The following is a 60,948-nucleotide window of genomic DNA, read 5'->3' on the forward strand; positions in this document are numbered from 1 at the left end:
AATGTATTATCATAAAGAGTTTAATTTTACACTGGGACATATGCAGATAAGGTAGAATAAATTATAAAGTTGAATTGTATGTTCACTCAACCTACAATTCTAAGTTGAATGAACATACAATTCAACTTGAGAATGCATGTTGGTTCAGCTATATTCCCAAATGTTGAGCAAACTCACAATCCTATTGCAGCTGGTAGCCTTACAATTTTACATTGAATAACAAAATGTTTTACAGTGTGCATTGGTCTTGCCAGTCCATGGCCAGTAATGAAGCAAGCATCCCACCACCCTCTCACAGTGGCTGGGTTCATTGCCCTCCTCTTCCCACCACTCAAATCACAAATCAAATCTACACCGATTAAAGATGCATGATGGGCACGTCATCCACCCTAACGGACATTTCCTCTCCTTTCAGACTGCCTTCACATGTCTGCTGCTGCAGTCAAACTGACAAACAGCCAAGAGCCCAGGAGCTAAGTCCCATTCACAAACACAATAGAGGTTTGTCAACAGAGCTGTCAAGATGCTCTCACTTATTCATGTGAAATTATATACAGTGGGGAGAACAAGTACTTGATACACTGCCGATTTTGCAGGTTTTCCTACTTACAAAGCATGTAGAGGTCTGTAATTTTTATCATAGGTACACTTCAACTCTGAGAGACGGAATCTAAAACAACAATCCAGAAAATCACATTGTATGATTTTTAAGTAATTAATTTGCAGTTTATTGCATGACATAAGTATTTAATACATCAGAAAAGCAGAACTTAATATTTGGTACAGAAACCTTTGTTTGCAATTACAGAGATCATACGTTTCCTGTAGGTCTTGACCAGGTTTGCAAACACTGCAGCAGGGATTTTGGCCCACTCCTCCATACAGACCTTCTCCAGATCCTTCAGGTTTTGGGGCAATACGGACTTTCAGCTCCCTCCAAAGATTTTCTATTGGGTTCAGGTCTGGAGACTGGCTAGGCCACTCCAGGACCTTGAGATGCTTCTTACGGAGCCACTCCTTAGTTGCCCTGGCTGTGTGTTTCGGGTCGTTGTCATGCTGGAAGACCCAGCCACGACCCATCTTCAATGCTCTTACTGAGGGAAGGAGGTTGTTGGCCAAGATCTTGCGATACATGGCCCCATCCATCCTCCCCTCAATACGGTGCAGTCGTCCTGTCCCCTTTGCAGAAAAGCATCCCCAAAGAACGATGTTTCCACTTCCATGCATCACGGTTGGGATGGTGTTCTTGGGGTTGTACTCATCCTTCTTCTTCCTCCAAACACGGCGAGTGGAGTTTAGACCAAAAAGCTCTATTTTTGTCTCATCAGACCACATGACCTTCTCCCATTCCTCCTCTGGATCATCCAGATGGTCATTGGCAAACTTCAGACGGGCCTGGACATGCGCTGGCTTGAGCAGGGGGACCTTGCGTGCGCTGCAGGATATTAATCCATGACGGCGTAGTGTGTTACTAATGGTTTTCTTTGAGACTGTGGTCCCAGCTCTCTTCAGGTCATTGACCAGGTCCTGCCATGTAGTTCTGGGCTGATCCCTCACCTTCCTCATGATCATTGATGCCCCACGAGGTGAGATATTGCATGGAGCCCCAGACCGAGGTTGGTTGACCGTCATCTTGAACTTCTTCCATTTTCTAATAATTGCGCCAACAGTTGTTGCCTTCTCACCAAGCTGCTTGCCTATTGTCCTGTAGCCCATCCCAGCCTTGTGGAGGTCTACAATTTTATCCCTGATGTCCTTACACAGCTCTCTGGTCTTGGCCATTGTGGAGAGGTTGGAGTCTGTTTGATTGAGTGTGTGGACAAGTGTCTTTTATACAGGTAACGAGTTCAAACAGGTGCAGTTAATACAGGTAATGAGTGGAGAACAGGAGGGCTTCTTAAAGAAAAACTAACAGGTCTTTGAGAGCCGAAATTCTTACTGGTTGGTAGGTGATCAAATACTTATGTCATGCAATAAAATGCAAATTAATTACTTAAAAATCATACAATGTGATTTTCTGGATTTTTGTTTTTGTTTTAGATTCCGTCTCTCACAGTTGAAGTGTACCTTTGATAAAAATTACAGACCTCTACATGCTTTGTAAGTAGGAAAACCTGCAAAATCGGCATTGTATCAAATACTTGTTCTCCCCACTGTATATCGTCATTATGTTGTGCGCAATACATGATACATCTCAGAGCCTTTCTTTATGTGTTGCTATTATACACCACATCACTATTACAATTTATAGCAATCTTCCTCACTCAGCTCTCTCTTTTTCCTATTGTGTGAATAATCATATTTCTTCCTTCGAATTGAATAACATTTCCAGGAAACCGAGGTGAGTGACACAGATTTTCAATTAGTGTGAAATAACGTAATAGTGTGAGAATATGTAGAAGTCTTTTTCCCTGTAGGATACCATGGGATCTAATCGGCAGTTCATGTGCAAGTGTTCTGTGCATTAGGGCAATTTCAGACCAATGCATACAGAAATCCTCTCTCTGTTTTTCTGAAAGGAAAATCAAGTGTGTCAATGCTTTCAAAAAATGTATCTGTGAATTTAACTTAGTACAGTGATGTTGAGGCATGGTTATGGTAAAGCTGGGTTGCTTCTTGTCCTGAAAGGATCTGGGCTGATGCAGTGCTCTTCAATCCTGAACCTGGAAACCCATAGGGGGTGCAGGCTTTTGTTCCAGCCCAGTAATAATACACACCACACGTCCCTAGGATTAGGGCTGAGGAACGCTGATTTAGCCAGACCCTGTATAACTTTAGTAAGACCCTGTATAACTTCCTAGAGTCCACCAGACTTTGTTGTTGGATCTCACCCACTCATTTAATGACAGTGACAACATCCTGCGATCTGGGATGATCTAGGTCTGGGATGTAGGCCAGGGCCTATCCAGTCCTCAGCCCTGTCCTCATTCTGTGGAGACAGGGGGCCAAACATCCAACCATAATACCACCTCAGCAAAACATCAACCTGTTTCTCTTCCTCTATCAAAGACAGCTCAATGGCCCCAGTCAACAACACGGGTGGAATGAGGACTGGCCAGGTAGGTAGCAGAGTTGGGCTCAATTCGAATTGAAGGCAATCAATTCAGGAAGTAAACAAAAATGACAATTTAAAAACTTCTCAATAAACATAAAGGAGAATTTTTTGATTGTATTATTCAAATCATATCCTGAATTGACTGCCTTTAATTTGAATTGAGCCCAACTGTGGTAGGTAGGTATACAGTACAGTAGGAGCACCTGAGTCAGCTGTTTACATTGTCATCTAAGACAACACACATGACACGTGTCTGGAAGAGGAAGCAGAAAGTCACATGCAGGATCATCACAGCTCTTTACTGTTCCTTGTCATTTCAGCAGTCATGGAGAAATGTTCCAGCTTTTACCCAAATCATAATTAAAGCAAAATCACAAGACTTCATTAGAAAAACAGAGATGTGCAGATGTGCCTTGCAATTTGTGAGGAGCAAAGTACAACACTTCAGTGGTTTGTCAGTCAGTGCTGGGAAGCATACTGTCTCAACAACACAGATGTGACTCTTTTCCTCTATAAAGCAATTAGACAAACAGAGGGGAAAAAGACAAATGGAAAGAAATAAACAACAGCTCAGAGGGAGCACAGAGGTTGAGTGTATGATGTACCTGGGTTGTTTACTTTGTCAGTGCAACAAATCTGCACCCCCACTCATCTTCCCGCGGCTATGCCACTGTCCGCTAAGATACCCATCGTCAATCCATCATGAGAAAGACAGAGTCCTGTTCGCTGGAATTTCCTCCAATACAATTCCATGCTCTGTTCCTTCTAGAAAATTATTACACAGAATCCTTTGTATTTTACAGCCCCAATGGGGGTGCTCAGGCCTCTGAAGACCGATGACCAGCTAGGGGCCTGGGGATTGTTGTCTGTATTGCTGGCTTAGGAACATTTCACTATGGTGGTGGCTCCTTCTATAGGTGGCTGTGGAATGACAGCTCAGATCATTAAAAAAACAACAACCATGGGATGAATTCTGTGAATCCTGTTGTCTGTCATCCATTATAAAACAAGATGAAGGAACCCTTTACTGTAGATTATGATCCAACAGACAGTATTAGACTAGTGAAGGGAACTAAGCCCTTCAGAACAGGTAAAAATGTTGAATACTGGGTATAATACTTCGTTTTATATTGTAATAAAAAGTATTAATGTTGTTTGCCAGAAAGGTAGCAATGTTAGGTACATTGCAATAACATTGTTAACACACTCTTGGTATGCTAGCTAGCTAGCGGGTAGCTACTGGTAACGTTTATTGGTAATTATCTGTTTAGTGCAACGGTGGAGAGTTGTTTCCAATGTTAATGTGCTAGCTAACCAACGTTTAATTTTTGCTGCGTTACGAAAGAAACTAGACACGGACATGAATTATCTGTTTAGTGTGTTAACACACTCTTGGTGGTTTGTTGTAACCGAGTATTGGTGCTAAACTGTGTGTTATTGGATGCTAGCATGCTAGTTAGCTATGGCGTCATAGCTAGGCATCGTGGGCTGTTGTGGTTAGTTACTGTGGGTTGGCATTGTTGTTCGGCGGTGCCGGGGGTAGCACGAAGCTAGCTAGCTAGCCGTTCTTCAAACAAGGTCAACACAGTGGCCATTGCTAGCTAGCCAACAGACATGGACACGGATTATCTGCTTAGTGTGTTAACACACTATTGGTGGTTTGTTGTGACCAAGTGTTGGCGCTAAACTGTGTGTTTTTGGATGCAAGTGTTGGTGCTAAACTGTGTGTTTTTGGATGCTAGCATGCTAGTTAGCTATGGTGTCATAGTTAGCTAGCTGAATAAAGTGGGTTGAGTCTATTCCTTTAAACATTGAACCGCTGTGGTTCACAACAATTCTGATTTCTAAAGGTGGAAGTTGGTAGAGTTTTTGTTCGGGTGGTTCAGTGAAACAATTATAGTTGTTAGAAGTAGAAGTTTTTGGTGAAGGAGGCCCTGCTCTCTACTCTCCCAGATGTTTAGTTCATTTCATTCCGATCTCCTCTGCATTATTGTAGCCATTTGCTACAGCCTGTCAACTATGCCTCTGCCTATCCCTGTTCTCTCCTCTCTGCACAGGCTACACAAACGCCCCACACCGCGTGGCTGCTGCCTCTCTAGCCTGGTGGTCCCTGCACGCACCCCACACCTGGAGTTCCAGGTCTCAGGCAGCCTCTGGAACTGCCGTTCTGCTGCCAACAAAGCTGACTTCATCCCAGCCCAGTGGCGGCTCCTGAAAATATTCTCAGGAGGGGCAATTTTTCTGATGATTTAGGTGACCTACACACATTTTAAAAAAGATATGTCCAGCAACAACATGAAGACAGGGGCAGCATATAAGTCAATACCAGAAGCATTTATTGACTGATCTGGGGAGATGGATTCCAGTTTCTGTGACAGATTATAAATAATCTCTGATGCCTTTGTTATATTAGCTTTTGGTTGAATGTACTGTCGTAGTAAATATATAATGTTATAGCTTGGTCTGACTAAAATCTTGTGCATGACCCATTTTGTGTTGGGCGTTTGTTTTCAATCAATGCTGTTCCTATCCTATAACAATGGACAAAAGAGTCCTATCTTGTCAGCCTTGTCAGCAGGTGGCCAAGGACAACACCCACGCCATAGGTCTCTCAGTTCTTCCAACTCACGAGTTCTTGCTCTGAGGACACACACACACACACACACACACACACACACACACATCATCACTGATAACACACACACACATCATCATTGTTAAACACACACACACACACACACACAAAAATCCCCTCTCTTTAGGCTGAACATTTGAAGACAGAGAACCCGACTCAGAGCCAATGCAACAGTGGAGGGGACCTCGCCCAACTCATCAGGACCAATCAGAAGATCAGAACTACTAGATTCAACCTACATCATTTATTGTATAAAATGTCTGCACACAATGTTTTCGGGGCTCTCTTCAGATAGCTCCCTAAGAGTTTGACGAACGAGTCCGTGCACGCGATTCCAGATATCTTTACCTCTGAATAAACTGCCTTTATTATACCATATCCACCCTGTCCAAAGTCTCTACTTGGTCTCAGTTCTCCAGTAAACTTGTGATTATCAACAGTACACAACGGTAACAAACAATTGGGGGAACTCACGGGGCAGATAGTAAGGTCGCAGTGACACAGAAAGCAGTTCAATGTCGGGGGTACAGAGTCGCTCTCTTACCAGGATCGATTTTCCCTGTGACTGTCAGACCGGCCGGCTCCACTTCTCTGTCCGGGACTCTGTCATCCAGCCAAGTCTCCCAGCTGTATTGGATTCCGCTGCCAGCAGCGTTTTCATTATTTAGTCCGTTCGTAGCGGGTATGTACACGATCAACAAGATCAGTCCAAAACCCACCACTGGAAATCCATGGTTGGCAGAATGTTTGTAAACTAAGTGTACAAATTAAAAACATAAAATAACGCCACTAAGTGTACAAATTAAAAACATAAGATAACGCCACACTGCAGGTCGCAACAGAGACGCTGCTAGCCGCTATTTGCTTAGTTACGTTCATGGTTACGTCACGTATGACGAAAGCGCGTAAGTGCAAGCCCACAGACCCCCATAGAGATTGTATTGAAAGCTTTGAAATTTGAAAAAAATAGATTTTACATGACAGGCTATGAGAGACTTCTGGGCGATTTTCAACCTGACTGAAATCGCCCCAAAAACGGGCGGGGCCATTTGAAGCACGACTTTAGCCTGATTTGACATTTAGTGGCAGTCAGATCAGATTAGAACACTGATAACTACTGTTGCCGTGATATAATTGATTAGAAAAAAAATCCCTTCCTTTTCCCGTTTGGCAGTGCGTCGCCCATATCGCCCTATTGAACAGGCTGTCCCTGTCCCAGCCTATGCTAATCTCCAGTCCCTCGACTTCCTGGCGCTGACGGAAACATGGATTACCACTGAAAACACTGCTACTCCTACTGCTCTCTCCTCGTCTGACCATGTGTTCTCGCATACCCCGAGAGCATCTGGTCAGAGGGGTGGTGGCACAGGAATCCTCATCTCTCCCAAGTGGACATTCTCAATTTTTCCCCTAACCCATCTGTCTATCTCCTCATTTGAATTCCATGCTGTCACAGTCACTAGCCCATTTAAGCTTAATATCCTTGTCATCTATCGCCCTCCAGGTTCCCTTGGAGAGTTCATCAATGAGCTTGACGCCTTGATAAGTTCCTTTCCTGAGGATGGCTCACCCCTCACAGTTTTGGGGTATTTCAACCTCCCTATGTCCACATTTGACTCATTTCTCTCTGCCTCCTTCTTTCCACTTCTCTCCTCTTTTGACCTCACCCTCTCACCGTCCCCCCCTACTCACAAGGCAGGCAATACGCTTGACCTCATCTTTACTAGATGCTGCTCTTCTACTAATCTCACTGCAACTCCCCTCCATGTCTCCGACCACTACTTTGTTTCCTTTTCTCTCTCGCTCTCCTCCCACACTACTCACTCTGCCCCTACACAGATGGTAATGCGCCACCGCAACCTTCGCTCTCTCTCTCCCACTACTCTCTCCTCTTCCATCCTATCATCTCTTCCCTCTGCTCAATCCTTCTCCCTCCAATCTCCTGATTCTGCCTCCTCAACCCTCCTCTCCTCCCTTTCTGCATCCTTTGACTCTCTGTGTCCCCTATCCTCCCGGCCGGCTCGGTCCTCCCCTCCAGCTCCGTGGCTTGATGACTCATTGTGAGCTCACAGAACAGAGCTCCGGGCAGCGGAGCGGAAATGGAAGAAAACTAAACTCCCTGCCGACCTGGCATCTTTTCACTCCCTCCTCTCTACATTTTCTTCATCTGTTTCTGCTGCTAAGGCCACTTTCTACCACTCTAAATTCCAAGCATCTGCCTCTAACCATAGGAAGCTCTTTGCCACATTTTCCTCCCTCCTGAATCCTCCCCCCCCCCCGCCCCCCCCTCCTCTCTCTCTGTGGATGACTTCATCAACCACTTTGAAAAGAAGGTTGACGACATTCGATCCTCGTTTGTTAAGTCTAATGACACTGCTGGTCCTACTCACACTGCCCTACCCTATGCTTTGACTTCTTTCTCCCCTCTCTCTCCAGATACAATCCTGCGACTTGTGACTGCAGGCCGCCCAACAACCTGCCCGCTTGACCCCATCCCCTCCTCACTTCTCCAGACCATCTCCGGTGACCTTCTCCCCTACCTCACCTCGCTGATCAACTCATCCTTGACCGCTGGCCATGTCCCTTCCGTCTTCAAGAGAGCGAGAGTTGCTCCCCTTCTCAAAAAACCAACACTCGATCCCACTGATGTCAACAACTACAGACCAGTATCCCTTCTTTCTTTTCTTTCCAAAACTATTGAGCGTGCCGTCTTTAGCCAACTCTCTTGCTATCTCTCTCAGAATGACCTTCTTGATCCAAACCAGTCAGGTTTCAGGACTGGTCATTCAACTGAGACTGCTCTTCTCTGTGTCACGGAGGCTCTCCGCACTGCTAAAGCTAACTCTCTCTCCTCTGCTCTTGTCCTTCTAGACCTGTCTGCTGCCTTTGATACTGTGAACCATCAGATCCTCCTCTCCACCCTCTCCGAGCTGGGCATCTCCGGCGCGGCTCACTCCTGGATTGCGTCCTACCTGACCGGTCGCTCCTACCAAGTGGCGTGGCGAGAAGCTGTCTCCGCACCACGTGCTCTCACCACTGGTGTCCCCCAGGGATCAGTTCTAGGCCCTCTCCTTTTCTCCCTATACACCAAGTCACTTGGCTCTGTCATATCCTCACATGGCCTCTCCTATCATTGCTACGCTGACGATACACAACTAATCTTCTCCTTTCCCCCTTCTGATAACCAGGTGGCGAATCGCATCTCTGCATGTCTGGCAGACATATCAGTATGGATGACGGATCACCACCTCAAGCTGAACCCTGGCAAGACGGAGCTGCTCTTCCTCCCGGGGAAGGACTGCCCGTTCCATGATCTCGCCATCACGGTTGACAACTCCGCTGTGTCCTCCTCCCAGAGTGCGAAGAGCCTAGGCGTGACCCTGGACAACACCCTGTGGTTCTCCGCCAACATCAAGGCGGTGACCCGCTCCTGCAGGTTCATGCTCTACAACATTCGGAGAGTACGACCCTGCCTTACACAGGAAGCGGCACAGGTCCTAATCCAGGCACTTGTCATCTCCCGTCTGGACTACTGCAACTCGCTGTTGGCTGGCCTCCCTGCCTGTGCCATTAAACCCCTACAACTCATCCAGAATGCCGCAGCCCGTCTGGTGTTCAACCTTCCCAAGTTCTCTCACATCACCCCCCTCCTCCGCACACTCCACTGGCTTCCAGTTGAAGCTCGCATCCGCTACAAGACCATGGTGCTTGCCTATGGAGCAGTGAGGGGAACGGCACCTCTGTACCTTCGGGCTCTGATCAGTCCCTACACCCAAACGAGGGCATTGCGTTCATCCACCTCTGGCCTGCTGGCTCCCCTTCCTCTGCGGAAGCATAGTTCCCGCTCAGCCCAGTCAAAACTGTTCGCTGCTCTGGCACCCCAATGGTGGAACAAGCTCCCTCACGACGCCAGGACAGCGGAGTCACTCACCACCTTCCGGAGACATTTGAAACCCCACCTCTTTAAGGAATACCTGGGATAGGATAAAGTAATCCTTCTACCCCCCCCCCCAAAAAATAATAATTGTAAAGTGATTATCCCACTGGCTATAGGGTGAACGCACCAATTGGTGAGTCGCTCTGGATAAGAGCGTCTGCTAAATGACGTAAATGTGCCCTTGAGCAAGGCACTTAACCCTAATTGCTCCTGTAAGTCGCTCTGGATAAGAGCGTCTGCTAAATGACTAAAATGTAAATGTAAATGTAATTGTAGCTACTGTGAATTTCTCTGCCAGGTAAAATATTAGCTAGCTAGATAGCTATCTGACGATAGCTAGCAAGCTAGATAACTTTGTACAGTATATTAGCTAGCTATCACATTTGTGGAAAAAAGCATTGTAAAACAATGCATTTTGGTTATCATTGCTCTGCATTCACAGAACATTATTTTGGCTTTGGTATTTATTGGTAGTCCTTTGCCCTTCTGACAATACTACTGGGTATGGCCCCTTGGATTTTCGAGAGCTATGGTAGTCCTTAGCTAGCTAGCTAGCTACCTAGTTAGACTAACTAGCAAGTTAATTAGCTCAATTTGTTTTCTAACAAATCTTTGTGAAATAGTCAAGCAGTGATAACATTTGCACCAATGTCAAACAAATTGGTATGAGTATGATGTAGCCTAATCATAGGCAGCTCCAAGTTCAAAGACTTCAATCCAAAATTCACTTTACAATACACAACTTCTGGCATTTCACCACTGCCCTATTCTATTTATTTATTACCAAGTATGTTTACATAACAGTTGAACACTTTCCACGACTACACTGTACTTAATCCTTCATTTGGATCCCAATTAGCAAAAATATTCCATTTGGTGATACTGTAGCTTTCTACTTTGTTTTTATATGATTTTCTCCATGGTCAGTCTTCCTGGATATCTACCCTCCTGTTAGGTCTGCTAATTTGAAGTGAAAACCGTAAGGAGCATAGAAATCCAGGAAAAGAGAACAGTTTAGTAAATAAACGTAAAAGTACAATAATTATGCTTATATGCTAGATAAAGACTGCACACATATTGTTTTTCACAAGTTTATTGTTGCCCGCACAAACTTCCCTTATTTACATATCATTTATATGTTTGGTTGTAGGCCCCCCTCTTTCAATAACATTTCAGAGTACTCTGTAGGTTTTCACACTTCTCAGGAGCCACCAATTCTGTCAATAGGGAAAGCTTAGCTTTGGGACACAACATTGGGAGTCTGTGTAATGGTTGGACTCCCTGAGTTGTGCATCGATCTGGTGGGTGGCAACGGAAAATAACCCTACCCCAATATGGCCGGCTTCACAAAAAAATTAAGTTTCCCGTCAACAAAGATATGTGTATGAACTCTAGGAACTCTACTTACCAGACGTAAAGTGAAATGTGTTATCAAATAAACGTCTGAATCCAACTTTTGTCCAAAACGCACCACATTCCTGCTGTGTAGACAGTGCTACATTTCTTGGTGGGAAGTCTCATGTGAAATGGCAGCCCGCTGTCTAACTCAGCAGGAATATTGAATCAATTTTAGAATAAGGCTGTAACTAACAAAATAAGGAAAAAGTCAAAGGGTTTGAATACTTTCCCAAGGCACTGTACATTCAAATGCATATCTGTGTTTTCACAGCACATTCAAGTTATGAAGCTATATTGATTCCACATATGCTTCTCTTGGCTGAGGTGCATATGCAGATCTTTATATGCTTTTCGATATGCTGAAAATAAGGATGATTTCTGATGCATTTCTGAGTTTTCAGCACATGCTCAATAATTTGACAAATATGAAATCCATATTTTTCTTTCATGCACCGGATATCATAAATATGTAAGTGGGTGCACACGCATCAGGTGCGTTTCTTTAACGTATCTCACCCCAGGTATCTCCCTGGACTCATACGGTAGCAGTGAGAATTTAGAGGTCCGGATTGGATGCATGTACAAACTGTCCCATTACGGAGAATATCCTTGCTGCGTATATGAAATTAAGGACATGCATATCTGGAGCATGTCTGCTCCTTATATCTAATAACATTTCCGATATCCGGAAATATATAGATAAATATATTCAATAACCTAAAACACAAGGCCAATCTACACTGGAGTTGCTTACCAAGAAGACAGTGAATGTTGTGAGCGAGTTACAGTTTTGACTTAAATCTACTTGAAAATCTATGGCAAGACCTGAAGATGGTTGTCTAGCAATGATCAACAACCAATTTGACAGAGCTTGAATAATTTTGAAAATAATAATGGGCATATATTGCCCAATCCAGGTGTTGAAAGTTCTAAGAGACTTACCCAGAAAGACTCACAGCTGTAATCGCTGCCAAAGGTGATTCTACAAAGTATTAACTCAGGGGTGTGAATATTTATGTAAATGAAATATTTCTGTATTTCATTTTCAATAAATGTGCAAAAATTACTAAAAACATGTTTTCACTTTGTCACTATGGGGTAATGTATGTAAATGGGTAAAAATAAAAAATCTGAATTCAGGCTGTAACACAACAAAATGTGGAATAAGTCAAGGGGTATGAATACTTTCTGAATGAACAGTTTAGGCTGCAGGAAATTCGAGATTGGATGTGATAACAGCTATGGACAAAATTGAAAATAAGATAAATCTATTCCATTTTACAATGGCTTCTGAACAGGTAAAAACGTTACACCCTGGGTATAATTCTTTGTTTTATTTTGTAATAAAAATAATTAATGTTGTTTGCCAGAAAGGAAGCAATGTTAGCTACATTGTAAGAATATTATAGCTACCGTGAATTTCTCTGTCTGGTAAAAGATTAGCTAGTTATCTGACAATAGCTAGCAAGCTAGATAACTTGGCACATTAGCTAGCTATCACACTTGTGGAAAACAACGAAATATGACGATCACAGCTCTGTATTCATGGAACATTACTTTGGCTTTGGCTTGCATTGGTAGTCCTTTGCCCTTCTGACAATACTACTGGGTATGGCCCCTTGGATTCTCGAAAGCTATGGTAGTCTTTAGCTTGCTAGCTACCTAGTTAGACTAGCTAGCAAGCTAATTAGCTATAAATCGGCACCAATGTCAAACAAATTGGTATAAGTATGAAGTAGCTTAATCATAGTCGACACATTCAATTTTATTTTATATTTATAAAAAAACAACTAACTAGCTAGTAAACTCTGATGCCCTTTGGTGGCATTTTCTAAGCGACATAGAACATTTTAACTACCTTCATCAAATAAAAGTGCAGGTCAAAAGTCCTACAAACCCATGCTTAGTATTGTTAGAAAGGTAAGAACCGTGGGATTCTGATACAGGTGTACAGCAACAATGTGACTATTACAAAGCCAGCGCAACTGAAGGCAAATCAAATAAAAAAAGAATACACTATATATACAGTATGTGGACACACCCGTTGCTGACAGATGTATAAAATCGAGCACACAGCCATGCAATCTCCATAGACAAACATTGGCAGTAGAATGGCCTTACTGAAGAGCTCAGTGACTTTTAATGTGGCACCGTCATAGCATACCACCTTTCCAGGAAGTAAGTTCGTCAAATTTCTGCCCTGCTAGAGCTGCCCCGGTCAACTGTAAGTGCTATTGTGACGTGGAAACATCTAGGAGCAACAACGGCTCAGCCCTGAAGTGGTAGGCCACACAAGCTCACAGAACCACTGAGTGCTGAAGCGCATAGGGCGTAAAAATCATCTGTCCTCGGTTGCAACACTCACTACCGAGTTCTAAACTGCCTCTGGAAGCACTGTCAGCACAAGAACTGTTCATCAGGAGCTTAATGAAAAGGGTTTTCATGGCAGAGAAGCTGCACACAAGCTTAAGATCACCATGTGCAATGCCAAGCCAGTGGAAATACATTCACTGGAGTGATGAATCACGCTTCACCATCTGGCATTCTGACTGACAAATCTGGGTTTGGCGGATGCCAGGAAAACGCTACCTCCCCCAATGAATAGTGCCAACTGTAAAGTTTGGTGGAGGAGGAATAATGGTCTGGGGCTGTTTTTCATGGTTCGGGCTAGGCCCCTTAGTTCCAGTGAATGGAAATCTTAGCTACAGCGTACAATTACATTCTAGACGATTCTGTGCTTCCAACTTTGTGGCAACAGTTTGGGGAAGGCCCTTTCCTGTTTCAGCATGACAATGCCCCTGTGCACAAAGCGAAGCCCATACAGAAATTGTTTGCCGAGATCAATGTGGAAGAACTTGACTGGCCTGCACAGAGCCCTGACCTCAACCCCATCGAACACCTTTGGGATGAATTGCAACTCTGACTGCGAGCCAGGCCTAATCGCCAGACCTCACTAATGCTCTGGAATGGAAGCAAGTCCCCGCAGCAATGTTCCAACATCTAGTGGAAAGCCTTCCCAGAAGAGTAGAGGCTGTTATAGCAGCAAAGGGGGGACCAACTCCATATTAATGGCCATGATTTTGGAATGAGATGTTCGGCAAGCAGGTGTCCACATGCTTTTGGTCATGTAGTGTATACAAAATATTTGTTTTTATTTTGGGGGTGTTTTGGTTCCCAAATTGTCCTCATGTTGGGGAATAAGATATTTTAAAGTCTAGGTTTGAAATCAAATATGTCACCACTTACCATTCCAAAAGGATTTCTTTTTTTTTTAGCCAAAACAAATTGTTAAATGTTTTACCTAATGGTGGCGCTCAAAACGTGCAAATTCCCATAGGAACGCAGCCATTTTAAAAGTGCAGGGATTGTGCAATGTGCCATGCCTTCATTTTTCAACTTACAGGAATGATATACATATGAGGAGAAAGCTGAAGTCGTAACCTTTTCACTGATGTAGTCATAGATGACAGCAAATCTGTCTGTGATCTTACCCTGTTGTTACATGATACCATCTTCACACTTACATGGTAGGTACGGTGTAAGAGGGCTGTAAAATGAAGCTGTTTACATTAGCATGTAAATACCATATACTTTCAAGTTTACTACAGAGCAATATAAAAGTGGGAACATTTCACAATTAAGACAAGCACACAACTCAGAGTGAAGTTTATTTTATCAAAGTCAACCAAAGGGCAGTAGAAACACATTTGTATTAATGTACAATCATATAATCATACAAGCTAGCACCACAACAAAAGTGAATTGCATTAATTTCTATGTGGTGTCATGACTGTCTTGGGTGAGGATCAAAGGCCTCAGATCAGCTTGGCAAATGTCTGACAACAACCAGACCCTCTCACCCACAGAAGAGGGTGGGTGGGGTGGGGGGCTGGGCCGGTTTTGACACCTTAACACTCGGTTGTAAATTAGTGGAATCTCTCCCTTGCTCGTCAGTATTGGAATTGGAATGTGCTTTGTCTACAGAAGACTTTTGCTGCCAAAACTATAAAGTCCAAAAAGTAAACACTGGAACAATATTTCTAACATCCGAATGTTTGGAATGGTCAGTGGGTATCTAAAGACTAATCATGTCATATTGTTTATTATTTTGTGATGTGATGAAAAAATATATAACGAAAATACTGTAATTTGGAAAGTATATACAGTTTATCTGTCAAGTTTACATCCAATATGTATATAATATGGAGAATTATGAGTATAGTTGTTAAGATAGGAATGTGATGTTAGTTTTCTAACGAGATCAGAGGTTTTCATATAAGCTATGCACGTTGACTAGCCACGCCCCAAGTGAGCTCAGAGATCGTGTCAGCAAGTAGGAATGCCCCTTTTACCAGAGTGCATAAAAAGCCTTGATAACGAAATTTACATTCGACCAGAAAGCGTGGAGACGGTAGTCCACATGTTTAAAATGGTTAGAACTTTGAATCTCAACCCGAGGAGAAGAAGATAAACTCACTAGACCAGAACATTGCCAGTCTGCAGCTGTGCTTGAAAAGTGATCTAGAACTTTGACTAACCACAAGAGGTGGGAAGGAGAAAATCCCATCTCAGACAATCACTGGTGCATCTGTGTTTCTGTTCTATTTGAACACTCCACTCCAAGCCAGGACAACAAAGAAGAACATTTCGACCTCTGGTGGACAAGCAGAGCCTTACACCGAAACGGGACACTAAAACCGACCCCTTCCAATAGAAGGATTGATTGGTTTCAACGGAGAGACGACGAACAAAGACATCTACACGTAAATACATTCATGACCCAAACGGGCGGTGGTTTGTGACAAAAGTATTATGATTACTTTGAGGGTAGCTTCCAAATGTATCAACGATAAGTTGACTCTCTCTTTGTCTCTTTTAAACATATTGATAGGTAAAGACCTTTTAGAGTTTAATTCGGGAGATGGTAACTCTATAAACAACTTATTCCGTGGTGCCCCAAATCCTAATGAGTTAATTGTAACATTATTAATTTAATCGAGTAACAATTAAACATAGTTAGTTGATTTGATAAATAACAGTCATCATATTAATGAAAGTCACATCACGACAGTGGAAACCAAACTGCCAGGCTGAACAGCATTAATTTGAATGGACAGCTAATCCATTAATAGATAGCAATCTTTTAATTCCGGTGAAAGTAGAAATATTGACTAAATAACAACAAGTCAATGCTCACATCATGATAATCAATATGTGTACTCACAGATGATGCCACTTTTAAGGCTCCAAAAAGAAGGATGGCTATGGATTGTGGCGAGCTTGTACATCGTCGGTGACATTGAAAAGTAGCTAGCCCAGTGTATTGATAGTGATACTAAAGTGTAATTTCTGGATCTCGTAATTATTTTAATTTGTCATAGTAGAAAAGTGTTAACATATAAAACTGTAGCTGTTTCCCCCAATGTAATTATAATTGTGCATACAATACTAATTTAACATTGTGCACAATGCAAACTCAAAAAAATATTGATTATGTTTTAAACACAGCGTTTTACCGTATACTTTTATTTTGAAGGCCAAATCCGAAAACTGGAAGTATTAGGCCTAGATTAAATCATTTCTATCAGCCTAATCGAAGTGTAGATTACATCCCACATTCCAGTGTTCAAACTTATTAACAAGGCTGCATGGAATTTATCTTAATGCTACTCCGTGCAGCCAATGGCAATGTCCACTTTAGGTACAGTGATTAAGATCTGGACTCTTCGCCGGCCACTCCAGAACCGTCAAGCACCTCTTCTTTATTCTAGCTCCGAAGATCCGCTAGCACGCTAGCTAATTTAAGATAACGAATTGCCATTGTCATTGCCTTCTGTGTTAGCATTCTAGCTGGCTCTGTAATGTAACTTAGCTTGTTTTTGTACAGAATTTATCTAGCTCGTTTGAGTGTTTAGATAGTCTTATTAGTAGATAATATGCTTCTGGAAACGTTTTATGTGTGCGTAGTTTTTTATTTTGTGCCATATTTTCTGTCAAGTGAAATATATATTTTCCTTCTCATCTCCTTTGGCTAGCAATCTTCTATATTAGCTTGTGTTTGGAATGTAGGCCTAGTCATTTTATTCAGTCCTATTTGTATGCTTTATATTCATGTCATGTGAATAGAAAAACATTTTGTATCTAATAAAAAAATAAACATTTTAATAGAAATGAATGCAATTCACGTGTTGTTACGCTAGCTCATTGATATGCTATAGCCCATTCCAATACAGGCATTTTTATTCTGAGACAGTGGGCCTCCCTTCAGAGAACATCAAGACAACTGCAATTTTAGGAATTGAGAAATAAACATGGTATCACTGGAAAGCTGGGATACCTCTTTTTAAATGTAGCCATTAAAATGTGTATTCCCTGTGAATGTAGCTAGAAACAGGCATAATATTTATTAACTATTAGAGAACCAAATACCGTTAGACTTGGCTTTCCTTTCACGCCTACACTGAAATGCTCTGGCGGCCCCCTGGGATTTGCGAAAGTATTCACCCCCCTTGGCATTTTTCCTATTTTGTTGTCTTACAAGCTAGAATTAAAATTGATTTTTTGGGGGTTTGTATCATTTCATTTACACAACATGCCTACCATTTTGAAGATGCAAAATATTTTTTATTGTGAAACAAACAAGAAATAATACAAAAAAACAGAAAACTTGAGTGTGCATAACTATTCACCCCCCCCCCCCCCCCAAAGTTAATACTTGGTAGCGCCACATTTTGCAGCAATTACAGCTGCAAATCTCTTAGGTTATGTCTCTATAAGCTTGGCACATCTAGCAACTGGGATTTCTTCCCATTCTTCAAGGCAAAACTGCTCCAACTCCTTCAAGTTGGATGGGTTCCGCTGGTGTACAGCAACCTTTAAGTCATACCACAGATTCTCAATTGGATTGAGGTCTGGGCCTTGACTAGGCCATTCCAAGACATTTAAATGTTTCCCCTTAAACCACTTGAGTGTTGCTTTAACAGTATGCTTAGGGTCATTGTCCTGCTGGAAAGTAAACCTACGTCCCAGTCTCAAATCTCTGGAAGTCTGAAACAGGTTTCCCTAAAAAATGTCCCTGTATTTAGCGCCATCCATCATTCCTTCAATTCTGACCAGGTTCCCAGTCCCTGCCAATGAAAAACATCCCCACAGCATGATGCTGCCACCACCACATGCCTTTTGGCGAACACCAAACGTGTTTGCTTATTTTGTTCTTTAAGAAATTGATTTTTTCTGGCCACTCTTCCGTAAAGCCCAGCTCTGTGGAATGTACGGCTTAAAGTGGTCCTATGGACAGAAACGTCAATCTCCGCTGTCTGTGGAGCTTTGCAGCTCCTTCAGGGTAATCTTTAGTCTCTTTGTTGCCTCTCTGATTAATATCCTCCTTGCCTGGGCCGTGAGTTTTGGTGGGTGGCCCTCTCTTGGCAGGTTTGTTGTGGTGCCATATTCTTTCAATTTTTTTATAATGGATTTAATGGTGCTCCGTGGGATGTTCAAAGTTTCTGATATTTTTTTATAACCCAACCCTGATCTGTACTACTCCACAACTTTGTCCCTGACCTGTTTGGAGAGCTCCTTGGTCTTCATGGTGCCCCTGCACCTTGCTTAATAGTGTTGCAGACTCTGGGGCCTTTCAGAACAGGTGTATACAGTGAGGGGAAAAAGTATTTGATCCCCTGCTGATTTTGTACGTTTGCCCACTGACAAAGAAATAATCAGTCTATCATTTTAATGGTAGGTTTATTTGAACAGTGAGAGACAGAATAACAACAAAATATCCAGAAAAACGCATGTCAAAAATGTTATAAAATGATTAGCATTTTAATGAGGGAAATAATTATTTGACCCCCTCTCAATCAGAAAGATTTCTGGCTCCCAGGTGTCTTTTATACAGGTAACGAGCTGAGATTGTCACGATCGTTGACTGATGAAGAGGCCAGGCACCGGTGGAACAGGCACGGACCGTGCCGGACTGACGACGCGCACCACTGGCTTGGTGCGGGGAGCAGGAACGGGCCGGACCGGGCTGACGACGCGCACCACTGGCTTGGTGCGGGGAGCAGGACATGGCCGGACCGGGCTGACGACGCGCACCACTGGCTTGGTGCGGGGAGCAGGAACGGGCCGGACCGGGCTGGCAACGCGCACCACTGGCTTGGTGCTGGGAGCAGGAACAGGCCGGACCGGGCTGACGACGCGCACCACTGGCTTGGTGCGGGGAGCAGGAACAGGCCCGGGCTGACGACGCGCACCACTGGCTTGGTGCGGGGAGCAGGAACAGGCCGGACCGGGCTGGCGACGCGCACCACTGGCTTGGTGCGGGGAGCAGGAACAGGCCGGACCGGGCTGGCGACGCGAACCACTGGCTTGGTGCGGGGAGCAGGAACAGGCCGGACCGGGCTGACGACGCGCACCACAGGCTTGGTGCGGGGGACAGGAACAGGTCGGGCCGGACTGGGAACACACACCACTGGCCTTGTGCGGGAATCAGGAACGGGCCGGACCGGACTGGTGACACACACCACTTGCTTGGTGCGAGGAGCGGGACTTGGTTTCCTCATAAACCTCCGCTCCCTCTGCTGCCTAACCAGTTCCTCTCGCCGTGCCTCTACACTCTCCTTCTCCCTCGTGACCAATAGCCCCCGTAACCTGGTGGCCTCCTCTCCTAGTCCGCCGATTCGCCCTGTAGCTGCCTCCAGCAGCCCCATCGTCCACGCCGTGTGTGCCCCCCCCCCCCCCCCAAAACAATTTGGGGGTTGCCTCTCGCGTGTCAGTCGTCGGCACGGTTGGCGCCGTTTCTCCTCTCCTGCCTGGGCATTTACTTTTGCCCATGGCCCTCTGCCCGCGAATATGTCCTCCCATGACCACCATTTGCCCACCTGAGCCATCGCCCTCTTCTCCTCCTGGGCACGCTGCTTGGTCCTCTGGTGGTGGGATCTTCTGTCACGATCGTTGACTGATGAAGAGACGGACCAAGGCGCAGCGTGATAAGCATACATTCTTTATTTAGTACACACACGAACCAAAACAACAAACGAAACGATACGTGAAGTCCTAGGTTATACACAAAACCTTACGGAACAAGATCCCACAACCTAACATGCCAAAAGGCTGCCTAAGTATGGTCCCCAATCAGAGACAACGAGATACAGCTGCCTCTGATTGGGAACCACCCTGGCCAACATAGATCCACACGATCTAGAAACTAAAACATAGAAAATGTAACAGAAACTCCACACCCTGGCTCAACATAAAGATTCCCCAGAGCCAGGGCGTGACAGAGATTAGGAGCACACACTTGAAGGGAGTGCTCCTAATCTCAGTTTGTTACCTGTATAGAAGACACCTGTCCACAGAAGCAATCAATCAATCAGATTCCAAACTCTCCACCATGGCCAAGACCAAAGAGCTCTCCAAGGATGTCAGGGACAAGATTGTAGACCTACACAAGGCTTGAATGGGCTTCAAGACCATCGCCAAGCAGCTTGGTGAGAAGGTGACAACAGTTGGTGCGATTATTCGCAAATGGAAGAAACACAAAATAACTGTCAATCTCCCTCAGCCTGGGGCTCCATGCAAGATCTCACCTCGTGGAGTTGCAATGATCATGAGAACGGTGAGGAATCAGCCCAGAACTACACGGGAGGATATTGTCAATGATCTCAAGGCAGCTGGGACCATAGTCAACAAGAAAACAATTGGTAACACTACGCCGTGAAGGACTGAAATCCTGCAGCGCCCGCAAGGTCCCCCTGCTCAAGAAAGCACATATACAGGCCCATCTGAAGTTTGCGAATGAACATCTGAATGATTCACAGGGGAGCTGGGTGAAAGTGTTGTGGTCAGATGAGACCAAAATCGAGCTCAGTACAGAGGCCCATTATCAGCAACCATCAGTCCTGTGTTCCAATGGTACGTTGTGTTTGCTAATCCAAGTTTATTATTTTAAAAGGCTAATTGATCATTAGAAAACCCTTTTGCAAGTATGTTAGCATGGCTGAAAATGGTTGTGCTGATTAAAGAAGCAATAATAACTGGCCTTCTTGAGACTAGTTGAGTATCTAGAGCATCAGCAATTGTGGGTTCGATTACAGGCTCAAAATGGCCAGAAACAAATAACTTTCTTCTGAAACTCGTCAGTCTATTCTTGTTCTGAGAAATGAAGGCTATTCCATGCGAGTAATTGCCAAGAAACTGAAGATCTCGTACAACGCTGTGTACTACTCCCTTCACAAAACAGCGCAAACTGGCTCTAACCAGAATAGAAAGAGGAGTGGGAGGCCCCGGTGCACAACTGAGCAAGAGGACAAATATATTAAGAGTGTCTAGTTTGTGAAGAGGCAACTCCGGGATTCTGATCTTCTAGGCAGAGTTGCAAAGAAAAAGCCATATCTCAGACTGGCCAATAATAAGAAAAGATTAAGATGGGCAGTCTGAGATATGGCTTTTTCTTTGCAACTCTGCCTAGATGGTCAGCATCCCGGAGTCGCCTCTTCACTGTTGATGTTGAGACTGGTGTTTTGCGGGTACTATTTAATGAAGCTGCCAGTTGAGGACCTGTGAGGTGTCTGTTTCTCAAACTAGACACTCTAATGTGTTTGTCCTCTTGCTCAGTTGTGCACCGGGGCCTCCCACTCCTCTTTCTATTCTGGCTAGAGCCAGTTTGCGCTGTTCTGTGAAGGGAGTAGCACACAGCATTGTACGAGATCTTCAGTTTCTTGGCAATCAATTCGCCTTTTAAAACGATAAACTTGGATTAGCAAACACAACGTACCATTGGAACACAGGACTGATGTTTGCTGATAATGGGCCTCTGTACGCCTATGTAGATATTCCATAAAATATCTACCGCTTCCAGCTACAATAGCCATTTACAACATTAACAATGTCTACACTGTATTTCTGATCAATTTGATGTTCTTTTAATGGACAAAAAAATTGCTTTTCTTTAGAAAACAAGGACATTTCTAAGTGACCCCAAACTTTTGAATGGTAGTGTACCTCTGATTTATTCTCAATGTATAAGCTTCACTCTGAGTTGTGTGCTTGTCTTAAATGTGAAATGTTCCCACTTGTATATTGCACTGTAGTAAACTTGAAAGTATTTGGCATTTACATGGTAATATGAACAGCTTCATTTTACAGCCCTCTTACCCCGTACCTACCCTGTAAGTGTGAAGGTGGTATCATGTAACAACAGGGTAAGATCATAGACAGATTTGCTGTTGTCTTTATGGGATCTACCTGGAAACAGACACCACTTCATTTTACAGCCCTGTTACAACATACATAATTAGTAACTACAGGAAAATTACTTATGTATACACAATAATTAGACTAAATCATAAAGAGCGTTAGTTGACCTGCAAGTATTTACATGGTACTAGCAACGGCTTTTTTTTACAGCTCTCTTACCTTGTACCTACCCTGTACGTGTGAAGGTGGTACCATGAAACAACATGGTAAGATCACAGACAGATTTGCTGTCATCTTCATGGGTTGGAATCATCCAATGTGGTGGTATTTCACAAGTAAATACGTTGTATCTACCTGGAAACTGACACCACTTAATTTTACAGCCCTTTTAATACAAACATACAAGATAACTAATGGCAAAGTACATAGAAACAACATGAGATAATAACAATGTCAGGATGATTGACTTGAAGGTATTAATGTGGTAAGAACATGGTAATAAATAAATAAAATATCTGCAGATGTTGTTACTAGGTATTTACATAATAACTACCTTGTACTTACTTATAAGGTCTTCAATATTTACCTTTGGGCAAAAGGGGAATGCTATATCATTACATATTGTTATTTTGTATTTACTAATTAAGTATGTAGTACTGACTTGCTTGGTTCCTAGGAAGTATGTTTGGGACTAAATTGTTACAATGTGTTTACTTTTTGTTACTAGGTATTTACCTTGTTAATACCTAGTAATTACCGGGCTGTAAAATGAAGGGTTATCGCTAAATCCAAAGACTCATGCACCTTACAACACACAACTGCTGGCATTTCACCACTGCACTATTCTATCTATTTATTACCAAGTATGTTTACATAACAGTTGAACACTTTCCATGACTACACAGTACTTCATTCTTCATTTGGATCCCAATTAGGAAAATATTCCATTTGGTGATACTGTATCTTTGTAAGTAATTTTTTATGTGAGTTTTCCATGGTCCGTCTTCCTGGAAATCTAAAAGAGAACAGTTTAGCAAATAAACGTAAAAGTACAATAATGTTGCCTATATGCTAGATAAAGAATGCACAAATATTGTTTCTCATAAGTTTGTTGCCCACACAAACTTCCCTTATTTATATATGATTTATAAGTTTGGTTGTAGGCCCCCCTCTTTCAATAACATTTCTGAGTACTCTGTAGGTTTACACACTTAGCTTTGGGACACAACATTGTGATTCTGTGTATTGGTTGGACTCCCTGAGTTGTGCACTGCTGGCTACACCCAAAAAAACGTTCCTGTCAACAAAGGTATATGTACAGTATAATCTCTGTGAAATCTGACCCTCTCTATTAAATAAACGTCAGAATCCAACTTTTGGTTTAACTGCACCATATTCCTGCTGTGTAGACAGTGCTAGATTTCATGGTAGAAAGTTTCACGTGAAGTGTGTGGTCAAATGGGATCCTGTTGTCTAACGCAGCAGGAATATGGTGTGGTTCAGACAAAAGTTGGATTCAGAAATTTATTTGATAGTGAGGGACACATTTCACTTTAAGTAGAGTTCCTAGAGATTATACGCACACTATACAGTACCAGTTAAAAGTTTGGACACACCTACTCATTCATGGGCTTTTCTTTATTTTTACGATTTTCTACATTGTAGAATAACAGTGAAGACATCAAAACTATGAAATAACACATATGGAGTCATGTAGTAACCAAAAAAGTGTTAAACAAATCAAAATATATTTTATGTTTGAGATTTTTCAAAGTAGCCACCCTTTGCCTTGATGACATCTTTGCACACTCTTGGCATTCTCTCAACCAGCTTCATGAGGTAGTCACCTGGAATGCATTTCAATTAACAGGTGAGCATTGTTAAACGTTAATTTGTAGAATTTATTTCCTTCTTAATGCGTTTGAGCCAATCAGTTGTGTTTTGACAAGGTAGGGGTGGTATAGAGAAGAAAACCCATATTTGGTAAAAGACCAAGTCCATATTATGGCAAGAACAGCTCAAATAAGCAAATAGAAACGACAGTCCATTATTACTTTAAGACATGAAGGTCAGTCAATACGGAAAATGTCAAGATCTTTGAAAGTTTCTTCAAGTGCAGTCGCAAAAACCATCAAGCGCTATGATGAAACTGGTTCTCATGAGGAAGACCCAGAGTAACAGACACATCTCAACATCAACTGTTCAGAGGAGATTGCGTGAATCAGGCCTTTATGGTCGAATTGCTGCAAAGAAACCACTACTAAAAGACACCAATAAGAAGAAGAGACTTGAGCAATGGACATTAGACCGGTGGAAATCTGTCCTTTGGTCTGATAAGTACAAATCTGAGTGTCTTTGTGAGACGCAGAGTAGGTGAACGGATGATCTCTGCATGTGTGGTTCCCACGTGAAGCATGGAGGAGGAGGTGTGATGATGTGGGGGTGCTTTTGTGGTGACACTGTCTGTGATTTATTTAGAATTCAAGGCACACTTAACCAAGGCACGCCATCCCATCTGGTTTGCGCTTAGAGGGACTATCATTTGTTTTTCAACAGGACAATTACCTAAAACACACCTCCAGGCTGTGTAAGGGCTATTTGACCAAGAAGGAGAGTGATGGAGTGCTGCATCAGATGACCTGGCCTCCACAATCACCCGACCTCAACCCAATTGAGATGGTTTGGGATGAGTTGGACCGCAGAGTGAAGGAAAAGCAGCCAACAAGTGCTCAGCATATGTGGGAACTCCTTCAAGACTGTTCGAAAGCATTCCAGGTGAAGCTGGTTGAGAGAATGCCAAGAGTGTTCAAAGCTGTCATCAAGGAAAAGGGTGGCTACTTTGAAGAATCTCAAATATAAACTACATTTTGATTTGTTTAACACTTTTTTGGTTACTACATGATTCCATATGTGTTATTTCATAGTTTTGATGTCTTCACTATTATTCTACAATTTTGAAAATAGTAAAAATAAAGAAAAACCCTTGAATGAGTAGGTGTGTCCAAACTTTTGACTGGTACTGTATGTTTTGATAAGGTTTGTATCGCACCTAAAGGGGCCAAATAACTTCTTAAAATTAAGCACATTAATCCGCTTTACAATGGGTGTAGAGCCTAACTGGCATACATACACAGCGCGTGAGTTTCAAGTTTGGGCAAGATAATTTTGACCCAGCATCGTCTAGGTAAGGGGAGGGTTTGGCCGGCCGGGATGTCCTTGTTCCATCGCGCTCTAGCAACTCCTTGTAGCGGGCCGGGCGCATGCACACTGACTTCGGTCATCCGTTGTACTGTGTTTCCTCCGACACATTGGTGCGGCTGGCTTCCGGGTTAAGCGAGCAGTGTGTCAAGAAGCAGTGCGGCTTGACAGGGTCGTGTTTCGGAGAACGCATGGCTCTCGACCTTCGCCTCTCACGAGTCCGTACTGGAGTTGAAGCAATGGGACAAGACTGTAACAACATATTGGGGAGAAAAGGGGGGTAAAAAGTACACAATATTTTTTTATACTAATAAAACAGTTAGCTCATTTAAATATATGTAGCCTCAGAAACAAAGTTAATTAGATTAGTAATTTGTTAATATTAATATATTGGCCATTTCTGAGACTCACTTAGACAACACTTTTGATGATACAGGCGTAGGAATACAAGGATATAACATCTATAGAAAAGACAGGAATGTCTACAGGGGAAGTGTTGCTGTATATATTCAGAGCCACCATCGGGCCCCTGCACCATCGAGCCCAGAGGCCAGCTACACCCTACACTATCAGTTCCCTTCCAGAGATGCCAGCTCCACACTACAACATCGGGCCCCATCCAGAGCGGCCAACACCACCCTGCACTATCGACTCAGCACAAGAGGTCAGTAACTAGACCCAGTACAACTCCTCCTTCCACACCAACATATTCCCCGCGTCAGATAGGTCTGACCAGACCTCCCCAAGATCCTCACATCCCAGCCCCAGAGCACCAGCACCAGCACCAGCACCAGCACCAGCGGAGCCATGCTGGGATCCTCAGGAGAGAGGAAGACAACGAAAGGCCACCTGTGATCCCCACTCCATCAAAAGAACATCTCTCCAGACCCCACTGCCCACAACAGCAGCACACAGGCAGAGCACCCTATGGCCTTCATTTTACAATGGGGTATTTCTCAGAGAGAAACTGCTATTCCCTGGCATGTCAGTTAGAAAGCTATGGTGCCCAACAGCAGCAAGTGCCTTGAAAAGTCTGTCAAGCAACAAATTAAATATCCCTGTAAAGCTCAGAGAGGATCTCGTGACAAATGAAGTAGAAGTGCTGTGGTTGCAGGTTAACTTTCCTCATCTGAAGCCTCTTCTTTTAAGGTGCTGCTATAGGCCACCAAGTGCAAACTGTCAGTATCTGGAGAATGTGTGTGTGATGCTAGATAAGGTCTCTGATGCTAACAGATACATTTATTTTCTTGGTGACCTGAACATTGACTGTTTATCATCTAGTTGTCCTCTCAAGAGGAAGCTTCTTACTTTGACTAATGCCTGTAACATGACCTAGGTTATCACTCAATCAACTACAGGGTATACCAATAGTGTTGGATCTGTGACATCCACTTGTATTGATCATATCTTTACTAATGCTGCAGAGCTTTGCTCCAAAGTAATGTCAGTTCCCATTGGCTGTAGTGACCATCAAATTGTGGCAATAAGAAGGAAACCCAAAGTACCAAAGGCAGGGCCTAAAGTTATTTATAAGAAATCATACAAAATGTTTTCTCAGGACTCTTTTGTTGAAAATGTAAAAAATGTATGTTGGTGTATAAGGAGGAGAAGGAGAAGAATCCAGATGCAGCATTTTGAGTATTTGTAAAATTATTCTTGCCAATTGTTGACAAACATGCACCTGTTAAGAAACAAATAAATTACTGGCATTATATATATACAGTGAGGGAAAAAAGTTTTTGATCCCCTGCTGATTTTGTACGTTTGCCCACTGACAAAGACATGATCAGTCTATAATTTTAATGGTAGGTTTATTTCAACAGTGAGAGACAGAAAAAAGAAAAAAAAATCCAGAAAAACGCACGTCAAAAATGTTATAAATTGATTTGCATTTTAATGAGGGAAATAAGTATTTGACCCCTCTGCAAAACATGACTTAGTACTTGGTGGCAAAACCCTTGTTGGCAATCACAGAGGTCAGACGTTTCTTGTAGTTGGCCACCAGGTTTGCACACATCTCAGGAGGGATTTTGTTCCACTCCTCTTTGCAGATCTACTCCAAGTCATTAAGGTTTTGAGCCTGACGTTTGGCAACTCGAACCTTCAGCTCCCTCCACAGATTTTCTATGGGATTAAGGTCTGGAGACTGGCTAGGCCTGTCACAGTGTGTAGTTAAGGGACGGTAGACGGAGCGCTCATGGAGTGACATCCTTTTTATTTAAACTTGTCACACTATAAGAATTCAAAAATAAACAAGAAGAGACAAGCACCAAGTGACTTACGTGCTGTGAACACAATTGCAGACAGGCACAAGCACAAACAATGATCCACACACAGGTGGATCTGAGAGGTGCCTAAATACTATCCCCTATCAGAGACAAACTCTAGACAGCTGTCTCTCATTGGGGATCATAAACTAACCCTAGTTATGAAGTGAGGGCTTGACTGTGGTCCTACCACTCCCCCTAGTGGGAGGAAGGCCTAACCACAGTCAAACCCTCACAGTACCCCCCCCCCCCCCCCCCCCCCCCCCCCTCTAAGGTGTGGACTCCCAACTGCACATGATCCCCCCTCTCCAAAAAAAATACACAAAACTAGGGCGGAGTACTGGGGCGGTTGATGGTGGGGGCTCTGGCTCCAGGCGCGATGTAGGCAGTAACGGCTTCTCCCTTCCTGCCTCCCCGTTGCACGCCCGGTCCGGTCCAGAGCCCGATGCTTCCCCCCTCAGTCCTCCTGCGATGCACCAAGCCCTGTCTGGACCCTGGTATGGGGCTGACGTCTCGTCCCGGCTCGGACCCCGGTGGAGCGGATGGCTCCGGCATGGGGGCGGAGTAGACGACCGGACCTGTACTTGGCACCGATGAAGCGGACTGCTCCGGGACTGGAGTGGAGCGGCTGACCGGATCTGGACTAGGCACCAGTGGAGCGGACTACTCCAGCACTGGAGCGGAGCAGATGGCCGGACCCAGACCCGGCACAGGTGGGGCGGACTGCTCTGGCACTGGAGTAGAGCAGATGACTGGAACAGGACTCGGCACCAGTGGAGCAGATTGCTCCAGCACTGGAGTGGAGCAGCTGACCGGAGCTGGACTGGCACCGGTGGAGCGGACTGCTCCAGGCACTGGAGTGGAGCGGCTGACCGGATCTGGACTGGGCACCGGTGGAGCGGACTGCTCCAGCACTGGAGTAGAGCAGATGACCGGAACTGGACTGGGCACCGGTGGAGAGGACTGCTCCATCACTGGAGTGGAGCAGACGGCCGGACCCAGACCAGGCACCGTTAGAGCAGACTCCTCTGGCATGGGGGTGGAGTAGATCTCCGGTCCCGGATTGGGCACCGGTGGAACGGGCTGCTCCTGCACTGGAGCGGAGCAGACTTCCGGACCCGTATCCATCCCCATCTCTGGAGCAGGACTGAACGCCGTCACCAGCCTGGACACCGACACAGAGGAGGATTCCAGCCCCGTGGTTAGGCTGGCTGCCGGCCCCAGACTGGGCACCGACACGCTAAGGTGCTCCTTGCAGGGGACCGTCGCTGGAGGCTCCGTGCAGGGGACCGTCGCTGGGGGCTCCGTGCAGGGGACCTTCGCTGGGGGCTCCGTGCAGGGGACCATCGCTGGGGGCTCCGTGCAGGGGACCGTCGCTGGAGGTCGGGTGCGTTGAGCTAGAACGGGCCGTACCGGGCTGGGGACACGCACCAGTGGGCTGGTGCGAGGAGCAGGCACGGGCCGTACCGGGCTGGGGACACGCACCATTGGGCTGGTGCGAGGAGCAGGCGCAGGCCGCACCGGGCTGGGGACACGGCCCGTGCCTTTCCCTTGTCGACGGTGCCGCTGCTCCGGACTCCAGCCCTCCTCCACCGCACAGCAATGGGCGATTTCCTCCTCTGTAATTTTCCCCATACCGAGGAGGATATCTGCCAATGTAATTCCCCGCTGCGTCCCAGGGTGGTGGATCATTCTGTCACAGTGCATAGTTAAGGGACGGTAGACGGAGCGCTCGTGGAGTGACATCCTTTTTATTTAAAATTGTCACACTATAAGAATTCAAAAATAAACAAGGAGAGACAAGCACCAAGTGACTTATGTGCTGTGAACGCAATTGCAGATAGGCACAAACACGAACAATGACCCACACAGAGGTGGATGTGAGAGGTGCCTAAATACTATCCCCAATCAGAGACAAACTCTAGACAGCTGTCTCTCATTGGGGATCATAAACCACCCCTAGTTAAGATGTGAGGGCTTGACTGTGGTCCTACGTGGGAGTAAGGCCTAACCACAGTCAAACCCTCACAAGGCCACTCCAGGACCTTAATGTGCTTCTTCTTGAGCCACTCCTTTGCTGCCTTGGCCGTATGTTTTGGGTCATTGTCATGCTGGAATACCCATCCACGACCCATTTTCAATGCCCTGGCTGAGGGAAGGAGGTTCTCACCCAAGATTTGACGGTACATGGCCCCGTCCATCGTCCCTTTGATGCAGTGAAGTTGTCCTGTCCCCTTAGCAGAAAAACACCCCCAAAGCATAATGTTTCCACCTCCATGTTTGACGGTGGGGATGGTGTTCTTGGGGCCATAGGCAGCATTCCTCCTCCTCCAAACACTGCGAGTTGAGTTGATGCCAAAGACCTCCATTTTGGTCTCATCTGACCACAACACTTTCACCCAGTTCTCCTCTGAATCATTCAGATGTTCATTGGCAACTTCAGACTGCCCTGTATATGTGCTTTCTTGAGCAGGGGGACCTTGCGGGTGCTGCAGGATTTCAGTCCTTCACAGCGTAGTGTGTTACCAATTGTTTTCTTGGTGACTATGGTCCCAGCTGCCTTGAGATCATTGACAATATCCTCCCGTGTAGTTCCGGGCTGATTCCTCACCGTTCTCATGATCATTGCAACTCCACGAGGTGAGATCTTGCTTGGAGCCCCAGGCCGAGGGAGATTGACAGTTATTTTGTGTTTCTTCCATTTGCGAATAATCGCACCTACTGTTGTCACCTTCTCACCAAGCTGCTTGGCGATGGTCTTGTAGCCCATTCAAGCCTTGTGTAGGTCTACAATCTTGTCCCTGACATCCTTGGAGAGCTCTTTGGTCTTGGCCATGGTGGAGAGTTTGGAATCTGATTGATTGATTGCTTCTGTGGACAGGTGTCTTCTATACAGGTAACAAACTGAGATTAGGAGGCACTCCCTTTAAGTGTGTGCTCCTAATCTCAGCTCGTTGCCTGTATAAAAGACACCTGGGAGCCAGAAATCTTTCTGATTGAGAGGGGTCAAATACAAATACTTTTTTCCCTCATTGTACATATATAGGGGGGGAGAGAGAGAGAGAGAGAGAGAGAGAGAGAGAGAGAGAGAGAGAGAGAGAGAGAGAGAGAGATGAGAGAGAGAGAGGAGAGAGAGAGAGAGAGAGAGAGAGAGAGAGAGAGAGAGAGAGAGAGAGAGAGAGAGAGAGAGAGAGAGAGAGAGAGAGAGAGAGAGAGAGAGAGAGAGAGAGAGAGAGAGAGAGAGAGAGAGAGAGAGAGAGAGAGAGAGAGAGAGAGAGAGAGAGAGAGAGAGAGAGAGAGAGAGAGAGAGAGAGGAGAGAGTGAGTGACTCTCTTTATTTATTTATATAGCTTACAGTTTATTCGCCGTGGGTCGGCACCTCTATACTAAATAATTTTCTCTGGGTGTATGCAGCTCATGCTTTTTTAAACCCAATTCATCTCCATCGTTCATTGAAGTTGATGGGTAATTTATAATATAATCTTTTGATATAGGCAATCATTTCAATTACTATTTCACTGGTAAAGTGGACAAACTCAGAAGTGAAATGACAACATTGAACATTGAACCATCATTTGTGTATTGAAGATCTAATAATGAAAGAGAAGGATTTCCGTTTTGAATTTGGTCAAGTTTGTGTGTAAGAGGTGGAAAAACAATTGTTATCCATCAGTAATGATAAGCCACCAGGTATAGACAACCTAGATCGGACACTATTGAGAATGGTTGCAGACTGTATTGCCACCCCTATTTGCCATGTCTTTAAACAAAGCCTAAAGGAGTGTGTGTGTGTCCACAGGCGTGGAAGGGAGCGAAAGTAATTCCACTACCTAAAAATAGTAAAGCACCCTTTGCTGGCTCGAATAGCCGCCCAATCAGTTTTCTGCCTGTTCTTAGTAAACTGATGGAGAGAATTATGTTTGAACAAATACATTGCCCTTTTTTTAAAGAACAAGTTAACTACTGTCTCTCAGCATACATTATAGGGAAGGGCACTCAACTTCTACTGCACTGACTCAGATGACTGATGATTAGCTAAAATAAATGGATAATAAGATGATAGTTGGAGCTGTATTGTTAGATTTCAGTGCAGCCTTTGATGTTACTGATCATAATTTGTTATTGAAAAAACTCACTTGTCATGGCTTTACGTCACCTGCCATCACATGGTTGGATAGTTACTTATCCAATAGAACTCAGAGTATTCTTTAATGGAAGCTTCTCGAACATCAGATATGTACAGTGCGGTGTCCCTCAGGGCAGTTGCCTTGGGCCGTTACTCTTCTCTATTTTTACAAATGATTTGCCACTTGTCTTACAAGAAGATAAAATGTCTATGTATGCTGATGATTGCACACTCTACACATCAGCACCTACAGCCAGTGAGCTCAGTGAGACTCTTAGCAAGGAGTTACAGTCAGTGTCAGAATGGGTAATTAACAATAAAACTGGTCTTAAATCAGGTAAAACCAAAAGCATTGTATTTGGTTAAAAACATTCTCTTAGACCTAAACCTCAACTGGAGTTGTGCATAAAGGGTGTGGCCATTGAACAAGTTGAAGAAGCTGAACTCCTAGGAGTAACATAGGATGGTCAGTTATCATGGTCAAGTCATATTGACAAAGATGTTGTGAAGATGGGGAGAGGTATGAATGTTATAAAAATATGTTATTTGTGTTTGACACAAAGATCAACTGTACTAGTTGTTCAAGCTTTGATCTAGTCCCATCTTGATTACTGTCTGGTAATATGGTCAGGTGCAGCAAAGAAAGACCTAGCAAAGCTGCAGCTAGCTCAAAACAAAGCAGCACGCCTTGCCCTTAACTGCACACACAGAACTAACATCAACAACATGCATGATAGTCTTTCATGGTTGTGGGTTGACGAGAAATTGACCACTTCTCTTCTAGTCTTTTTAAGAAACATTTGTGTATTGAAAATGCCTAACCACTTGTCTAATATATTTGCATACACTTCAAACAGACATACATACCCCACCAGACATGCCACTATCGGTTTCTTCACTCATCATTATTCACGATTCATTCAGGACTATCTGTAATCATGGTAGCATCCACATTAATGTAGAAGTGTTAAGAAACATATTATATTCTTATTTACAATAACAGTGACTCCAAAATGACTCAATGCATTATTTACCATTCATTTCTATTGGGCAAAACATAATCTGAAACACAACCGAAACTAACAGCAAATGCATCTGTTGAGCTTTACTGTGTCTGGGTCTGAACTGAATGGTAACAGTGACCCCTACTGCTGAATCTGGATTTTTTTTTCTCCCTAAACAAAAGACTGATGTTTCCTACTTGACCTTTAACAGGATCATGTGTCATGTAAAACTTTCAATAAAGCATTGAATACTCAATATTTTCAAAATGTTGCATTTTGTATTCAATCTGTTGTTAACGGCAACATTTGGTATATTTTCTGTTCTCCAAAAAACACATTGACATATTATTCAGAACCAAAGACATGAGACAATCATTGACAAGATGCAGTGACATGTGAAGAGACTTTGTGAGATGCAGTGGTTGACTGGAGAGTGGACAGTGGACACACACATCGCTTAACCCTAACTCACCCCACAGACAGTCATCATCAGGGCAATCACGTGTGAACAACAACACTTAGGCTGTGTAAGTATGTTCCAACAGTCTTGACAACATTATTTTCCTAATCTCCTTCCCTTCATGACAACTGTAAAGACACTTGGAAGGTAGAAATATATACAAGAAAATCCTATCCAGTGCTTAAACAATTTGATTAACATGAGAGATAGGAGGAGAGGAAATGAGGGGGCATTAGTACACAGACATTGTGTGAAACAAGATTCAACTGAGTTAGCTACAACATCATGTTGAAAGGGATAGATTGAAACCAGTTAGAACCAGAGCCGTATAGAGGTCAGGCTAAAGCTTGCTATGCCCTCTCTGTGAATCACTGAGGTAAAGGACACTCACAATAGGTGAACTAGCAATGAACAACATTTTAGCACCAATTTCAAATGGTTTTGTCAAACTGAATAAGAAGCTAGAGACATTCAGCTAGGTGTAAGTACTGTACAGTAAATCCTCTCACTATGAGTGATGAATGAAACATTTAGGAAGCTTGATAGACCATTGACAATGCTGCCTGCGGCCACATTTTAGGAAGTAGCAGCAATAGCTGACACCATTGCAACAAAAAGCACAAAATGGCTACCTGTTTAGTTGTCTGCTCACAATCAGTGTTGTTCTTTGTTAATAAAGGCAACTTGATCAGAAGTTCTTCACTAGACCACTTTGTGAATATACTGCAAGGCCTGCAAAGAGATATACATGCATTTTAATGGAAGAGCTTGACCATATTTGTTCACAGCAGAGAGTATAGGATATTTTGAGGTTAAGGTGGAATATGTAATAAGCTTATTTTTTTTGTATCACAAGATACATAAAAGACTAATGGAAATAAGTTACGCTTCGATGAATTAAACATTTGAAAGAAAATAGGAATTTGTGAAATATAATGTATATTCAAAAAATTAAGTCTATTCAATTTCTTGAACTTTAATTATAGTTCTATATTTAACATGCATTTTAAATCTGTGTTTTATATCATGCAACCTAGTCATATCTGTCATTCCTTATACATGCATGTGGATTGGTAAGGACGCATATAATTGAATAAGCAGCTTGAAAACATATTAATTTATTTAACCCTTTAAAAAATCTACCTAAACTAAGTTGAAAAAATATATATAAGATACCATTTGATCTACAGTATGTTGGCACAATGGTGGGAAAAAACATTTACAATATGGAGTTACTCTCATACAGTACATGTGAAACAAAGCCCTATGGTCCTTGGAGAAATGTCCTTGTCAACAAACAAAATGTGTAGCTTGTGGTATATATTTCAGATGATTGACAGTGGTGACTGCAATTATGTGTGCCTTAGGGTGGCATTATAGTAAGTCTCTCTGTCGGTTGGTAAGGAGTGGTGCTTAATTTATGGTTAAAGTGCACACCACCCTAAACAACTCTAGACAATTCCTATTAGACCACTTTTAAAATTGATAATTTTATCCCTTTGAAATTATACTCTATTCTCCCAAATTGTCAAAACACAGGCTGCAAAACTTTCCAAAACCATACAGACAGATTTTTTTTAAATAAACGGCCCTAAAAGTAATTAAATGTGGAAGGAACAACTGATAAAAGATACTCAAACAACTATAATGAGTGAGTCAAAACAGTAAACTCTGAATTTACTCTCTGCTCACTCTATATTGACGCTGGTCTTTCACCGCAATCATTTTCAGTATCTTTACTTGGGATCTGCGGAGCACTCGGACAAAACGAGTATCGTAACGGAGATGGAGAATTTTCCCAATACAATTATGACAAGTATTTTTTGTAATTATCTGTGATCAGAAAACAATTATTTTCAGCTGCCAGCACGCATCTCTCTTTCACTCAAACAGTGTGAAGCGCTGTGTGCTCTTAATAACTACTGACTAGTTCTTCTGTCTGTAAAGAAACGGGCGGGGTATCAGTTGAGCCTGCTGCAACGATTGGATTAGAACCCAGACACATGCCCGGCTCTGTTTCACTCACTCACTGTCAGGCATCTCAGGGCACAGGTCTACCCTTCTCCAAACGTCGTGTATGAATCAGGATCCGTAGCCAGTTGTTTCCTGTCGACTTTGCTGAGGCCATATGGTTGTTTAGTAGGCCTACTTTGTCTGTCCTTATATTTATTCCATTGCTGACGACGTCTGTCATTAAATCGTGATCCAAACCCATGCTTGCTTGCTATTATTATTATTAATTGTAGCCCAGGCAAGTTTACTGAGCGACAGATCATTTGAAAATAAAATGACAAATGTAGATTTTTTATTTTTGTTACATTTGTATTAGGCTATGTATTAGCCTGTTTCGTTGATAATTTACTAGGACTAAGTAAGTAAATCATGTGAATTTTCGTCTGTCGGGGTCATTTAACAACGTGTGTATGAATGAAGGAGCAGAACATGCACTCTTGCGTGAACGCGCAGTAACACGCCCTTGAGGTATAGGCTTTACCAGCGTTTAAAGGCCACTTCCGGGTTTCCCGATCACAAGTAAATCCGATTACGAGTATAACGAGTCGGCACACCCATAATTTCTACCTCATGCTGCAGTGTATGTGTGCCCCCTAGTGGTCAAACAGATTCATACTCTGACATTGGCAAAATAAATAGATCACTTAACTACAAGTTGGAGATGCACTGTGGTGTATTAGTGGAGCTATTCACTATAGCAGTTAAACCCCAATACAGTGTAGGTAATCAGGGTGGAGAAGGGGAGGTTGGTGTGTGCATAAGGGAGGTTCACTGCCTCTTGCTCTCCAGGATGGCCCTCCAGTCGTCGGCCCAGGAGAGCAGGCGGCGGTGGCTGGAGGATATGTGTTTGTTGTGGCAGGCAGTGAACAGGATGTGCTCCCAGGTTGGGTTAGGCTCTACACCTGCAACAGAGGCACATCACAAAGGTCATATAATGCTTGTCAAATAATCTAACGGTCTGAAATACTAACTACCCCAAAAATGTTTTAATATACAGTGCATTCAGAAAGTATTCAGACCCCTTGACTTTTTCCAAATGTTGTTACGTTACAGCCTTATTCTAAAATGGATTAAATTGTTTTTTCCCCTCATTAATCTACACACAATACCCCATAATGACAAAGCAAAAACTGGTTTTTAGAAATTTTTGCAAATGTATTACAAATAAAAAATAAACTGAAAAATCACATTTACACAAGTATTCAGACCCTTTACTCAGTACTTTGTTGAAGCACCTTTGGCAGCGATTACAGCCGCGAGTCTTGGGTATGAAGCTTGGCACACCTGTATTTGGGAAGTTTCTCCCATTCTTCTCTGCAAATCCTCTCAAGCTCTGTCAGGTTGGATGGGGAGCGTCGCTGCACAGCTATTTTCAGGTATCTCCAGAGATGTTCGATCGAGTTCAAGTCCGGGCTCTGGCTGGGCCCCTCAAGGACATTCAGAGACTCGTCCCAAAGCCACTCCTGCATTGTATTGGCTGTGTGCTTAGGGTCATTGTCTTGTTGGAAGGTCAACCTTCGCCCCAGTCTGAGGTCCTGAGCACTCTGGAGAAGGTTTTCACCAAGGATCTCTCTGTACTTTGCTCCGTTCATCTTTGCCTCGATCCTGACTAGTCTCCCAGTCCCTGCCCCTGAAAAACATCCCCACAGCATGATGGTGCCAGGTTTCCTCTAGATGTGACGCTTGGCATTCAGGCCAAAGAGTTCAATCTTGGTTTCATCAGACCACAGAATCTTGTTTCTCATGGTCCGAGTGTCTTTAGGTGCCTTTTGGCAAACTCAAAGCGGCCTGTCATGTGCCTTTTACTGAGGAGTGGCTTCCGTCTGGTCACTCTACCATAAAGGCCTAAATGGTGGAGTGCTGCAGAGATGGTTGTTCTTCTGGATCTCCACAGAGGAACTCTAGAGCTCTGTCAGAGTGACCAACGGGTTCTTTGTCACCTCCCTGACCAAGGCCCTTCTCCCCCGATTGCTCAGTTTGGCTGGGCGGCCACCTCTAGGAAGAGTCTTGGTGGTTCCAAACGTCTTCCATTTAAGAATGATGGAGACCACTGTGTTCTTGGGGACCTTCAATGCTGCAGAAATGTTTTGGTACCCTTCCCCAGATCTGTGCCTCAACACAATCCTGTCTAGGAGCTCTACGGACAATTCCTTCGACCTCATGGCTTGGTTTTTGCTCAGACATGCACTGTCAACAGTTGGACCTTATATAGACAGGTGTGTGCCTTTCCAAATCATGTCCAATCAATTGAATTTACCACAGGTGGACTCCAATCAAGTTGTAGAAACAAACAGGATGCTCACTTTCGAGTCTCATAGCAAAGGGTCTGAATACTTATTTAAATAAGGTATTTCAGTTTTTTATTTTTATTAAATGTGCAAAAATTTAGAATAAGGCTGTAACGTAACAAAATGTGGAAAAAGTCAAGGGGTCTCAATACTTTCCGAAGTCACTGTACATGTATGACAAAGTAGCATGCATATGGCACCATCACATAAATGCACGCACATACATTTAGACACACACAGTTTTCCAGCTTTGCTACAAACACTCAACTCACCTAGGATGTCTGGCTTGTCATCTATGAGGATGTCCCCAGTCACCACGGTCTTGTCTCTGGTCAGGATGATCTGCTCCAAGAAGTCATAGCCCAGGTGCTTTTCTATATCCAGGCATACTGAACACGCATGCATGCACGCACCAGGGAGAGTGCAAAGACCAGACATATTGTTAGAAAGAGGTAACACAAGAACCACTCTGCCTCCAGCCTACAGGATTTCTGTCTTGACTCCGACCTTACCTTCTCATATGGGCAGTGTATACAGTGGGGGAAAAAAGTATTTAGTCAGCCACCAATTGTGCAAGTTCTCCCACTTAAAAAGATGAGAGAGGCCTGTAATTTTCATCATAGGTACACGTCAACTATGACAGACAAAATGAGGGAAAAAAATCCAGAAAATCACATTGTAGGATTTTTTATGAATTTATTTGCAAATGATGGTGGAAAATAAGTATTTGGTCAATAACAAAAGTTTCTCAATACTTTGTTATATACCCTTTGTTGGCAATGACACAGGTCAAACGTTTTCTGTAAGTCTTCACAAGGTTTTCACACACTGTTGCTGGTATTTTGGCCCATTCCTCCATGCAGATCTCCTCTAGAGCAGTGATGTTTTGGGGCTGTCGCTGGGCAACACGGACTTTCAACTCCCTCCAAAGATTTTCTATGGGGTTGAGATCTGGAGACTGGCTAGGCCACTCCAGGACCTTGAAATGCTTCTTACGAAGCCACTCCTTCGTTGCCCGGGCGGTGTGTTTGGGATCATTGTCATGCTGAAAGACCCAGCCACGTTTCATCTTCAATGCCCTTGCTGATGGAAGGAGGTTTTCACTCAAAATCTAACGATACATGGCCCCATTCATTCTTTCCTTTACACGGATCAGTCGTCCTGGTCCCTTTGCAGAAAAACAGCCCCAAAGAATGATGTTTCCACCCCCATGCTTCACAGTAGGTATGGTGTTCTTTGGATGCAACTCAGCATTCTTTGTCCTCCAAACACGACGAGTTGAGTTTTTACCAAAAAGTTATATTTTGGTTTCATCTGACCATATGACATTCTCCCAATCCTCTTCTGGATCATCCAAATGCACTCTAGCAAACTTCAGATGGGCCTGGACATGTACTGGCTTAAGCAGGTGGACACGTCTGCACAGCAGGATTTGAGTCCCTGGCGGCGTAGTGTGTTACTGATGGTAGGCTTTGTTACTTTGGTCCCAGCTCTCTGCAGGTCATTCACTAGGTCCCCCCGTGTGGTTCTGGGATTTTTGCTCACCGTTCTTGTGATCATTTTGACCCCACGGGGTGAGATCTTGCGATCTCCCAGATCGAGGGAGATTATAAGTGGTCTTGTATGTCTTCCATTTCCTAATAATTGCTCCCACAGTTGATTTCTTCAAACCAAGCTGCTTACCTATTGCAGATTCAGTCTTCCCAGCCTGGTGCAGGTCTACAATTTTGTTTCTGGTGTCCTTTGACAGCTCTTTGGTCTTGGCCATAGTGGAGTTTGGAGTGTGACTGTTTGAGGTTGTGGACAGGTGTCTTTTATACTGATAACAAGTTCAAACAGGTGCCCTTAATACAGGTAACGAGTGGAGGACAGAGGAGCCTCTTAAAGAAGAAGTTACAGGTCTGTGAGAGCCAGAAATCTTGCTTGTTTGTGGGTGACCAAATACTTATTTTCCACCATAATTTGCAAATAAATTCATAAAAAATCCTACAATGTGATTTTCTGGATTTTTTTTCTCAATTTGTCTGTCATAGTTGACGTGTACCTATGATGAAAATTACAGGCCTTTCTCATCTTTTTAAGTGGGAGAACTTGCACAATTGGTGGCTGACTAAATACTTTTTTTCCCCACTGTATAATGTTTTACAGGGCTGGTGCAAATAAAAACATCTGTGCTGGAAAACAGAGAAGAAAACAACTGGGTTAGTTTGTTTTCAATGTAAACTTTCAACAACATACAGTTTTTGAAAGGTGAGCAAAGAAGATGTCCTAACATGAGAATATTGGCTAATATTGGAACAGAGAGACCTGTGAATTTATTGTTGATTGAGGACAATTGCTCTTGAGGTTAACTGCTATATGGTTGTTCACATAAGTTAGGCCAAAATGAAACACTAACAAAGGGTATAAAGACATAGTGCCTACAGTATTTCTGGGAAAACGAAGCATGGTGACATTTTAGCAATGCAAACAACGCATAGCAAAGACATACAGCAGAGCACACTATGACATGACTTTCCCTTCCTCAGAGGGTTAAGTATGCTACTCTAGGGCCACCTGCCTGCTTTCTCCACCCTATTTGTTGAACATGAATATAGCCTAAGGGTGACTACTAAGTGGCAAACAGTCTCTAGGTGAGGATGCACTGTGGGTCAAAACATTTTAAAGCACTTTGGGAACATAAACAGCAATTCCTTCTCTTTGAACAGTTGACTTAAGTGTCTTTGAAATGAATGTGAATATGTTAAAGAACATATCATAAGCTATGGTACTGTTCAGAAATGGTTTGAATGAACATATATGGTTCAAACTTACTTCTCCATCTTAGCCATCTCCTTGACAGCCTGCACTCCTCCAGGAAGAAGCTCCAGCTCTATAAAGAAGTTATTTGACTTCCAAATGCTGATGGCCTTTTCCTACAGTAAATATAGCCTCTGTTTATCATACACAACCTTTTATAGATTGTGTGTGGTTTAATTTATAGCAGACACAGAGGACCTAGATGCATGGCATGACATTTTAGTCATTTAGCAGATACTCTTATCCAGAGCAACTTACAGTAGTGAGTGCATACATTTTCATACTTTCCCGTACTGATCCGCATGGGAAATGAACCCACAACCCTGTCGTTGCAAGCGCCATCCTCTACCAACTGAGCCACATTGGCATACTCTAATATTCCACCTGTCCAAAGTCTTCCTTTATGTTTGACATAATTAAACAATAAAAGGGTTATGGGTCAACACCCCTTTCGATTTGAACAAAACTTTCTATACATATTTACATTTACATTTACATCATTTATATTTGACCCTGGTAGAAGTGGTTAGAAAGTAACTTTTTGGACCAGAGTGCCAAAACATTTAGGAGATAGAGGGGCTCAAAGTTGACCCATTTTGCATACCCCACCCTGCCATGAGACATCCATGTCTTCATCACTGGAAAAGATACACAGTTTAGTTTGATATCATTTAAAGGCCCAGTGCAGTCAAAAATGTGATTTTCGTGTTTTATACAGTTGATGTCGGAAGTCGTTATGTTTGGAGGAAAAAGGGGGTCCCTTGCAAGCCGAAAAACACCATCCCAACCGTGAAGCACGGGGGTAGCAGCATCATGCCTTGGGGGTGCTTTGCTGCAGGAGGGACTGGTGCACTTCACAATTTACTATTATTCTGACATTTCACATTCTTAAAAGTGTTGATCCTAACTGACCTAAGACAGGGCATTTTTACTAGGATTAAATGTCAGGAATTGTGAAAAACTGAGTGTTTAAATGTATTTGGCTAAGGTGTATGTAAATTTCCGACATCAACTATATATACTTCCACACAATGAAGTTGGAATAACACTGTGAAACTGTGAAAATTATAATGCCGTTTTAGTGTAAGAGCTGTTTGAAAAGACTGCCTAAAATGTCAGCCCTGCCTGGTGATATAACCAAGCGGTAAATTGGTTAATAGACCAATAAGAAAGAGTTCCAAACCTCTCTGCCAATATCAGTTAGTTTTCAGTTTCCCTCTCCCAACTCAGACCACTCCCAGACAGTCCTAGCGAAATTCTTGCTTGAAAGATTGCTCTTTGCAAAGAATCTATTGTTGTTTCTTTTTGACAATTTTAATTGAAAACAATCACAGTAAGGTACTTAATTGTTACCCAGAAATGATTTGATATTGAGATAAAAACGGCTTCATTGGACTATGGGGTATTTATTTTTATTACGTCTTAATTTTACCTTTAACATAAATTATTTATTTTTCATATATGTTGTAGCTTAGACAATATTTTACATCATCTGAGGTGTTTGTGTTGTGCCTGCCATCGGTTGAGACACAGTATGCTCTTGAATACAGGGTCGGTGTCAGGTTTTGGCTGCTAAATTTACTACAATTGTAATTTCAATTTACAAATGGTAGCACAAAGATGGTTGGAGGTCCACACATCAGAGAATGTTAATTTAAATGGGAATATCAGTTGTTTTAAATTATACTGTCAATCTTCCATAGGAAACCTTGCATAATGGGATCATAATAATAAACACCAACAGCTGCATCCAATTTCCTTTGATCATCCTTGAGATGTCACTACAACTAGAGTTGTTACGGTGATTAGGCTTCTCCAAGCTCTGATGCTGCTGATGGTCATTAGTAGCCTACCAAACTTGCTAACTGCTTGGTGCTCAGCACTCTATTGTCCCTCTAATGACTCTGACATCATTGCAAATGTAATCGAAAGTCTAATCAAACACTTAAATAAACAGCGCATTCTTTTTTTTGTGACTTTTTCAAATCATAGTCGCACACCTCATGTAGTCTAACCCATAGGCCTAAATGTTTTGATAAGGTTTGTATCACAACTAAAGTGGCCAAATAACTTCTTAAAATGAAGCACATTCATCCACTTTACAACAGGTGTTGAGCCTAACTGGCTTAGAGTTGAAGTCGGAGGTTTACATACACCTTAGCCAAATACATTTAAACTCAGTTTTTCACAATAACTGTCATTTAATCCTAGTAAAAAATTCCCTGTCTTAGGTCAGTTAGGATCAAAACTTTATTTTAAGAATGTGAAATGTCAGAATAATAGTAGAGAGAATTATTTATTTAAGCTTTTATTTCTTTCATCACATTCCCAGTGGGTCAGAAGTTTACATACACTCAATTAGTATTTGGTAGCATTGCCTTTAAATTGTTTAACTTGGGTCAAACTTCGGGTAGCCTTCCACAAGCTTGACACAATAAGTTGGGTGAATTTTGGCCAATTCCTCCTGACAGAGCTGGTGTAACTGAGTCAGGTTTGTAGGCCTCCTTGCTCGCACACGCTTTATCACTTCTGCCCACACATTTTCTATAGGATTGAGGTCAGGGCTTTGTAATGGCCACCAATACCTTGACTTTGTTGTCCTAAAGCCATTTTGCCACAACTTTGGAAGTATGCTTGGGGTCATTCTCCATTTGGAAGAATCATTTGTGACCAAGCTTTAACTTCCTGACTGATGTCTTGAGATGTTGCTTCAATATATCCACATCATTTTCCTTCCTCATGATGGCATCTATTTTGTGAAGTGCACCAGTCCCTCCTGCAGCAAAGCACCCCCAAGGCATGATGCTGCTACCCCCGTGCTTCACGGTTGGGATGGTGTTCTTCGTCTTGCAAGCAGCCCCCTTTTTCCTCCAAACATAACGATGGTCATTATGGCCAAACAGTTCTATTTTTGTTTCATCAGACCAGAGGACATTTCTCCAAAAAGTATGATCTTTGTCCCCATGTGCAGTTGCAAACCGTACTCTGGCTTTTTTATGGCGGTTTTGGAGCAGTGGCTTCTTCCTTGCTGAACGCCTTTCAGGTTATGTCGATATAGGACTCGTTTTACTGTGGATATAGATACTTTTGTACCTGTTTCCTCCAGCATCTTCACAAGGTCCTTTGCTGTTGTTCTGGGATTGATTAGCACTTTTCGCACCAAAGTACGTTCATTTCTAGGAGACAGAACACATCTCCTTCCTGAGCGGTGTGATGAGGTGGTGATGAAGGAGTCAGGCGCAGGAGGGTAAATCACAGAATAACAGGCTTTAAACCGCAAAATACAGGTTTACGCAGAAATGCGTCAAACACACTCCAGGGCACAAAACAGGCGCACTGGAAAATACAAGGCATACGGGAAAAATACTCCTGTCGATACACAATACACGAGCTCCACCGAGCTACACTAACCTCCACAAATAAACAATCACCCACAAGGACAAGGGGGCAGAGGGAACACTTATACACAGACTAATTAGGGGAATAGAACCAGGTGTGTGTGATTGACAAGACAATTGTGATGATGATTGGGACGGCGACGACAAACGCTGAAGCCTGCCCGAACAAGGAGGAGAGGCAGCCTCGGCGGAAGTCGTGACAAGCGGTATGATGGCTGCATGGTCCCATGGTGTTTATACTTGCATACTATTGTTTGTACAGATAAACGTGGTATCTTCAGGCGTTTGGAAATTGCTCCCAAGGATGAACCAGACTTGTGGAGGTCTACAATTTTCTTTCTGAGGTCTTGGCTGATTTCTTTTGATTTTCCCATGATGTCAAGCAACGAGGCACTGAGTTTAAAGGTAGGCCTTGAAATATATCCACAGGTACACCTCCAATTTACTCAAATGATGTCAATTAGCCTATCAGAAGCTTCTAAAGCCATGACATCATTTTCTGGAATTTTCCAACCTGTTTAAAGGCACAGTCAACTTAGTGTATGTAAACTTCTGACCCACTGGAATTGTGATACAGTGAATTATAAGTGAAATAATCTGTATGTAAACAATTGTTGGAAAAATTACTTGTGTCATGCACAAAGTAGATGTCCTAACCGACTTGCCAAAACTATAGTTTGTTAACAAGAAATGTGTGGAGTGGTTGAAAAAAGAGTTTTAATGACCCCAACCTAAGTGTATGTAAACTTCCGACTTCAACTGTACATAACCAGCGCGTGAGTTTCAAGTTTGGGGAAGATAACATTCACCAGAAAAATTAACCTTTATAATAAAAGCATTACATGCATAATCACATTTGTGGTCACTTTTGAGAATGGTGTCTTCCTGCTAATGGAACATTCGCACTTATAGTGCCGTGTGCGCATTGCTGCCTAATAGTGTATCAACATTTTAAGCTAAACGTTCTCATCTGTTGCATCAGGCTGTTTGCTTAAAACAGGTTTTTTGATGCTAGTGGTTGTATTCATTTGGGATCTATTGCATCCCACAAGTGTCCGAGACCATGTTTGGAATATTTATCGCACAGAATTGAATAGCTCAACTTTTGTACTATGGGGGATAGTAGATTGACATAGGCTAGTGCTTTTGCTGTTCATTAGGCCTACTCATCTTTGTTGGCTGACGAAAAGTAAATGTGGACAGTTCTTCCAATATCTTCAATATGCGCCTCGGAATTGGATAAGGACACACGCAGTTGCGTCCCTGATGTGTCTGTCTTCACTTGTAGGCTGTGAACTAGTGTAGCCCACAGCCATATGTCATAGCCAGATCAGGATCTAACATAAGGACAACTCAGAGTATGCTATTCTGTTCTTCTGAAATAGGCTACATTTTCTTCATATCATGTTTCTTTAGACCTGTCTAAAATAAATAATGGATTTATTGTCATGGTGTAGGCTATATTACATGGATTTATTAGACTAAAATGTAGATGTTCCAAAGGTCTGCATCAGTGGCTTGTAGGCTATGCGTGGAAGCCAGGAGATGCTATTTCCTTCTTAATGCGTTTGAGGCAATCAGTTGTGTTGTGACAAGGTAGGGGGGGTATACAGAAGATAGCCCTATTTGGTAAAAGACCAAGTTCATATTATGGCAAGAACAGCTCAAATAAGCAAAGAGAAACGACAGTTCATCATTATTTTAAGACATGAAGGTCAGTCAATCCGGAAAATTGAAGGTTTCTGCAAGTGCAGTCGCAAAAACCATCAAGCGCTATGATGAAACTGGCTCTCATGAGGACCGCCACAGGAAAGGAAGACCCAGAGTTACCTCTGCTGCAGAGGATAAGTTCATTGGAGTTACCAGCCTCAGAAATTGCAGCCCAAATAAATGATTCACATAGTTCAAGTAACAGACACATCTCAATATCAACTGTTCAGAGAGGACTGTGTGAATCAGGCCTTCATGGTCGAATTGCTGCAAAGAAACCACTACTAAAGGACACCAATAAGATGAAGAGACCTGCTTGGGCCAAGAAACACGAGCAATGGACATTAGACAGGTGGAAATGTGTCCTTTGGTCTGGAGTCCAAATTTGAGATTTTTGGTTCAAACCACCGTGTCTTTGTGAGACGCGGTGTGGGTTAACGGATGATCTCCGCATGTGTAGTTCCCACCTTAAAGCATGGAGGAGGAGGTGTTATGGTGTGGGGGTGCTTTGCTGGTGACACTGTCTGTGATTTATTTAGAATTCAAGGCACACTTAACCAGCATGGCTACCACAGCATTATGCAGCGATACGCCATCCCACCTGGTTTGGGCTTAGTGGGACAATAATTTGTTTTTCCACAGGACAATCACCCAACACACATCCAGGCTGTGTAAGGGCTATTTTGCCAAGAAGAAGAGTGATGGAGTGCTTCATCAGATGACCTGGCCTCCACAATCCCTCGACCTCAACCCAATTGAGATAGTTTGTAATGAGTCGGACGGCAGAGTGAAGGAAAAGCAGCCAACAAGTGCCCAGCATATGTGGGAACTCCTTCAAGACTGTTGGAAAAGCATTCCAGGTGAAGCTGGTTGAGAGAATGCCAAGAGTGTGCAAAGCTGTCATCAAGGCAAAGGGTGGCTATTTGAAGAATCTCAAATATAAAATATATTTTGATTTGTTTAACACTTTTTTGGTTACTACATGATTCCATATGGTATTTCATAGTTTCGATTTCTTTACTATTATTCTACAATGTACAAAATAGTACAAATTAAGAAAAACCCTTGAATGAGTAGTTGTGTCCAAACTTTTGACTTGTACTGTATATCTGGGGAAGAGTATAAAATAATTTCTAGAGTGCTGAAAGTTCCTAAGAGCGCAGTGGTCTCCATCATTGGGAAATCTAAAAAATATGGAACTACTCAGACTCTGCCTTGAGCTGGCCATCCGACCAAACTGAGCATCCGGTCAAGAAGGACCTTGGTCAGGGAGGTGACCAAGAACCCAGTGGTCACTCTGACAGAACTACAGAGTTCCTTGGCTGAGATGGGAGAATGTGCCAGAAGGACAACAGTCTCTACTGCACTTCACCAATCTGGGCTTTATGGGAGAGTGGCCAGACGGAAGACACTCCTGAGAAAAAGGCACATGACAGCACACCTGGAGTTTACAAAAAGGCACGTGAAAGACTGAGAGCATAAGGCAAAATATTCTGTGGTCTGATGAGACAAAAATTGAATGCATAGCGCTATGTCCCGTGTAGCTCAGTTGGTAGAGCATGGCGTTTGCAACGCCAGGGTTGTGGGTTCGATTCCCACGGGGCGCCAGTATGAAAATGTATGCACTAAGTATAGTCTGGATAAGAGCATCTGATAAATGACTAAAAATCTAAAATAAATGTCTGGAGAATACCAGGCACAGCTCATCACCCGTCTAACACCACCCCTACCATGAAGCATGGTGGTGGCAGCATCATGCTATGGGGATGCTTTTCAGCGGCAGGGACTGGGAGACTGGTAAGGATAGAGGGAACAATGAATGGAGCCAAATACAGGCAAATCCTTGATGAGAACCAGCTTCAGAGTACAAATGATCTTAGACTGGGGTGAAGATTTACGTTCCAACAGGACAAAGACCCAAGCATACAGCCAAAGCAACGCTGGAATGGCTTCAGAACAAGAATGTGAAAGTCCTTGAGTGGGCCAGCCAAAGCCCAGACTTGAGTCCCATTGAAAATCTGTGGAAAGACTTGAAGATTACTGTTCACCGCCACTCCCCATCTAACTTAACAGACCTTGAGAAAATCTGCAAGGAAGAACTGGAGAAAATCCCCAAAACACTATGTGCAAACCTGATAGACATACCCAAGACAACTCAAAGCTGTAATCTCCTCCAAAGGTGCTTCTACAAAGTATTGACTCAGGAGAATGAATACTTATGTAAATTACTTTTCTGTGTCATTTTGAATAAATTTGCTGTAATTTCTTGTGGATTAAATGTTTTCACTTTGTCATTGTGGGATATTGTGTGTAGATGGGTGAGAAAATAATATTTAATCCATTTTGAATTCAGGCTGTAACACAACAAAATGTGGAATAAGTGAAGGTGCATGAATATTTTTTGAAGACACCGTACATTTTTTGGCAGTTTGGTCCTAAAAGTCACTTTCTCACCACTTCTACCATGGGTAAATATGTATGGAAAGTTTAGTTCAAATCATAAGGGGTGCGGTCAAAAAGTGATTAAAATCAATTGGAATGACCCTTATGGGAGACATCATTATCCAGTGAATGCTTGCTATGACTAGGCCACCATGTGAGTATGGTTTGTTAGAAATATATCTGTTTGTGACTGTGGCATTTACAGAATGAAATGCACTGACAGCTGCTGCTCTTGCAACCTTTTGGACTTCTGATTCAAAGAAATTAGACATAACACAATACAATTAACTGTATGGATTTTTCCTGTTTTCTCAGACATAATGGACAGTTCAGAACTACTTACACACAGATCACTCCTCAAGTTCCCATACTGAGATAACACCCAGAATCCTTGTCTGTCTTCCAGGGTGATGTACGGTTCATTGGGGTACCTGGCCCGGTATTCTTTTCAGGAATCCCCATTCGAAGTCTGCAATGACCCCGTCCATGTTCACCAGAACCCGAAGTTTCTTACCAGAGGAAGAAGACATCTTCGCGGAAATACACTTGAACTGGTCATTAAGAAAAGTTATCTCTCTGCCAAATAGGCGTAAAATTATCCTAGGCAGTAATTACATTATTTACTTGCCTCGCTAATTTCTGTCTGTGATCGAACAATGGCTTCACGAGGCTTGAGATGTGTTCAAAAGTCCAGAACTTCAATGTGTTATTCCTAATAGGGTTCCATTTAAATAAATAAAAATGTGGGACATTGATTCGTTGCTAATGCAATTAACTAATTGACACTGTCAAATATACATTTTCTGGTTTTAACCTTTATTGCAATTGGTCTGACTTTGGCATTTGTGCTGCATAGCATTAGCCAGCAAGCTAGCTAAAGTAAGCACTATGTTGATTATGCTTTTCAGCACTGTATTTGGACTTGTTTACGACTATCAGTATGGACTGGTTGTACAGCTATTAGTGTCGCAACCCTTGTCAGCCGCACAGCAGCTGTACAATTTGGTACAAATGCTCCCAGAAGTGTCACCTACTGTACAAAATCCCCCAAAATGTGAAGCCTGCCTACATCTTGCAGTCAAAGACAATGTTGTGAAACAAGATGTCGCACATGGCCTCAGTTTCTCTCTCAGTGGGGTTTAAAAATCCAGAGGCAAACTTGTACCATGGAGTCTGAAAGGGTAAACATCAACAACATTCAATATTAGCATATCAACATGAACATTTTACACCAAAAGAGCCTGACAGCATCCATGCAGTAGGATGAGCAAAAGAACAGTGAAGGGAGGGATCAGTCAGCTCTGGGGAACACTTATTCTCCGTACGTAGGGTTTTCAGCAGTTACATTCACCCAAGGTTGGCTCCATGTGAACTACAATCCGGACGCTGTGTTTTAACATTTAGAAACCTCAATAATCATTGCTTTCAAACCTGTTTTCAAAACACATGCTGATATGCCTATTTTCTTTCATATCAACAAGAAAATATACACTTACTGTAGCAGTTTGCACAGACAATCAAGCTGTGTGTGCCTCCAGTTGAAGAACTACACTTCCTCCCCAGTTGTGTTTACTAGGCTGTGATTCTTCTTAAAGTGATAGCACAGGGAGCCAAAGTCCCAATTACACAAATTATTGATAGCAAATAACAACAATCACAAGATGTGTTCAGGGGGGTTACGTTTCGAGAAAGGGTGGAAATAAATGGTAGCAATCAGCAATAACAAGGTTTCCGATAAATTAATATTTTGCGTTTAGCTAAACTGGGTGCCTATCCATTTAAGAGCCTGAAGTTCCAACCGTAAATCTCGTTGGATCCCGTCTGTTCTTACGATACTTTTCTCTCAGTGGCGGCTGTGTGGCCCCCTGTCTCAGCCCGGACGGAGTTGTTTCTGACATTTGAATGAAAAACAGTCTGAATTGCTACCACTTTGGACATATATAATAATGGCTTCAGCCTTGGAGCAGTTCGTGAACAATGTGCGGCAGCTCTCAGCTCAAGGTATGGACATTAAACATGTTTTAGTTCTCAGACGAGCTGGAACTATTAGCCAATGCTAAGCAATGCTTTGCTGATAGCATGCATAGCTAGCTAGCCAAACTGGATAGCTAGATCCTCCTTTTTGCTTTATCATGTAAACACAGCCCTAAATTGATTGTTTTGGGGAACGAGGCCTCAAAAAAGTAGTTCAGGAAGATGTATTTTTACCCCGTGACACTGAAGCGTACCAATAACAACACAGTAAACGAATACGTGTTTTAAAATAAAACTTTGTTTTTGTTCGAGAAAAACATTTCAGTGAAATGCTAACCGGTAGTTCCGCCCTAAGTAAGCGCGATTGGTTGCAGAGCGCCATTGTCAAATGTTATTGGTCGACAGTCCCATCTGTAACGCAATATGCGTTGCTTCCATAGCTAATGTACCCAGTGCAGGCCTTGACAGGACACTTGACCGGCCGATATATTTTACAGTAACTGCAAAGAATGTGAACTATGCAGCTGGACCGCGTTTCGTTATAAAAACATGCTCAATGTTCTTAGTGGCACCCAATATTCTATCTTTATTAAGATTACTTATTATCATTTACATATGCAGGTGTATTCTGTTGACATTCTGGTTAGTTTGTTGGTACAGAGTTTTTATAGCCTGTATTACAATATCGTTAGAAATAAGCATTATATGGGAGCAACATAATTAAATATTTAGTAATGACTGACATACGCTTTCATCTCTGGGTTAGATGGGTGTAAACTGGGTCTGTACATTAATGTTTGGGTTAGGGTATCCATCTAAAAATGGGAGAAGGTTATATTTAGGTTATAGACTCAACATACACAACACATGAACTGTTTCTTGATTTGGACTTCTCTTCAACCAGCTGTAATAGCTTGACTATCAAGTGCTGCATTGTTTGTTTACCAATTGTCTTTACTGTTGCTTCTCAGGTCAGATGACACAGCTGTGTGAACTGATCAACAAGAGCGGGGAGCTGTTGGCCAAGAACCTGTCCCATCTGGACACTGTACTGGGGGCCTTGGACATCCAGGAGCACTCCCTGGGCGTCCTGGCTGTGCTGTGAGTAGCCTGCTCTACTTTAATCCCCGATCAATGATTATAAGTAAATCACTGATCTAGGCTATGACTTTGAGTCATTTTCTGCTTACTGTACCTGTGCATTCGGGGCTCATGACTCAGAAAAGTATATCACACAGATCAAGGTGTCTACCCCTTGTGTTCAAATTAAATGATGTGCCTGTCTACAATATTTTTTTATTTTCATGTACTGTGGCACATTTTTTCTTGTGTACTCACTGCCAGTTTTCACTTTCCCTTCATACAGGTTTGTGAAGTTCTCCATGCCAAACGTCCCTGACTTTGAGACGCTCTTTTCCCAAGTCCAGCTCTTCATCAGTACCTGCAATGGGGAGCACATCCGATATGCAACAGACACGTGTAAGTCTAAACTTAACTGACTTTTGGTTTCTAGAAGCCTTTGATTCAACTGAGTTTCAGAGGAATGGTTAACTCCATAAGGTGTTAAGTTAACATCTTGTAATTATAAGAGTCATTTCTAAGGAATGTGGAGAATGTTCAAGGTCAAATGTTCAAGGCAAAATTAATTTAGCTTGATTGAACCTGTTAACCCTACTTACTACTTTTATTATTTTCTTCACAGTTGCCGGCCTCTGCCATCAGTTGACAAATGCCCTTGTAGAACGGAAACAGGTAAGACCGGCCATACGGGAGCAAAACATTTAAACCAGAAGAGCTAATGCATGAACTTACTTGTCTATTAACGCTCATTTACATGGTCTATTTAAAGAAATGACTCATGTTTTTACAAGATAAGACCCAGATTATGGTATTACTACTCTACATGATTTCAAAAACAAAAAGCCAACCCATGAGAATGCATATTGGATAGGGCTGGGAATTTCCAGGGACCTCACGATACAATATTATCACAATACTTAACGTGCCGATGCAATATGTATTGCGATTCTTTATGTATTCTGATTCGATGTTCCAAACATATTGCTCACTTATATATCTGCTGCAGAGAGGCATGAGAATTTGTTTTGATCAATCATGGAAATAAAAGTGCTAAAAACATGTTGGCTCACTATTTAAAAAGAAAATGGCGAACAAGCCATAGGATGGAAAAATACCTTTGTTTTGGCATATGTACAGCCATATGTAGGGCCCTGTGTAGCTCAGTTGGTAGAGCATGGCGCTTGCAATGCCAGGGTTGTGGGTTCGATTCCACATACCAGTATTGGTTTTTACAATGATGTCAATAACGATATTTTGATATAGTGCTGAATTAAATGAAAGGTTCTACACATTGGACTACTTCACTGTCAGTTTTGTCCTAGTTTGTTTGAGTATAAAACCCTCAGAATGGAGAAAGGCCAAAAAAAACACACTTAAAATTAAGAATTTAACTGTACCCTGCAAATACATCTGCAACCCTGTGCACATGACTAATAAAATAATCCTTCTATCATTAAACATATTTAAAAACGTGTGTTATTCAGAAACATAAAATACTGCCATACTGTCAAAAATTAGAAATATAGTGATATGATATTTTGGTCATACTGCCCAGCCAAATGTGCTAGCTTAGCAGTATTAGCTTCCTTCCTCTCTGAGTACAACTCAGGGTAAACTGATCGTACCACGCCTCAAACCTGGGGCTCTCTACCTTGCCAATACACATGATTGCCCTGCTTGACAACATACTATCCAGTTGTGCCACTGAAAAGGAACATATGATGGCATTATTGGCGGCATTTCAAGCTAGCTGTGTGAGTGAGCTTACGTCACATTCTTATCTCTGTTACATATGGTTTAATGCATCTCTTTCTTTCACAGCCATTGAGGGGTGTCGGCATTCTAAAACAGGCAATAGACAAAATGCAAATCAACACAAACCAACTTACCTCAGTTCATGCAGACCTGTGTCAGGTGAGTAAACTGATTCATATCAACAGGATCTTTGACTTTATATGATTATTGAAATATATTGATGCTTGGCTGCGAGACTAAGAATGAATGACCCCTCAACAACTTTGTGTGTACATCCACAGCTGTGCTTGTTAGCAAAGTGCTTCAAGCCTGTCCTCCCGTTTCTTGAGCTTGATATGATGGACATCTGTAAGGAGAATGGCGCCTACGACGCAAAGCACTTTCTATGTTACTACTATTACGGAGGCATGATCTACACGGGTCTGAAGAACTTTGAAAGAGCACTGTATTTTTATGAACAGGTACTGGCTTATTTGAGAACCTACAAATGTGTGTGTTAAAGCTGTTTCGGATGTGACCTAGTGTTCCTGTTATCAAAAGTGAATTGATTTAGCATACTACTAGTAAAACATTTGCTCATTGTAATACCATTTTGAAATGACCTTTAAATTACTATTTTGATACTATGTATGCATACAGTAGTCAAGTACACTACACACTGAGTTGACATTTAATCTGTTACGGCAATGACATATCAAATCAAATTTTATTTGTCACATGCACAGGATACAACGGGTGTAATCAGTACAGTGAAATGCTTACTTGCAGCTCTTTCCCAACAATGCAGTAGCTTGTTTTTTGTTTTTACGCTGCTGCTACTCGCTGTTTATTATCTATGCATAGTCACTTTACCCCTACCTACATGTACAAATTACATTTACGTCATTTAGCAGACGCTCTTATCCAGAGCGACTTACAGTTAGTGAGTGCATACAGATTTAATTTTTTTCATACTGGCCCCCCGCGGGAATCGAACCCACAACCCTGGCGTTGCAAACGCCATGCTCTACCAACATCCCTGCCGGCCATTCCCTCCCCTACCCTGGACGACGCTAGGCCAATTGTGCGCCGCCCCATGGGTCTCCCGGTCACGGCCGGCTACGACAGAGCCTGGATTCGAACCAGGATCTCTAGTGGCACAGCTAGCACTGCGATGCAGTGCCTTAGACCACTGCGCCACTCGGGGGAGTGGCGCAGGGGTCACTTTGAGGCATGGTACGATCAGACTAACCTGTATCCCCGCACATGACTCGGTACCGGTACCCCCTGTATATAGCCTCGTTATTGTTATTTTGTGTTACTTTTTATTTTATTTGTAACTTTCTTTTATTTAGTAAACTCTATTTCTTGAACTGCATTGTTGGTTAAGGGCTTGTAAGTAAGCATTTCATGGTAATGTCTCCACCTGTTGTATTCGGCGCATGTGACAAATAACATTTTATTTGTTTACATCTCTAGTTCCATTCTGTGATCTCTTCTCCCCCAGGCAATAACCACTCCAGCCATGGCTGTCAGTCACATCATGTTGGAGGCCTATAAGAAGTACATCCTGGTCTCTCTGATTCTCCATGGCAAAGTGCAGCAGCTCCCCAAGTACACGTCACAGATAGTTGGGAGGTTCATAAAGGTGAGAATGAAGACTCAAAAAGGGCCATATTTCACATCATTAAGGCTTTTACATGCTATTACATTTTTAATTGTCTGTTGTACTTCATACTATACATATTACATATATTCAACTGCTTTTTGTTTCTGCAGCCTCTCAGCAACGCGTACCATGAGCTTGCACAGGTGTACGCCACCAACAACCCAGCAGAACTGCGCTCCCAGGTGAATAAACACAGTGAGACCTTCACACGCGACAACAACACAGGGCTGGTCAAGCAATGCCTGTCCTCCCTCTACAAGAAGAACATCCAGAGGCTAACAAAGGTATACTTCCTTCCCCTTCAGATCATATCTTCTTCGCCTCAAATACGACCCCTCTCCTCACATATACCTCCTAATATGTCTATCAATAGTCCTCGCTCACCTCAAAAACCTTGTTTACCCCCAATACACCATTCTCATTCCTAATATATCTCCATCTGCACTTACCTCAACTATTTTCAAGATATACTTCCTGTCCTTCACCTCAAATCTACCTTCTTCGTCCCCATCTTCACCCTGTTACCAGGGTGTAAATATGTAAACAAAGTATTTAAAGCAAATGGTCAGAAAAGCAATGTATCTGACCACCCTTCTTTCTTTGCAGACTTTCCTGACGCTGTCCTTGCAAGACATGGCAAGTCGAGTGCAGCTGTCAGGGCCCCAGGAGGCGGAGAAGTATGTCTTGCACATGGTAAGTCAATGCAACCGCAGGAGAATAGACACGCTTTATCTCAGTACTCTGAGAACACTCAATTTTGAATGTATGAAAGAAAATGTCCTTCACTTCAATTGAGACTAGATCTAACATTGATTCGTCCATTAATTACCTTTTCTGTTCCTTACAGATTGAAGATGGTGAGATATATGCCAGTATCAACCAAAAGGATGGCATGGTCTGTTTCCATGACAACCCAGAGAAATACAACAACCCCGCAATGCTTCACAAAATTGACCAAGAGGTAAGAGAATGTCAATATTGATTATCTATCCTTATATAGAAATTACTATTGAGGTGCAATGAAGTGTCATTATTTGCTTATCATTTGGTACTGTTTTAGTGAAGTAAATGGCTAGTTTTGTGTCCTTCACAGATGCTGAAGTGTATAGAGCTGGATGAGAAACTAAAGTCCATGGATCAAGAAATAACAGTAAACCCACAGTTTGTTCAGAAGGTAGGAAGCAACAATTACATTATTTAGGCTCCTCTAGACGTTTTCCAAGAGGACTATGTTTGCAATTCAGTTGGTTGAGTATTTGTTGATAGTTTTTATTTTATATGTATATATATTTCTTAGTTAGTATTGAATTGATTGCTAATGGTTTGTATCACACTGTATGTTTCAGAGTATGGGAACGCAGGAGGACGATGTCGGCAGCAAAACATCAAGTTACTCCTGAGGGGTATGGACAGGGGAGAACGCTGCCACCCTTCAGGTTCTTGTTGGATTACTTTTTTTAAAGAGGAAAAACATTCTATTGAGTATGGACATTGGTCAAGGAAAATATAAATGTGTGGAATGATAATTTGGTTATTTCTTTCAGTGTCTTGAGGAAACCTTAACAAAAACATTTTTTGTCAGTGTTTTATTTATCAATGTTCAGATGGAAGAGCCACTGCTGCATTAACAACCATAATAATAAAAACTGGACTTATTTGTTCAAAAATAATCTGTTGCATGTTCATTTCTTTGGTATTTCCGTCTAGGCTAACATGCGAAATTTGAGGAAATCTTAAGTCTCCTGTTTTCAAGATCAGTCATTTCCCTTGACAAGCTAGCATTTTTTGGGGGGTAAAATCAAATGTAGATTTGACAACAAAAGCAAGGCTGTACTTCTGCCCTTGACCAAATGTAGAGAGGAGAGTACAGCTTTAAAAAAATTGGTGCACTGTTTTTTTCCATCCCCTAGAGGTCTCTCATGTACTTTGTTGTACTGTAGTTTGCATTTACTGCAGGTGGGATGAGCACTGAGCTGAATAAATATTTATGTTATGTGGAAGGACTCAAGATTAGCGATTTTGAATCTGTTGGAATAGTAAATTGACACAATTTTGCATTAAATGGATCACATCACATTACTGTTTTGTCAGCATTGTTTACCCTAGTTTTCTGACATTGTGTGCTACTTATGGCTCAGGTATTTGTACAGTGTGTCGTTTGTCATATGTGAACCGAGAGATGTAGGATTTATTGTATAATTGCAAAGCCTCAACTTAAAGATGGAACAGTATACATATTTTATCTGTTGCACAGAAACGTTACAGCCATAAATAAAAAGGTTGTCAGTAGTTAACACAGCCACCAAGTCATAATTATGGCTAAACCCTGCCCATTTCTACAATTTCTCTAATTAAAATCTGATTTTAAACCTAACCACACTGCTAACCTTATGCTTAACCTTAAATTAAGACCAAAAACCTTTTTTTTGTAGCCAATAGATGCGGTAAAGAGGTCAATGGAACGCAGACCGTGTGGGGAATAGGATGCCGGAATGGGCACATTTAACTAGTCTTATCTAACAAAGTGGATATTCGTCATCCGTAATCATTTACAGTGGGGAGAACAAGTATTTGATACACAGCCGATTTTGCAGGTTTTCCTACTTACAAAGCATGTAGAGGTCTGTAATTTTTATCATAGGTACACTTCAACTGTGAGAGACGGAATCTAAAACAAAAATCCAGAAAATCACATTGTATGATTTTTAAGTAATTAATTTGCATTTTATTGCATGACATAAGTATTTGATCACCTACCAACCAGTAAGAATTCCGGCTCTCACAGACCTGTTAGTTTTTCTTTAAGAAGCCCTCCTGTTCTCCACTCATTACCTGTATTAACTGCACCTGTTTAAACTCGTTACCTTTATAAAAGACACCTGTCCACACACTCAATCAAACAGACTCCAACCTCTCCACAATGGCCAAGACCAGAGAGCTGTGTAAGGACATCAGGGATTACATTGTAGACCTGCACAAGGCTGGGATGGGCTACAGGACAATAGGCAAGCAGCTTGGTGAGAAGGCAACAACTGTTGGAGCAATTATTAGAAAATGGAAGAAGTTCAAGATGATGGTCAATCACCCTCGGTCTGGGGCTCCATGCAAGATCTCACCTCGTGGGGCATCAATGATCATGAGGAAGGTGAGGGATCAGCCCAGAACTACACGGCAGGAAGTTTGCCAATGACCATCTGGATGATCCAGAGGAGGAATGGGAGAAGGTCATGTGGTCTGATGAGACAAAAATATAGCTTTTTGGTCTAAACTCCACTCACCGTGTTTGGAGGAAGAAGAAGGATGGGGACAACCCCAAGAACACCATTCCAACCGTGAAGCATGGCGGTGGAAACATCATTCTTTGGGGATGCTTTTCTGCAAAGGGGACAGGACGACTGCACCGTATTGAGGGAAGGATGGATGGGGCCATGTATCGCGAGATCTTGGCCAACAACCTCCTTCCCTCAGTAAGAGCATTGAAGATGGGTCATGGCTGGGTCTTCCAGCATGACAACGACCCGAAACACACAGCCAGGGCAACTAAGGAGTGGCTCCATAAGAAGCATCTCAAGGTCCTGGAGTGGCCTAGCCAGTCTCCAGACCTGAACCCAAAAGAAAATCTTTGGAGGGAGCTGATGGTCCATATTGCCCAGCGACAGCCCCGAAACCTGAAGGATCTGAAGAAGGTCTGTATGGAGGAGTGGGCCAAAATCCCTGCTGCAGTGTGTGCAAACCTGGTCAAGACCTACAGGAAACGTATGATCTCTGTAATTGCAAACAAAGGTTTCTGTACCAAATATTAAGTTCTGCTTTTCTGATGTATCAAATACTTATGTCATGCAATAAAATGCAAATTAATTACTTAAAAATCATACAATGTGATTTTCTGGAGTTTTGTTTTAGATTCCGTCTCACAGTTGAAGTGTACCTATGATAAAAATTACAGACCTCTACATGCTTTGTAAGTAGGAAAAATTCAACATTCACCTTCTGCTACCATTTTTGTCAAGCCATCTACGCATAGTTTGATGCATATAGTGAGGGAAAAAAGTATTTGATCCCCTGCTGATTTTGTACGTTTGCCCACTGACAAAGAAATTATCAGTCTATAATTTTTATGGTAGGTTTATTTGAACAGTGAGAGACAGAATAACAACAAAATAATCCAGAAAAACGCATGTCAAAAATGTTATAAATTGATTTGCATTTTAATGAGGGAAATAAGTATTTGACCCCTCTGCAAAACATTACTTAGTACTTGGTGGCAAAACCCTTGTTGGCAATAACAGAGGTCAGACGTTTCTTGTAGTTGGCTACCAGGTTTGCACACATCTCAGGAGGGATTTTGTTCCACTCCTCTTTGCAGATTTTCTCCAAGTCATTAAGGTTTCGAGGCTGACGTTTGGCAACTCGAACCCTCAGCTCCCTCCACAGATTTTCTATGGGATTAAGGTCTGGAGACTGGCTAGGCCACTCCAGGACCTTAATGTGCTTCTTCTTGAGCCACTCCTTTGTTGACTTGGCTGTGTGTTTTGGGTCATTGTCATGCTGGAATACCCATCCACGACCCATTTTCAATGCCCTGGCTGAGGGAAGGAGGTTCTCACCGAAGACGCGGTTGTCCCCTTAGCAGAAAAACACCCCCAAAGCATACTGTTTCCACCTCCATGTTTGACGGTGGGGACGGTGTTCTTGGGGTCATAGGCAGCATTCCTCCTCCTCCAAACACGGCGAGTTGAGTTGATGCCAAAGAGCTCAATTTTGGTCTCCTCTGACCACAATACTTTCATCCAGTGCTCCTCTGAATCATTCAGATGTTAATTGGCAAACTTCAGATGGCCCTGTATATGTGCTTTCTTGAGCAGGGGGACCTTGCGGGCGCTGCAGGATTTCAGTCCTTCACAGCGTAGTGTGTTACCAATTGTTTTCTTGGTGACTATGGTCCCAGCTGCCTTGAGATCATTGACAAGATCCTGCTGTGTAGTTCTGGGCTGATTCCTCACCGTTCTCATGATCATTGCAACTCCACGAGGTGAGATCTTGCATGGAGCCCCAGGCCGAAGGAGATTGACAGTTCTTTTGGGTTTCTTCCATTTGCGAATAATCGCACCAACTGTTGTCACCTTCTCACCAAGCTGCTTGGCGATGGTCTTGTTGCCCATTCTAGCCTTGTGTAGGTCTACAATCTTGTTCCTGACATCCTTGGAGAGCTCTTTGGTCTTGGCCAAGAGAGTTTGGTCTTGGTGGAGAGTTTGGAATCTGATTGATTGCTTCTGTGGACAGGTGTCTTTTATACAGGTAACAAACTGAGATTAGGAGCACTCCCTTTAAGAGTGTGCTCCTAATCTCAGCTCGTTACCTGTATAAAAGACACCTGGGAGCCAGAAATCTTTCTGATTGAGAGGGGGTCAAATATTTATTTCCCTCATTAAAATGCAAATCAATTTATAACATTTTGACATGCATTTGTCTGGATTTCTTTGTTGTTATTCTGTCTCTCACTGTTCAAATAAACCTACCATAAAAATTATAGACTGATCATTTCTTTGTCAGTGGGCAAACATACAAAATCAGCAGGGGATCAAATACTTTTTTCCCTCACTGTACGTTAGATAAATCCAACGTATCCACCACACAGAACGCATTGCAACTGCCTCTGCAACGCAAAGCAAATGCAGCGTTCCATTGGAAATGAATGTACTTCTGGTGTACCAAAATGCAATAACGCCTCGATCACACCGACCGTGTCATTGCATTTTGGTACACCAGAAGTACATTAATTTCCAATGGAACGCTACATTTGCCTTGCAGCATTACGTTGCAGAGGCAGTTGCAGTGCGTTCTGTGTGGTGCATATGTAGGATTTATCTAACATATGCGTCAAACTGTTTGCGTAGACTGCTTGGCAGAAATGGTAGCAGAAGGTGAATGTTGAACTGTTGTTGCACACATATCCAGATGATGCTGTGCAGTGGCGATTTTAGCATGTAAATCGTGGTGGGTTAAACTCCCCCATAAAAAAAATACAAATAAAATGCATGCCAGCAAAGCCACTACACAACACTAAACAATACATGAACTGCAATATAACGGTGACAAACAGTGCCCACAAACTGTTAGGGCCTACATAAAGCTGTCCCAACACCTTACCACTGCTACACCTGGCTATCAACGGAACCTTGTCTGGAAGTGAAAGAGTTCATTCAGCCTCATTTACTGCCTTTTAAGAAACGTAGCTGATATGGCTGACTTGCTTAAACAAATGTGGTTTCTACTGACAATTGAGATGTACAAACTATGGTATAAGTGGACGACAAGCGGATAAGAGGCAATCCGTATTTTCGATTAGGACATTAATGAGCGAGCTAAGACGGACGTAGTCAATATAACTATTTGTTCAGCACTTTTTAAATGAACAGCGACAGAATTCAGAACATAGGCCGTTCTTACAGTATTCTTTCTGTACACCAAGTCAGAACCGTAGGATAAATAAAGGGGGCATACAAGCAGACAATGAAAGCTCTTACAATATTCAATGAAATGTTTCTAAAACAGGCTATAGGCT

At 42.7% G+C, this 60,948-nt stretch overlaps 1 protein-coding gene and 1 pseudogene across 2 annotated transcripts; one reads left to right on the plus strand and one right to left on the minus strand.

Annotated features, from left to right (window-relative positions):
• Positions 1-36,057: 36,057 nt before the first annotated feature.
• Positions 36,058-48,456, minus strand: LOC311100753 (5'(3')-deoxyribonucleotidase, mitochondrial-like; annotated as a pseudogene). Its single transcript has 5 exons — positions 48,270-48,456; positions 40,392-40,492; positions 39,709-39,751; positions 37,850-37,966; positions 36,058-36,191 (listed from the first exon to the last, which is right to left on the minus strand). The product of its transcript is annotated as a 5'(3')-deoxyribonucleotidase, mitochondrial-like (transcript).
• A 1,066-nt stretch (positions 48,457-49,522) lies between these two features.
• Positions 49,523-56,053, plus strand: LOC311101122 (COP9 signalosome complex subunit 3-like). The gene is made up of 12 exons (XM_084142183.1): positions 49,523-49,927; positions 50,872-51,001; positions 51,267-51,379; positions 51,603-51,652; positions 52,802-52,894; positions 53,017-53,196; positions 54,222-54,362; positions 54,494-54,667; positions 54,990-55,076; positions 55,231-55,344; positions 55,477-55,557; positions 55,730-56,053. Exons 1-12 carry the CDS (start codon positions 49,873-49,875, stop codon positions 55,781-55,783), a joined length of 1,272 nt encoding a protein of 423 aa, XP_083998309.1. The 5' UTR covers positions 49,523-49,872; the 3' UTR covers positions 55,784-56,053.
• The last annotated feature ends 4,895 nt before the right edge of the window (positions 56,054-60,948 follow it).

Source organism: Coregonus lavaretus (assembly GCF_964263955.1).
Source record: "Coregonus lavaretus genome assembly, chromosome: 25".
Classification (NCBI taxonomy): domain Eukaryota; kingdom Metazoa; phylum Chordata; class Actinopteri; order Salmoniformes; family Salmonidae; genus Coregonus; species Coregonus lavaretus.

Coding starts and splice junctions, on each gene's coding strand:
- LOC311101122 (XM_084142183.1), top strand. CDS start 49,873: ATGGCTTCAGCCTTGGAGCAGTTCGTGAACAATGTGCGGCAGCTCTCA. Junction 49,928..50,871: donor GCGGCAGCTCTCAGCTCAAG/GTATGGACATTA, acceptor GTTGCTTCTCAG/GTCAGATGACACAGCTGTGT. Junction 54,363..54,493: donor TAGTTGGGAGGTTCATAAAG/GTGAGAATGAAG, acceptor TTGTTTCTGCAG/CCTCTCAGCAACGCGTACCA.